This window comes from Ambystoma mexicanum, chromosome 4p (assembly GCF_040938575.1).
Source record: "Ambystoma mexicanum isolate Mex_15411 chromosome 4p, UKY_AmexF1_1, whole genome shotgun sequence".
NCBI lineage: Eukaryota > Metazoa > Chordata > Amphibia > Caudata > Ambystomatidae > Ambystoma > Ambystoma mexicanum.
The window spans coordinates 304669177-304741265 of NC_090927.1; positions in this window are offsets into that span (position 1 = coordinate 304669177).

Below are 72089 nucleotides of genomic sequence, written 5' to 3' on the forward strand. Positions count from 1 at the left end.
GGGCTCAGTGATTTGCTTCACTCTTCTATAGAACTCAGCCATATCAAAGCTAAACTATTTCAATCTCTGCTGCTATTGAATGTAGTCACTTTTAAACTACTGGTTTCATTTCTGTTGGTTGTGAATTTAGCCACCTTTACACTGTACTGGCCTAATCTGTGATGTTGGTGAATGTAGCCACTTGTAAATTGTACTGGTTTAATTGTTGCTGCCTTTATCCCAGCCACACTAAAACTGTACTGATTCAATCTGTGCTGCTGTTGAATTTTGCCACTTGTAAACTGTACTGGTTTAAACTGCTGCCTTTGAATTTAGCCACACTGAAGCTGTACAGATTCAATCTCTACTTCTTCTGAATTTACCCTCTTTAACTGTACTGGTTTAATTTCTGCTTTTTTTTTAGCCACACTAAAGCTGTAATGGTTCATATACCCAGCTTTTGAAGTTAGCCACACTAGAACTGTACTGATTTGCATTCTACGGCTTCTGAGCTAAGTCACCCTAAAATTGTACTGATTTGGTTTCTACTGCTTTAGAATGTATCCACACCAAAGCTGTATGAGTTAGATCTCTGCTGCTTCTGAATTTAGCCACACTAAAACTGTACTGGTTTATTCTCTGCTGCATTTGAATTTAGCCACACTAAATCTGCACTAGTTCAATTTCTGCTGCTTTTGAATTTGGCCACTTTTAAACTGTGCTGGCTTAATATCTGCTGCTTGTGAATTTAGGCACCTATAAATGGTTCTGGTGTAATATTTGCTGCCTTGAACCCAGCCACACTAAAATTGTACTGTTTCAATCTCTGCTACTTTTGAATTTAGCCACTTTTGAAGTGTAATGGTTTCATCTGTACTTTTTTTTTTAAAATCACATTTTATTGTTTCTTTCCTGCAAGACAACAACTTATAACTTTCAAACAAAATTAACATTCATATTTCAATGACGTTGGGACCAGTCTCCATAATTAGTTAAGTTACAACAGTCGGTACAGGGCAATGCTTGGGGTATCTCCACATTGTATAGGTATTGCATGGTCGTTGCGTGCCAGGATCGCACAATTTACCCATGGTCATCACATGGTTTGTTCCCATTTTTGCCATATTTTACCAGCTTTCCCGGGGCAGCCTCTGGCTGTTCAGACACGCTGTTCCATTGCTGTGCAAGCGTCTACGTCTTTCACCCACTGGGCGTACTGGGGGTGGTCTCTGCACCCCATAATTGTGCAATGTTTCTCTTGGCCAGTCCTGTGGTTGTTGAGATCAAGAGCTTTTCAAAGCGGGTCATTTCTCCCTCCTCTTCGATCCCTAAAAATAAGAGTTTTGGTTCCTTTGGGATCGTTCTACCTATTACTCGTGACAGCCTGTCACAGCATTTTTGCCAGAAGTATTGAATGCGTGGGCATTGCCATAAGATGTGAAAGAACGTGCCCTCTTCTTGATTGCAGCGTAAATGGAAAATGTAATTGCTTTGGGCCAATCACATTCGTTGAGAAGCTAGAGAGCTCATTCTCCTTCTTCAGAGTGATCCTTGGACTCCTGGACATCGTCTTCTTCTCAGTACATAAAATTAAGCCAGATGTAGTATACTTTGCATTCTGTAACGTTTCAGTCTCGTGAAGTAGATGAAGTTTCCCAAAACTTGAAGTAGAGCCATATGCAGTTCACTTTGCATTCTCTGATGTTTGAATCTTGCCAGGTATATTAGGCTTTACAATACTGGAAATAGAGCCATATGCAGCATACCTCATATTTTCTGATGTTTTCAGGTTGTCAAGTATATTAGGTTGGCTAACTTGACAATAGCAGACATTGTCCCTATCAAAAGAGGGGGAAGGAGGATTTAGCATTGGGAATGGTTTAGGTGTACTAATGCAGGGGAATACTGCGTTCTCTTAGCAAAGTCGTTCCCATTCCCATAAGGGACTACCCCACCTTGTGATCCTTTCTCGGTAAAACACACTCAGGGGGACTATTGTACTGTGGACACACAGCTCTGGCCCCATGGGAAAGGTCTTCCCCTAGGGGACAAGGGACGACATCCTCAGATACATCACACAACATAGCCAGTTTTTGGGCTGTAGTGATTCAATTCATACTGCTCTAGAATTTAGTCACACCAAAGCTGATCTGGTTCAATCTTCTCTGCCTTTGAAATTAGGCACACTAAAACTGTACTTGTAATCTCTGCCTACTTCTGAATTTATCCACTTTAAAACTGCACTGGTTTAATTTCGTCACACTAAAGTTGTATGGGTTGAATTTCTGCTGCTTCTGAATTGAGCCGCACTAAAGATGTACTGGTTTAATCTTAGCTGCCTTTGAATTTAGCCACACCAATGCTGTACTGGTTCAATCTCCCCTGCTTTTGAGGTTAGCCATACTAGGACTGTACTGATTTGCATTCCACTGCTTCTGAATTTAGCCACACTAAAACTGTACTGATTTGGTTGCTGCTGCTTTAAAATGTAGTCACACTAAAGCTGTATGGATTTAATCTCTGCTGCTTCTGAATTTAGCCACACTAAAGCTGTACTGGTTTAATCTCAGCTGCCTTTGAATTTAGCCACACCAATGCTGTACTGGTTCAAAATCTGCTGCTTTTGAAGTTAGCGACACCAGTGTTGTACTGATTTGGTTTCCGCTGCTCCTGAATTCAGCCACACTAAAACTATATACTGGTTTGCGCTCTGCTGTTTAAGAATTTAGCCACACTAAAGCCGAACTGTTTCAATCTCTGCTGTTTTTAAATGTAGCCACCTTTTAACTGCACTGGTCTAATCCCTGTTGCATCTGAATGTATCCACACTAAAACTGTACTGGTTTGACTTCCACTGCTTTTGAACATAGCCGTTTCTAGGGCTGTATTCGGTTCCTGCAACTCTAGAATTTAGCCACACCAAAGCTGAACTGATTAAATCTTTGCTTCTCTTGAATGTATCTACTTTTAAACTGTACTGGTTTAATCTCTGCTGCTTCTGAATTTAATAACATTGAAATGCTACTTGTTTTTTTTATTTTTTATTTTATTTTTATTGACTTTTTTGATCAGGGAAAACCTGAGCAAATTTATCAAAACGTTTTCAGCTGTTGAAGCTTCAGTCCTCTCGACACTCCTGATGACAGCGTGTCAATGCGGCGTTCCCCTTAAATCGGTGACGGCAACTCCCGAATCTGTCGGAAAATTGCTTTGATTATGTTCGCCATTGCCGCAGTTCATCTTGTGGTTTCTCCCGATACTAACCTATTCCATAGGTCGTTTTCACACAACATCCACGGGTTCTCGATTAGAGGTAGTAGGTGAACGGTTCTGTTATATTGGGTGTTAGGGCAATGTATCACTAAATGTCTCAGAGTTTCCTTCACCTCCGTTTTTTTTGCACAGCCGACATTCTTGCTTGCCACCGACGCCCATGATGGTTAAGATTTCCTAGGTTAAAAGTAAGTTCAATCTCGCTTTCATGAACAGCATTCTTTTTCTTTTTTCTGGGAATTTGACGCAGTACTTTAATGGTGATTTCACTTTATTGAAAGTTGCAGGGAGATGCGATAGTAATTTGTTCTCTGTAGCTGACTCAAGTGTCTGAATCCAATCCATCGTTTCCATTTTTTGCTTGATTCTGTCAGGATTCTCTATCAGCTCTTTTTCTGTGCACACAATTTCCTGTAGTTTGTCTTTCCTCCTTTCCACCTAGCTGTTCAGGGCTAGACATTGCCCGGTTTCCATTTCATCTTTAATGATGTTCAGAGCCGGCAAATTCTCAGCCAGTATCATCTTCCTAAAAAAGCTCATGGCTCTTTGGTCTACCATGGATGCTAAGGATACCAGACCCAGCTCTCTTCTGATAGCCGCCATTGATGTAGATTTAGGGACTCCTAGGACTGCTTTCCAGACAATTCCCTCCAGTCTGCTCCAGATCGTGGTTGGTATGAAGAGTGAAACCTCCATCCCGTAGGTTAGTGCTGGGACCACTTTCCCCTTGTAGAAATTTAAAGCGGGGCTTAGGGAGAACTTCCCGAATTTTCTGTCGATGACTCATTTGCGATGTTAATCTTCTCGTTTTGACCCATAGCATGTTTTGCATTGCCATGTCTGTTCCCGAACTGTCAATTTCTACGCCCAAATATCTGATGTTTTTGACTGATTCAATTTTGATGTTATCCAAAACCCAAGTCAGCTGTTTAGATTTTTTGTTCGGTGCTTTTTCAATCGTCATGCTTTTGGTTTTGTTTTTGTTGATTTCAAGCCGATTGTCATTGATGTATTTTGCCAGATTTGAAAGTTTTCGTTGTAATCCGATTTTGGTCTGGTCGATAAGAATCACGTCATCAGCGTATAACAGTCTAGGGATGTTAGTTTTGCCCATTTTCGGGGGGAAGCTTCTCACCTCCGCTTCAGAGTATTGTAGGTCTCCCAGGAAAGCGATGAATAAGGCTGGTGCCAAAGGGCAGCCTTGTTTGACTCCTCTATTAACCTTTATTTCTTCAGATAGCAATCCTTGCTGATTTCGTTTTACTTTTACGGTGTTTTGTGAATGGAGTGCTTTGATTGGGTCGAGCACCGACTGGGGGCAATTCCATGTGTGTAGTTTAGTCCACAGCAAATTTAGATCAATTTTATCAAATGCTTTACATAAGTCGATAAAAGCTAGATGGACCTTTGGAGCCCCCGCCTTTACTTTGGCTTTTCAGATGTTAATCATCATGATATTAATTGAAGTGTTTCTGTTTTTTGGAAACCCGTTTGTAGGTTATCCTTTGCCTGGCTGTTTTTTTCCCAGTCTCTAAGATGGTCTAACAGGATGGTTGCATATATTTTGCCTATAATATCTAGCAAGGCAAGGCCTATAGTTTTCCAGGTCATCACGGCTCCCCTTTTTATAGATCGGGACGATCACTGCTTTCTGCCACGATTCTGGGATTTGTTGCTTGACCTCACATTCGGAAAATATCTTACTGATCACGATCGACCACTCTCTTGGGAATGCTTTGAGTAAGACATTTGTCAGTCCATCAGGTCCTGGAGCTCTAGATATTTTTAGCTTCTTGATTTTCTCTTCTATGTCTTCAGGATTCGACAGATTAACCCAAAAGCGATTCGGGTTCCACGTCTTCTGTGGTGGTTGTTCCTTTGACTCTTCGAATTCCCGCGTTAAGTACTGTATCCATTTGGACTCCGAAACTGCGTTGCTTACCGGGTCCTTTTGCGTCGATACTGTACTTTTTATCAGTGCCCAAAAATCACTTGATTTCTTGCCTGCCAGACTTTTCATCATGGCCTCAGCGTCCCGTTGATATTGGGTTGCCCTTTGTTGTTTCAGCTAGTTATGGTACCTTTTTATTTCTTGGTGCCATTTTTCCCAATCCTCATTGGTATTAGTTTTCGTTGCCTTTTTCTTCAAGCGGCGTCCCAACTTTCTTTGTTCCACCAACTCTTTATTAAAAGCGTGTATCGGGTGGCCAATCTTAGGGTCTCTTCCCTTCAGTGGTTTTTTTATATGGCAATATCAACGGTAAATAATCTGGTCTTTCCTCAATCTTGTTCAGCCTATTGGTCGTGATTTTCCAGTCCCATGCCTTTTTGATTTTTGAGATGTCGGCTTCCGTTAACCTTAGGCGTGTTTGAGTGTTTATTTCTGTTTCCAGCAGATATTCCGTTTTGGCTGGTCTCGTTCCTTGCCATGTGCATGCCAGCAAGTTATGATCACTATTGATGGTTCTTTCCACTTAAAACTCTTCATGCAATCAATAAGGCCAGCTGAGATGCAGATGTAATCTATAATTGCTTTTGACGGCCCCCGTTCCCACGTTGGGCAGTTTATCGGGTTAGGGAATAAAGTCTCTATGTTTTGAATGTTTCTTGCGGAGATCAGGTCCTTCCATGCTTTCCCTTGCTGCCTAGTTGGATCTCCTATTACCTGTTGCTGGTTGATGGTAGGGTTTGCTCGAGTTGGATTATTACAATTTGCATTTATATCACCGCAGATGATGATTTCAATATCTTCGAAATCTTCATAAATCTGATCAATCGTGGCACTCATGTTTTGGCAAAATTAATTGGTTGACATCCGCTGTGGATTCCAGTAGCAATTTATAATTGCTAACAAGTTTGTGTACTCTCCTCCCTTTTTTGTGTCACATTGGGACCAAGTAGTTAAAGTCACTAGCATCTCATAAGATTCTTTCCACTTGCGAGGTTCCGTAAGGCCTAAACCTGTTTTAATAGCTGTTAATAAGCCCACTGACGGTCTTCCTAGCGGACCTTTCTCAGCTGCAGAAATTTCAACAGTGAAGCCATCAAGCGCCGGCTTTGCCATCAGCCACGTCTCCTGTAGACATAAAATGTCAAATTTGCCCAGGATAACGTCTCCAACCCTCGTTAAATGCGAGTGTCCTCGCGTGTTCCAAGATCCTAAGCGGAAAAGCTTCTTTGCGGGCCGTTCCTCTCTGACCGTTTCGAGCGGGGGATTGCCGAGGGCCGGCCCATCTCGCTGCTATTTGGAATGCTACTTGTTTAATCTCTGCTGCCTTGTACCCAGCCAATCTAAAACTGTACTGGTTTGATCTCTTCGGCTTTAGAATTTAGCCACATCAAAACTGAACTGGTTTAATCCTGGCTGCTCTTGAATTTAGCCACTTTTAGACTTTACTGGTTTAATCTCAATTCCTGCTGCTCTAGAATTTAGCCACACCAAAACTGAACTGGTTTAATCTCTGGTGCTTTTGAATTTAGTCACTTTTAAACTTAACTGGTTTAATTTGTATTTGTATTTTATTTATTTGTAAAGCGCAGCCAAGCCCTGGGGCATCTGGGCGCTGAGACTTACATGTTGCACAAGCGTGAGTACACAGACAAATTTACAGGTTACAAGGCATTGAAATGGAAACAGTAAAAATAAATGAGAAATATGGTACAAGGCAACAGGTAAAACGAGCAAGATATATAAGCGTTATAGATTATTGGGGTATATGGTATAAGAATGCAGGTGGATGATTAAGCACTTTAGAGGACATATATACAATTTAAGACATATATACAATATGTGATGATGCTAAAGTAGCAGTCTGAGCATAGTACAGGTTATTTTATAGAGTGGGAAAGTTCTAGACCTGCGCGGAAAACCAAGCTTTGACCTTGCTACGGAATTTCGAGAAGGATAGTTTTTCTCTTATGGCGATAGGAAGGGCATTCCATTTTTTTGCAGCCAGGACTGGGAAGCTGACTCAACCAGCACGTTGTTGGTTGAATCGTGGGACATCAACGCAATGCGATTGTACTATTCTGGTTGGTCGCGATGAGTTGTGATGAGAGAAGGTGTCGCAGAGATATATGGGACCTGGTTATTAAGGCACTTGTGGGTAAGTGAGAGTGATTTGAGGTCTATTATTTGCTTAATATTTTGCCAATTTATGTTTTGTCTAGTTGTAGTGATATGCTGTTTCCTTGGAATGTTGCAGGTCGATCTAATTGAATTATTTTGCATAACTTGCATTTTGTTGGGATGCATCCAAGTAGAGCGCATTGCAATAGTCAAGCTTAGATAAGACAATAGCTTTTGCTACTAAGATGCAATTTGTTGTGGTCAGATAAGGGCGGCAGGCTGTAATAAGCTTGCACGTGTAAGCAGTGGCTGATGCTAAGGCATTGGTTTGTCTCGTAAGTGAGAGTGCTGAGTCAATGTAGATTCCCAGAGATTTCACATCGTTGGCTACTTTAATGTACTTACGAATGGTACTGGCCGAATTCGGCCAGATTTACCATACGATCATTTTGTAAACGATCAATTTGGGTATTACCCTACAAAAATGCTCCAATTCAAGAAGGACAAATGAACGAGGATGGAAAACAGAACAAGAAAGACAAAAGAACCCCCCCCCCCATCGAACAACAGGAACTACTTACCAGAATTCACAACCACTCTAAATCATCTCCAACCTCCTCTAAACGAACGAAAGGTTTGGACAAAGACTAGAACAAAGACATCATACACCTCCCACTACCTCTCCACTACAAACCAGCCACACCAGAAATCAAACAGCCCACAATAAAGCACCAACGGAATACTGGAGGAGCCCCCACTATACTACCAAACCACTGACCCCAACACACAGAACCCGACAACGGAGAATACAACTTTGGAAAGACACTTATAAGAACCAAAGCTAGACTAGAATCCCTCACCACTTACACCACTTGCATAACCAGACATTGGAAAAAGAACCACCCCGACAACCAAACATCCAACTCAGAACAGAGAAACCCATTGCGCAACCTAATCAAACTCCTCAAGAATGGCCTGATGACACAACTGCACACTAGGCACTGAACACACCAGCCCAACAGAGAGTCAAAGGACGGACCCCCACAAAAATGCCAGAAATAACACCTAACAAAGAACAAGCCAAATCTCACACACTACACTGCAGCCTACTCAATGTACGATTTATGGCAAAGCACAAAACATACATTTACAACTGCTTAAGTGAAGGCGGCAAGGACGCTCACTTCTTCACAGAAACATGGCCCGCAAACAACTACAAATTAATGGCTCATGAAGCCATACTGGACAAATACAAACTATTGCCAACTAACAGAGAAACCAGAAGCGGAGGACTCACTCTAGCCCACAAAAATCCCATAAGCACTCAATCACTCCTAGTCAACCTCAACAACAAATTCAACCTCTCATCCGCACCCTAAAAACAACAATGCGGAAAATCCTTTGCACTTGGTAAAAGTAAAGACACTCCTCTGATCTCCAACTCTATCTCACTGCTCTTCAAAACTATTCCTCTTCTCTTGACTCTGCCAAACGTGACTTCTATCTCGCTCTCATTTAATCTCAATCCTCTCGAACTAGGTGCATCTAGAAATCTCTCAACTCAATTCTCTCTCATCCTAAACCCACCTCCATCTCCTCTACTCTTTCTGCAAATTATCTTGCTCTCTAGTTTGCATCTAAAGTTTCTACCATTCGCAATATCATTGCTAATTACTTTCTATCCCCCGCCTGCTCACTTTTCTCTACCACTCCTACCTTCATTTCCTGCTATTATGTCTTTCTTTCCCCCACCAATACTGATGAGATTATTGCCCTACTCCTCAAGGCTAACCCTTCCTGTGCCCCCACTGACCCACTGTCTCGCACATAGTGCAGCACATAGCTAACAGTGTTGCTTCACATCTTACTTCCCTCTTCAACTCCTCTCCTGACAATGCTGCGTTTCCCTCATCCTATAAGACAGCTACTGTCATCCCTCTCCTTAAGAAACCTGGTCTAGATCCTAACTGTCCTCCAACCTTTGCCCTTTCTCTCTTCTGCCGCTTTATTCCAAAATCCTAAAGCTAGCAGTATTCAATCGACTCACTGAGTTCCTTGATACTCACAACCTCTGGGACACTCTTTAGTCTGGCTTCCGACCTCTGCATTCTAGTGAGATAGCTCTCCTCAATGTCAGCAACTTCATAGCTTCCTCTTGGCATGCACATCTTTCATCTATTCTTATTCTTCTTGACCTCTCTGCTGCCTTTGATACCGTCAACCATTCTGACCTTCTCTCTACATTATCTCTCTTTGGAATCAGAGATAAGGCCCTCACTTGGTTTGCTTCCTACCTTACCCCCCAACACTTTCAGATATCCTGGAACAGCGTTGCCTCCCCACTCCTTGGGACACTGTGATTTCCCTTTATGACATCCCCTGTCAACTAATCACGGACAACACTCAGATCTTCTTCTCCTTTTACTCCTTATCTGATGAGTGTCATGACCACTGTGAGGGGGCACAAGTTGTGCCACAAGCAGGCTCCCACCAGAACCCTGAGGGCCTTAAAACCACTGCAAAAGGGCTCCTGGAGCCAGTCCTGGCGCCTTTGGCACCAGGCCCATATGTAGGAAGGAAGGGCTGTTCAAACTAGGTCCCATTTGTGTACATGGGCCTTTAAATCCAACATGGAAGCACCCACAGAGCCTAGTTCTAAGAACCAAGCCATGCGGTCTAGTGTTTTGGTGTGGCAGGCCTGGAACTACTTTTCCTGGTACTACTTTACCTGGGCTCTATAAACCACACCCTGACTGCAGAACACGCTTCATGTTATTATGCAACCAGCAGCGTGATGCTCACTGTGTCCAGCTCCTGGTCTTCAGCATCTTCCTGTAGTCCTGCAAGAACAAGAACAAGATTATTCAGTCTTACCTGAGAAAACACTATGCAGAACTCAGCATCTCAACCGGGCTGCAATCTGTGGAAACCAAGAGAAGAAGAAACATCACTCACCTGTGAGTACTAGCTTAAGGACTTCCGGCGGACCGCTACCACAGCTGCTGCTCGAACATCGCGACCTGCAATAACGAGAAAAGGAAAAACAATATTAGAACGCGCGCGCTTCCAAAACATCGAATTCCATCAGACTTACCTGAATTCCATCGCGCTATGCTGCGCTTCCATCCGGAGCATCACAGCAACATCTGCAAAGGATAAAGAGACATATTCAGGTTCGCTTTCAATATTAAACAACCGCACAGCGCTGTACTTACCTTAACCAATTCCGGGGGCCTGTTTTTCATTGCACTCTCATCCACTCGGCCTGTGAGGAGAAGAAGAAGAAAACACAGGTTAGCTTTAAAAGACAATAAAGGCACTGCGCTTCGCACTTTCTCTTACCTAGAAACATGCCTCTCCATCCGGCATGCCAGCATCAAGACCTTTGCACCTGAAAATAAGGAGATAAAGACATTAATGAATTCCCACCATAAACAGAACAAAGACTTCCAATTAACAAACCTAACTGCCTACCAGCAGATTCGGGGTCACAGCAGGCCTGGGCCCAAGGAAGACGTACTGCACCAGTGAAGCAACTCGGGCAGCTCACAAACAAATGTCAAGCGCCCCTGCACAAGAAATGCAGGACGGATAGCTCACCCTACAAATAACTAAGGTTAGAAAAGAACCCAATGGGAAGGAGATCAGTCAGAGGGAGGTGGGAGATTCACCCATTACAGACAGTTATCACAAATCCTCCTTTCTGTAATTGCAGATTCATTATTCAGCACTGGGCAACTGGGCATCCAGGGTTCCAGATCTCAGAGCCTTCCAGACGCCCCCGGGGATATCAGGTGAGCGTAACAATGAGCTGTTGTCAAAAATTTCAAACTCTATCTCCGCCATCAAATATTGGATGGCGTCTCACTCGTTCATGCTCAACTTCACTAGGACTGAAGTTCTCTACTTCCCTGCCAAACAGATTATCTCTGCCTCTCTTTCTCTTCTTCTCTTCTCTCCTGTCTACCTTCCTTACTCTGCTTTTGATCGTAACCTTGCTATCATCTAAACCATCGCTCTTTGGCTCCAAATCTGCCATTGCAGCCAGACTCAACCTCCTCAATATCAGAAAAATCTTTCATCTTCTTCCTTTAAATACTGATAAACAGCTAATCTCATCCTTAGTCCTTTCGAAATTTGACTACTGTGCAAGTTTCCTCTATGGCCTTCCCAACTATGCTTTTTCACCTCTGAAAAGTCCTCAACTTTGCAGTCTCTTTCGCTTTATTGCTAACTTCTCTGCCCATCACCAGATTGACTGGCTATCTATGAAATAAAGGGCTAAGTATAACCTTCTTCTCATCATCATCAAAACTGTCCATGGACTTGCCCCATCCTACCTATCTGCTCATCTCATTCCCTACTCTGGTACTGTGGTAAGATCATTCACACCTCCTTGCCACCACTTGAGCTCCCTGTGCTCTCTCTCATTTCCGCTCTCTCTCTCTCATTGCTCACCTACTCTGGAATGCTCTTTCTCTCCCTCTCCGTACTACTGCAACTCTACCACTATTTAAATCCAACCTCAAAGCTCTTGTTTTTTCTGAATAACCTGTCTCCTAGAACTCTATGCTAATGCATCATCCAGTTATCCTCTCTCCCTGCCCTTCACGGACAACCCTATAGCATTTTTTAATCACCCCTCCATCCTTAATTCAGCACTTTCTCCACCATCCCATTCCTGTGTCATTCTGTCATATCCTCGTCCCTGTTTTATGTTTCCACCATACCCGTACAGCATCTAGTCTTCAGTCATATTCTCTCACTCCATTGTAAAGACCCATGTCCTTCACTCTGTTATCAATGGTACCCAACCCAAGTAAGCGTTTTTTTGTGCCAGAAATTCGTTGCTTTCCCTGTAATTTTAATAATAAACAAATAATAATAATTTTGTTTAAAAGTACTCTTCCTTCTGATATGAAGACCACCCACCTATAACCCTATTATTGCTGCAAAACCCACTGATGCCATAGTGATCCTTTCCACAAATCACGATAACATCATTGTTCTGGAAGACTTCAACATCTGGTTTGAAAAAGAAAATGAAATCGCAACAAACTCCTTCAGCGCCCTACTGGAAACTCTTCATCTCAAACAACACTAGATCCAATTTTCTGCAGGGATGAACTTTCACAGCCGCCCCCCAGTACCAATCATATGGTTCCCCTTCGCCGTCAGAATTCAGAGCCACATGATGCCCACAAGCACAAAACTCCTGGCAACAAACAAAAGAAACTGGAAAAGACTTGACCATTAAAATGTAACACAACTATTAGAAACTACCAAAAGAAACACTAAACCCACACCGAAAAAGTCACAGCAAGATGGTTCACAGAGGCACTGAGGGAACTAAATATAAAAAACATTAACTAGAAAAGTGATGGAGGAGGCACTGTAACCAGATGGACAAAATCAAATGTCAAAAACATATTCGGCTATACAAATCAATTGTCCTGAAAGCCAAGAAAGCATACTGTGCATGGGAGAGAAAAAGAAAATAAATAAAATAAAAAATCGCCAAACGAGCGCTCCGCTCCAACCTTAATGACTAAATCAGCCTCCTCAATCTTGGAAATGATGGCGCACATGTGAGGCAGCTCACTTTGATCCAGTTTCTCCCTGAAGCAGCCAGCTTGGCTATTTATCATTTATTGGGCAAACATTTTCCAAGATTGCCGCCTTCTCCTCATGCAGAGGAGTTGATGCTCCACCAGGCAGGCCCCCTCTGTGATTGGACAACAGCATCCAGATATCATTAATTCCTGTGTGGTGGCATGCGTAAACTGGCCCCTGCCCCAAGGCCCTGCAGTAAGGCTCATGTCTGAGCCTGTCCAGGCCTAGGGGGGCCTGGATGACCTGGAGGGCCTTGGAATCCCTGTTCAAATCATGATCCGTTCCCCTGACTAATTACTTTGTCACTGGATCCCAGTCTATCCGCGATCCCTGCAGTCATGAAAGTGAGTTTGGCTGACCTCCAACACTAACTCGCCTGAAGCGTCTACAGTGCCTTTCTTTCACCTCTTCCATCCTCTCAACTAACTTAATTTCTTTTACTGCATTTGTGACTCCCATTTGTGTATAGCATTACATATGTGCACCATCTGCATTGCATTGTTTGTTGCCTACAATTTAAAATCTAATTTAGGTGTGCTTTTAAAATCGAATGTAGATGTGTTTAACATTACATCTGTGCACCATCTACATAGCATTGTTTGTTGCCTCCATTTTAAAATGAAATTTAGGTGTGCATTTGAAATCGAATTTAGGTGTGTTTAGCATTACATCTGTGCACTATCTGCATTGCATTGTTTGTTGCCCTTATTTTAAAATTGAATTTAGGTGTATGTAGCATTACATCTGTGCACCATCTGCATTGCATTGTTTGTTGCCTCCATTTTAAAATCGAATTTAGGTGTGTATAGTTCATACATTTCTGTACCACTTATCTGATGTAATTCTATTCTACTGGTTTGCATTTATTCTTTTCACACTTCATCTACTAGGCCTGCTGGTGAGTTTAGCTAGAACTGTGCTATGCAGCCACTCCTCCTTCATTCCTTGTCTAAACTTCTGTCAACCTATGTTTCTCTCCATTTCTCCTATATTCTCTAACTGCTACACTATCACCTATCCCCCCTCTCTCTCAAAGCCCGGTAGGAAAAAGCACAAAAAAGACATTTTGAGTGCAAACCCTGGATTTCTTATTGCAGGCACCTATGTCAGCGCTTCCTTTAGAGAGGTTTTCACTGATATCCTCTTATCTGTCCCCTCTCCAGATCTATGGACCCTCCATCTCATCTCTACTCTCTCTCCTTCCACTTTCTCTTCCATTAATGGTGGCACCAAGTGGGAAGTCCTCTTGGCCGGTTTCTCATCCTCACGTTGCTTCATTAATGTCTATCACACTGGCAACATCCAGGTTCAGGGTCCCCAACCCAACCTCCTTCTCCTTGACCGGATCCTGCCTTCCCTCATTAACTTCCTTCCTTCGCCTGCATCTCCCTGTCTACTCTAGCACTCCCTCCTCTGAATTGTGTAACACGCCCCTGTACTCCACCTCAGAAAACCTTCGAAGGCACTGACCTCCTCCACCTGGCGACTCTTAACGCCCGCTCAGCCAACATACATCCTCTGACATCTGTCTTCTTCTTGAAGACATTGACCTCGACATTCTCGCTCTTACCAAGACTTGGTTCAATGCAAGCTCAGTCACTGCCTTTGACTCCCTCCTCCCCGATGACTTCAAGATCATCTCAAAGCCTCAACCTCAGAGCACTGGCAGGGGGGTTGCCCTAATCTACCCCAAGTGGATTCCTGCTTCCATCTTATCTACCCAACCCTATTTTTATTTTTTTATTACGAGTTTATAATCACCGAAGTGATTTTTACAAGATAGACGTAAAATCTCCAGAATTTCTGAAGTGTTACTAAATGAAGTGTAAAAAGTAGGCAGAAGAAGAAAAGAAAATCGGTAGTTTCAGCACGATACTCTGAGCGGAGAAAGAACAGAGCAGAGCAGAGTAGAACAAAACCGCCCCTCTGCAAAAGCTTGTGCCAACTTTAGCAGTTCTACAAAGTCTCCGGTGCTTTGTTTTCAAAGATTAAATCCAGGATTCTGGTAGCTGATATCGTCCATGAAGGTCTAAGACCCCCTATTAAATGGTCCCACCAGAGAGCTTCATCAGTCAAATATGCTTTCTCCAAGTGATGAAGCAAATAAGGAGTTCTATATGGAGATGTTCCTGGACATAATAGGAGAAGGTGCAGGAGTGTTTCAATAGTTCGGTTGTCTTTGCAGAAGTGGCACATCTACCCAACCCTATACCTCCTTTGAAAGCCTGGTTTGCAAGTTGGTCATCTCTCCCACCTCCACCCTGACCATTGCTACCATTTACTGGACTCCAGGTGCCACCACCCTATTCTTCTCTGAATGGGCTGACTTTTGCTCTTCCTTACGTTTATCCACCTCTAACCTCTGCCTCCTGGGTGATTTCAACATTCAACTGGACTCCCCTGGCTCTGCATCCATTCTATTCACTGACCTCTGCACCTTGCTTTCCCTCTCCATTCTCCCCTCTGGCCTAACCCACTCAGCTGGACATACTCTTGATGCCCTCATACACTCTGACCTCACTCTCTCCCCCCACTAGTCACCCCTCTCTCCTGGTCAGACCATTCTCTCCTCTCCACCCACCTTGGTCCCTTCGACCCCTTAATTATCCCCCCCAAAATCCCAGCAACCTTGTTCACTAGCATCCGCCCGATGAAACAAGTGACTGCGGCTGCCTTCGCCTCCACCTTCACCCCCTCGCCCCCCTCATCCCTCCACCTCTGACTCTACCTCTGCCCTCAGCAACCTCCATCTTTCCATCACCAATACTCTTGACATTCTTGCCCCAGTCATGAGGATCCTGCCTCTAAGCGTAACACCTGGTACGACACCGAACTTGCGGCCCTGAAACCAAAGTGCAGGGCGGCAGAACGGAAGTGGCTAACCTCAGGCTCATCCTCTGACAAACTGGTCTGCCGCCTGCTCCAAAGGCAATACAGACTTGCCATCCATGCAAAGAGCCCACATTCAGGCACAGGTCTCTGGCGCATCCAATAACACGGTTGAACTTTTCAAGATCTGCAGGGAACTAGCCAACCCTTCCGCAATCTCCTCCTCACCTTCGCCATACCAGGACCTTTGCAATGCACTGGCCTCACACTTTGCCAACAAAACTCAAGACATCCTGACCGCCCTTTCTACACTCCCTCAGTGTAGAAACATATACTCTTTAACATATACCCGGCTCTTTAACATATACCTTGTTCTCCTTGCATGCCTCACCTCCCCCTTCTCCCCCAACTTCCAGTGTTACGCATATGACACACAGCTCTTTTTCAAACTCCCAGTTGACCCTCTTGCACCCTCCATCATCCCTGACTGCCTTTCTGCCATCCAGTCCTGGTGCGCTGCAAACAATCTCTGCCTTAACGCCTGTAAAACTGAGATCCTTCCCATCAGGACTCCTGCTCCCTCCTTCCCCTCACTCTGACCTTCCTCCTTGGGCTCTCCCCCTGCGCCATCAACTGAAGCCAGAAACCTTGGAGTCATCTTTAATTCCTCTCCCTCCTTCCTCCCTCACACTCAGGACATTGCCAAGAAGTCCCACTTTCAGCTCTTCCTTCTCAAAGGAATTTTACCTTTTCTCACTTTCCCTCAGAGGCTCACTGCGACCCAAGCCCTGGTTCTCTATAGGTTTGACTACTGCAATAGCCTCCTCCTGAATCTACCATCCTCCACTCTGCAACCCCTCCAGCTAATCCAGAATAGGGCAGCAAGACTTACAATTGGCCTTAAATCCAGAGACTGCATCTTTCCTGCACTAAAAAGTCTTCACTGGCACTCAGTTGCTGCACGGATTAAATTAAAATCCCTCTGCATCATCCACAAGGCTGTTTGGGCCCAGGGACCACACTATCTTCAACTTTATCTCACTGAATACTCTCCCTGTAGACCATTACATTCCTCTGGTACCAGCTCTTTGGGCCTCATTACGAGTGCAGCGGTAAGGGGATAACGGCACCGGTAAGGATGCTGGTGCCATTAACCCCTTACCGCCGCATTTCGAGGTCCCTTAGAGGGTCCCACTAAGGCCGGCTGGTAAAACCAGCCGTCCATAGCGGGAGCCGCTAAGGGACCAGCGAGCTAAGGGGCTCGAATGGGAATGGGGAATGATTTTCTGAATGGGGACTTACCGGGTCCCCCAAGGTTGAAATGACCTGGTAAGTCCCCATTCAGAGAACCCGGACACGAGTTTGGAGGCAGCCATGGCCTAATAGCCCCATGGCTGCCTCCAAACTCGTAATGACCCCCTTTGTGTGTAAAGCGTTTTGCTAAACAGAGGGCAGGTGGTTGTTCACTTTCCCCAGCAGGCTCCCTCCTATGGAATAGCCTCCCCCTGCCCCTGCGCCTTGAGCAGGATCTTCTAAAATTCCGGAATCTCCTTCAAATGTTCATCTTTTCCTCCTCCTTTCCTTCTTCTCTCCTCTGCTAATCTCACAGTTGCTGAATCGGGTTCCTGGGTCCTTATGCATCCTCAGAGCCCTGACCTCCCTCACCAATTCTCCCCAGCTCCTGTCTATCCTCAGCACTTGCATCTGCATACCCTCTGCCGTGGAGATTCGCACGTACACCTCCTGCGGCCCCAGTCCATACAGCACTCAGCATAAATAGTACTTCATCTGTGGCTCACCCATGAGCTCATATTCCTCAGCACTTACCCCCTTCCCCCTCTTCCCTGCTACGCTTGCATGTTCTAAATACTCACAAGGCATAGTAGGTTCGTCCCTTCTATGTTTTCCCCCCACTGCTCTTAAATTTGGTGTTTTTAATGTACTTCTCACCCTTGCTCCCTCCCTGCCCTGTGGGCACTTTGAAACAGAATGTTTTTATTGTATAAGCGCCCAACAAGCAAACAATAAATAAATATAAATAAATAAATACCGCGGGAATCCAATCGGCAACAAGCCCACAAAAATAAATGTTTAAAATCAAGGAAATAAAAAAACCTAACTTCATGCAACAACAGCATCGTACCCTTGCAAACCCTATGTGACAGCATCACGACCCACCTAAGAGCAAAAATAAAAGCAATACAACAGGCCATCAACAGATCCCGCAGGACCACAAACAACACCCTCCCAGAAACCAGCACCCCAACAATCAACACAACACTCGATCCATTTGAACCGATAAGCGAGAAAATCTTTGACTAACTATTAAAATATACCAATATTGCCGGATCTCCCTGCCACCTATGCCCACCGGCCATATAGAAAAGGGCTCTCACCCAGAAAACACCAGTCCTCTACACCTGATTACTAACAAACCTATCCCTAAACAGAGGAACAGTACCAAAGTCGCTCAAATCAACGTACATCAAACCTCTCCTAAAAGATAAGAAAGGAAATACAAATGACCCTACTAACTACAGACCCATATCAAACCTACCTTTCCTAGTGAAAATCTTTAAGTACCACAAGTACAAAGGACTACTCAGTCACGTAGAAAGCAATGGAATACTTGACCATTTCCAGGTTGGTTTCAGACCCACGATAGGAACAGAATCAGCACTCTCTCCATATGTGACGACCTAAAAATGAAGATGGACAACAACACCCAATCTCCCCTCATACTACTGGACATATCAGCTGCCTGTGATATGATCAAACACACAATTCTAATCAAGAGGCTGGAGGAATCCGGTATTCAAAGCTCTGCACTACTATAGCTGAAATCTTTCCTCAACAAATGAACTGAAAGAACCCCCATTCCGCCATTTACATCGAAAAATATATTGTACTTGTGGTGTACAACAAGGATCAAGCCTCTCCCCACTCCTCATCAACAATTATATGCACCCCCCCAAATAAAGTTCATTCAAACCCATGGACTGACAGCCTACAACTATGTAGACAACACCCAAGTCCTCTTCATGATAACTAACGACAATGACCCTGAGAACACCCTCAATAAATGTCTACCAGATATAATCACCTGGATGACATACAACAACATCAAGCTAAACCCAACCTAAACGAAATCTACCCATGAGAAGACAGTCCAACACAGACATCCTTCACCTGGCCTCCAAGCATGGGACCCCAACCGGAGACGTCAACAGTGTTAAAAAATGTGGGAATCCTCATGGACAACTGTCTCAAATTGGAACCACAAGTCTACGCAATAGCAACACATTTTTTTGAAATCCTGCGATTAACAAAAGGGATCCTCCCCTACCTCAATTTCTCACACAAAAGCCTCATGATCGTCTCCTTGGTATTATATAGGATACACTACACACATTGTCTCTACCTCGAATTGCCCGAATGCCTCACCAAACAATTTCAATGCATTCAAAATACTGCAGCAAGACTACTCCTGAGTAGTAGTAGAAGAGACCACATCACACGAGCCCAAAGAAGTCTTCATTGGCTACTAGTAAAGAAATGCATCAACTTCAAAGCCCTATCCATTGCCTGTAAATCATTACACGGACAAGGTTCTGAATTCATCCAAGCATAAATGAATTGATTCCAACCAAGAAGAGACACCGACCTCCAAATAGAAACAAGACACTATGAGAAAAGACGATTTGGAGAAATCACCTTCTCGTATCTGATAGGCAAACTGTGGAACTCGATTCCAAAGGAAATAAGAATGATGTAAGACCACCTATCTTTCAGGAAATTACTACAATCCTGGCTATTCAACTCACTTAGGTAAACATAGATCAACTATGCAACAACCACCCTAACGAGTGGACCGCCCAACCCATACAATGCCTGCTGCTAATTGTAATTAGAATTGGTAATTTACAATGCGTTTATTACCCAGAGGTTTCTAAGTGCGGACCCGGGGATCGAACCTGTGTTGCTCCGCATCGTCTTGTTTCTAAGGTGTGCACGTTGCCCCTGAGCTATCCTCCTGAGACTACAAAGCGTAAGCCGGAAACAAGAAAACAAGGGAAAAATACAGAATGAAAAACAACAGCATAGTTAGAGATACCCAGAGATGTGTAAAGTAAAGTGTAAAAAAAGGTTTTCATTATGGCTATGCCCAAATATGTTCATGCTGGCTGCACCAATGTAGACCAGTATCCCCACATACGAACACTCATACTGGCTTTGCCCATAATGCAAGTAAAAATACAATGTCAGTGTAAGAAAACATTCCCAAACTAGCTTCACCAATGTAGGCACTATGCCGGTGTTAGAACACTCATCATGTTGGCTTTGTCTATAATGCCAGTAAAAATACCATGTCACTGTACGAAAACATGCCCATACTCGCTGCACCAATGAAGGTCAGAATGCCCACATATAATCACTCATCATTTTGGCTTTACTCATAATACCAGTAAAAATGCTCTGCCGTTTGATGTAAACATGTCCATTCTGTAACCACCAATGAAGGTGATATCCCAATGTAAGACCACTGATCATGTTATCCTTTCCCATAATTCCAGTAAAAATGCTATGCCCACTGTAAGAAAACATATCTCTACTTTTGGTTGCACCAATGTAGGCCATTATTGCTGCTAGACCGCTCCGCTGCGCTTGATTTTATTGATCACTGCCTCCTCTGGGAGAGGATGGTCAGCATCACTAATTGTTCAGAGAGAGCCACCTCATTGATCTCCTCCTTTCTGGGTCTAAAGTCATCCAGGATTGCTATGAGTAAGGCTGAATCCATTCCCCTTAGTCAATCGTGTGGAGTGCAACAGGGCTCCTGCCTGTCGCCATCCCTCTTTAACATTTACATCAAACCATTTCTGGATATGCTTGACGCCCTGGGTGACGCCTATGCTAACTATGCAGATGACAACCAGGTGCTCATCGAGCTGACTGGTTGTTATAATGAGGATGCTAGGACCATTGACTACATTTATAGCAACATTCAATCCTGGATGGCTCATAATGCCTTAGCACTGAATAACAATTAAACCAAGTTGCTCGTAATTGCCTCTGGCCCTCGGCTGAAGTCCATTGACCCCAACTACTCTCAGTTCACCCTTGGGGGTGAGGTGATTCCGGTCAGTTCTAAGGTCAAAACGCTTGGCGTCGTTCTTGACTCAGAAATGTTCCTGAAACATCATGTTTCCAACATTCGCTTTTCCTGTGCCTATGTAATTAGGCTCCTCCACCAGATTAGACCCTTCCTTACATTGAAAAACAGATCCCTACTGGCTACTGCTCTGGTCAATACCTGATTGGACTACTGTAATAGCCTGCTTACTTGTACAACTCAAGCCAACTTGACCCGTCTGCAATTCTCTCAAAATAGTGCCATAAGGGCTGTTTACGGATTAGCTGGAACGGACCATGTGTCAGACTTTCGGTGGGAACTCCACTGGCTGCTTGTTAAACAAAGAATTAAACATAAGATTCTTGTTTTGACCTTTAAATGTTTGAAGTCTGGTGCTCCCGAGTACCTTAGGGATAGGATTTCTCTCCAACACTCATCTAGAGTACTTCGCTCTAACAACACAAATGTCCTACATCAACCCCGGTTCAAACTGAAGAAATTCAGTGTGGCATGTTTTGAAATTCAGGGTCGCATGGAGTGGAATGGTAACCCTGTTCCTCTTAGATCATCTACCACTCTGGTTAAATTCAAGAAGAATGTGAAAACCTTATTTTTCAACTTTTCTTGCTGATTCCTGCTTCTCATCGCTGATTCCTCTTTGTTTGTCTGTGTTTATTTGTGCGCTCTGAGCCCTAAGGGCGTGTGGCGCTATATAAACATTTAAAATAAATAAACTATTCCTATGTAAGACCACTTATCATGTTAGCTTTTTCCATAATGCCAGTAAAAATGCTATGCCCTGTATGAAAGCATGTCCATACTAATTGCAAATATGTAGGCAGAAATCTCCATGTAAGAACCTCAGTTGTTGGGCTTTGCCTTTCATTCCAGTAAAAATGTTATGCCACTGTAAAAAAGAAATGCCCATACTGGCTGCACCAATATAGGTTATTATACCCACATAAGAACACTCATAATGTTGTCTTTACCTACTATGAAATTAAAATGCTGTGCCACTGTAAGAAAACATTTTCATTTGGTCTGCACCCATGTAGGCCATTATTCCCAGGTAAAATAACTCAAAGTGTAACATAATAGAAAACATATTAAGTTTTCAGTTCGGGACCTAGAGACCATCCTAGCCCTCCCTGCCTTAGGACTCCTGCAATCAGAGGCTCTCTTCTTGGCTGTCCCCATGCACACCTATTCATACATATTCACACCAGCACACATACACCATGACATACACGCAGCACTTTGATTCACATACACACTAATACCCTATAACATACAGGCCCTCATTACGACCCTGGCGGAGAGGGTTTTACGCCGGCGTAGTGCATGGCGTACCTTTCCGCCTGACTACGAGTTCCCGTAGCGCCATGGTGATTTTTACGCCTGCTTTTTGCAGGCGGAAAAATCCATGGCGCTACGGGACTTGTTGTTAATTACGCCACCGTAATTTACGGTGGCGTAATTAACGCCTTCCCCACTCCCATTATACCCTATGGGGCAAAAATGGGAATGGGGAAGGGTAAATGGGGATTGGGGACTTACCGCTCCGCCAAGGTCGGCATGGGGCGGTAAGTCCGCCAACCACCATGGCGGAGTTGGCAGCTTAGCGCCATGGACCATGGCGCAAATTGCACCATGGTTCTCCGCCAGGGTCGTAATGAGGCCCACAGACTGCACTCTCATTCTCGTATTCATGGGTGCACCCATTCGCTACAGCATGCACACTGCAATCTCATTGTTTCATTTAAAAACACAGCTGTACTTTACGACATGCACACTGCACTCACATAGACACACATTCACACACTTATACAGGCACAACCGCTTGCATAAACGCATAAATACACACATACACAAAGTTTCTTTTCCTTGCGTAGACAACACCTCAGCTCTAGCTTTGGATTGCCTCCACCAACGGGCACACTGTTTGAAGGGCCTTCCGGCTCCCATGCACTGCGCTGGCAGGAACCAGGATGCAGGGGGGAGGCTTTGTTCAAACACCTCTCCTTTCCTGGTTCTTGACAAGCGTGGTGGAGCTGAAGTGTCACCAACTCTTAAAGTGCTGGGAGGTGGTGTTATGCTTGAGCTAAAACATGGCGCTGGCGCGCAGTGCATTCTGGGAGCGCTCAGAGCCATGATGGATATTTACTTCATGTCGCAGTGAAAAGCTGCACTCATTTTGCTGAAAGTTAAATTCACGATGCTGAAGAAAACATGCTTTCCAAACCTTGTATGCAGTCAAGGACATTTCTGCTGGGAAAGCTAACTTTGTTATGTCTTGTTATGAGCTATGGGACTGTTTTCCGTGGTCTTGTTTTTAGAGGAGGGAGGCACTTTGCTCCTTGAGGGTACTGTCGGTTGACCCAGCTGGCAACCAACGGCTGCTCATCAATGCGCAAGTGCGTTGCCAGAAGGTTCGAGAAATCGCCACCCCTTTTTGAAGGGTGCATATATGCGGAACCCCTGATGGGTCAGATGAGACTTCAGCCGGAGGGGGGGACGCTTCTGTCAGGCATACCTGTGGGCTGTTGTGCTCTGGGCCTGGCTGTTATCGGGGTCTTCCAGCCGCTTCTGGCGAGATGAGGAATCCAGTTACGCTCACGGTGATGTATTTTCTTTTGAATTCTCTGTTTCTTCTGTGATTTATTTCTATGTTATCACTGGTTGTTTCTAAGCTTTGAATAAATAGCCGTAATAGTGCATATTATTTTCTAAGAGTGTGTGGTTGCAAGTTATTGCGTCTTCCTGCGTTCAAAGTATTGGCTCCGTAATTGTACTGGTGATTTATGACTGTCCGTGCACTTTGGGAGAGCAATACAGGTGGGCGTGCACTCGCTACCCACTTTTGGTCCTACAGTTCCACAGCTTGCATGCCCAGTGGCCCATGCAAGGCTAGGGAAGCAAAACACGTCTGGCCTTCATGGCCAATTGAGCATGTACAGCTGGGGTACTGTAAGGCAGGCTAAACCACATTTCCTTAACAATACCAGCCCAGAAGTGAGCATTCTATGGCAAGACTGGAGGCAAGCATTATGCTTCAACCTCTTTTATTACTACTCCTCAGCAGTTTCAACAAACCAACAAACCAATAACAAAACACTCAAAATTTGCCAATACACTTATCTTCTTTTGGAGCTAAAAACCTCATAGTCTCTGTAGTCCATCTGACTCCATGCTCAGCTATGACCACTTCCTGTCCCTGAGCTCCTCCCCTTCTTTCATTGCTCTTCATGCAGATAAGTACATTTTCACCTCATCTCCCTATATAGCATGTCTAGGGGTTGTATGGTAATGAGATCCTAAATAATATGTGATAGCAATGACATAATGACCAATATAATAGAGTTTAGCAGTATATTAACTTAACAGTCATACCTCAAATAATTTGCGTGGGGCGCGCAAGACCTTTTCAATAGGCGCGACATTCTAATCAGATAATAACCATATTGTGAAGTACGGGCCCTGCGGCGCACTCACCCTGTGCCGCATCACCGGCACATCGGGGGTAGTTCGCGCTGCACCCGCGGGAGCCCGGAGAGCCTTGTAAGAGGCAGGCGATCGCCGAGCCGCTCCGGTCACCTCCTTCGTGGAGGCGGGGCCGGAGCACAGATCGTCAGAGCCCGCGTCGCATTTACAGTGCGACGCAGAGCGAGTACATTACGGACCCGGGCACGGCAGTGACCTTTCAGAAGCTACCTCCCGGACCCTGGAGGAAAATAAAGACACAATTTGACACCGGCCGTAGTCGGAGATATATCTGGGGACCATCGCACACGATCGCGACCTGCAGCAAGAGCTGTACATGAGTGAAAAACACGAGCCAAGCTCCGGAGATAAACTGAGCCCTCCAAAGGGACCCCTTGAGACCTAATTCGCCCATCACAGGCACTAAAGGAACAATTTACCCGGTGCTGCCACAGAATACACAAAGAAAATAAGTTAAAATAAAAAAAATAATAATAATAAAATCATAATTTTTAGCATAATAATTACAGAGGTAACACAGAAGTAGTTACCGGAGATTGACAGAACTCTCTACAAGCACCAGCTAGTGAAGTGGGTGTGCCTAGACACCTGTCTCAGGTACAACAGGCACACAGCAACCATCCAGAATGTCAGAATTTAAATGGAGTGAAGAGGAGCAGTCTTTGGACATAGCTGCCAGCTTCAAAGAGGTGCTGGGAAACTCACTAGTGGATGCCGTGGAGCAAGGGGTGAGACCCCTACAAGAAAGGCTGGAGACCCTGTAGGCAATCCTACACCAGCCTAAGGATAGCACTGGTATGGAAGATTGCACCGAACCCTCTGAAGCATGGTCTAAGGGGAGTACTCAGGCCCTTAAGAGGAAATCCTCTTGTGACCCCCAGGGCGAAAGCAAAGGCCCTGGAGGTTGTTGACACCTTTGCAAAGCTCAATTAATCATATTTGCAGTGCCAGACAGTGCTGAACCTCACAACCCCCACTCCGGGGGAACAAGGTGATGGAGAGGAAGACCCAGGCTCGGAAGAGGAGCCAATGGAAGGTGACCCGCCCTCCCAGGACGAGGAAGAGACAGTGGAGGAGGAAGCGGTCAAGCCCAGCAGAGGCAAAAGAGTCCACAAAGGAGAAACACCTCGAGGAGGTAGAAGAAGATGTGTTCGACCCGCATCCGGAACCCAAGGTCATCTGACTTGCAACCATCACCAAGAGTTGCACAGTACATGACCATAAGATTGAGGAAGTCACTCGACAGGGAGGTTCGACAGCGCTTTCGCGCAGAGTGCCCAAGACCAGACCTTTCGGGTAAAGTAGCCGATACCCCGGAGATAGATTCCAAGATGCTTACGTTTGTATCCACAACCAGCAAGGAACCCTGTAAAGGCATCGACAGATCTTGGAAGAGTTGCCAAGAAAAGGTGCTAGACTTAGTTGGTCCTCTGGCAAAGATCATGGACCTGGCGGAGAGGGCTAGAAACACAGGGGAAGGAGAAGACCCAGACGCCCTGGCAGGCTGGGCACAGAGAGCAGTCTGCTTATTAGGCAATGCCAACTGCGCTATCGCCTTGGAACGAAGAAGAGGCCTATTGCTGAAGATTGATCGCAAGCTCAGTGACCTTGCATCATACCAAGCGGGAGAAGCAGCACAGGGACTCCTGTTCAGAGAAACCTTTGGGAAAGAAATGGGCCGTTTGTCGGTACCTATACTTCTCTGGAGAAGGGTCAAGCCTCGATCCGGAAAATCTTCACTAACCAAGTTTTTACCGGGACCGGTCTCAGGGGTCGCACGGCTGGTCGAAACCAAGAGGCAGAGGGCCCCCGAATCCCAGCGCTCAATACTGGGAAAACAGGCAGCAGGATTCCTTCTTCCCAGCCAGGTGACGTTTCACGAGGGGACGCAGAGGGAGAGGATCCGGCTGAGGTCAAGGATTCCCACAAGGTGAGAGTAGCACATTAACCTCAGGTAGGGGTAGGGGGGAGAACTGGTATGTTCTGGAGAAACTGGCGCGCGCTTTCCAGCAATGCTTGGGCATTGCAAACCGTACTAGGTCTGCATCTAGAACTTGTAGAACCGCCCATACAAGAGCGCAGGCCGCACCAGCAGCAATTAGCGCACGCAGAGCAGAGCCTGCTGGATCACGAGTTGTCCCAGCTCGCCCAAAAGAACGCTATAGAGAGATTTTCGAGGGCTCCGAGCTTCGTAAGCAACATGTTCCTGGTTCACAGGAAGGAGAAAGTGCGACCAGTCATAAACCTGAAGGAGCTGAATGGTTGGGTAGTCTACCTTCATTTCAAGAAGGAGGGCATCCACCAGCTCCGAGACTCCCTCAGAGAAGGAGACTGGCTGACGAGACTGGACCTGAAGGATGCCTACCTGACGGTACCAGTATCAGAGGAATTCAGGACCTCCTGGCTTTTCGCTGGAAAGGGCGGTTTAGGCAATTCAAGACCATGCCCTTTGGGCTTGCATCCGCTCCTTGGGCCTTTACCAAGCTGATGAAGCTAGTGGCAGCAGCGATAAGAGAGAAGGGTATAAGGTTGATCATTTATTTGGACGACCTCCTGCTTCTGGCCGAGGACCGAGAGGCACTACTATATCAGACAAAATGGGTGCGGGACCTGCTATCGTCCCTAGGATTTCTAGTCAATTTGGAGAAGTCAGACACCACACCAGCACAGAGACTGATTTCCTAGGTTTTATCTCAGACACCAGGAAAGCCACGCGGAAGCTCCCAGCACGGAAAATATGCAACATCAAGAGGGAGATAAGAGTATGTCTACGGAAACAAGTGGTTTCGATCAGGATCTTGGCGAGAATAGTGGGGCTACTGGCATCCTCCATTCAAGCCATATTTCCCGGGCCCTTACACTATCGCGCGCTGCAGAGATTAAAGATAAGACACTTGCAGCAGGGCTTAAGGTATCATCAGTTAGTACCTTTGGATCAAGAATCCGTGACCGAGCTGGAATGGCTGTTGAAGAATATGGACACCTGGAATGGGCGGGCCATTTTCAGAGATCGGCCAGACCTGATCATAGAGTCCGACGCCAGCCGGTTGGGCTAGGGAGCTCGATGCGGGGACCTGCAGACAGGGGGGAAGTAGAGCGATGAGGAACTTTGCCTTCACATAAACTGCCTGGAACTGTTGGCAGGGTCCTTTGCGATCAAGGCCTTCACGAAGGGGAAGATGAAATTGTGCGTCTTATTAAAGATGGACAACATCTCTGCAGTCCACTATGTAAACCACCTAGGTGGCACCAGATCCAAGATGCTAGCAGAACTAGCAAAAGATTTTTGGCATTTTTGACTTCAGTCAGAGACGTCAGTGACAGCGGAGTACTTGTCCGGAGCGCTAAACGTAGTAGCGGACTGGAACTCACGCTACCTCACGGACTCCAGCAATTGGAAGCTGGATCCGACAGTATTTCCGAAGATGAATCAGAGATGGGGGCCGCTACACAGACCTTTTCGCATCACGGCTGAACGCACAGACAGCCGAGTACTTCAGCTGGAGGCTGGACCCGGGTGCTCGAGGGACGGACGCATCCCTGCAAGAATGGAGCGACGGCCTGCACTACGCTTTTCCCCCCATTCATGATGCTGAGCAGAGCTCTAGCGAAATGTCGGAGGGAGAAAGCAGAAGTGCTACTAGTAGCACCACTGTGGAAGTCACAAGTATGGTTTCCAACTCTTATGGAGCTAGCAGTAGATCTTCCGAGAGTGCTACCAGAAGGAGAACAACTGCTCACAGACCCAGTTGGGTCGTATCATTCTCTGAGAGTGAGAGGGACACTCCCGCTCATCGCGTGCAGGATATCAGGAGACATTGGGCGTTGCCAGGCATTTCGCCGCAAGCTGCAGAGCTTATCGCAGAATCCTGGGCGCCATCCACTCGAAGGAGCTACGACGCGGCTTGGGCCAAATGGATTAGCTGGTGCAAAGGGAGAGGTGTTCACCCCATTTCAGCGCCTGTAGTGATGATCCTAAACTTTCTTGCGCAATTGTTGCAAGACGGAAGAGCGTTCCGCACAATAGGTGTCTACAGATCGGCGATCTCTGCAGGGCATCTGCCGATCGAAGGCGTACCAGCTGGAGAACATCCAGCGGTGATCAGGCTCATTCGAGGCGCCAGATTGAAGGTTCCCACCGGAGCCTCGCTATAATACAGTTTGGGACGTGTCAATATTCCTTCAGCTCTTAGAAAGTTGGCCTTTAGACAGATATTTGTCCCTTAAGCAATTGTCGGGTAAACTAACAATGCTTGTGTGCCTAATTTCTTGCAAGCGCGCATCAGATGTGAAGATGCTTGAGATAAATAGAAGATCCTTTGGTCCAGAGGGAGTAACTTTCGCGATAGTAAAAAGGACTAAGACACGGACCTCTTCGGTACACTATCCATACTTTCCAAACAAATCTAAGTGGTGTCTAGCGAGCTGTATCAAAGAGTATGGAAGCAGGACAGCAGAACATAGAGCAGCCAGTACCACGCAATTGCTCATAGCGCATAGGAAACCTTTTCAGGGCGTATCCACAGTCGCCATTGCTAGATGGGTTAAGGAAATAATTCAAGCAGCAAACATTGATTTGGGGAAATACAGAGCACATTCTTTGCGGGGGGCTATGGCATCTAAAGCCTTTACAGCAGGAGTGTCTTTGAGAGAGATTAAGCTAGCTGCAGACTGGGCGAATGATCGTACATGTAAGGAGTTTTATTTTAAGCCGACCGAGAGTCTAGCGGATGCTGTGTTGGGAAGCTTTGAACAAGCATAATTCTCGCCTCCAGTCTTGCCATAGAATGAAGATTATCCCTGCTAACTGCGCAGGAAGTATTAATTCTATTAAAGACTAGGAGGCAGGCATTAAATTCCTGCCCAATTTATGTATTGCGGATATTAACACATTTATATATTGTGGACGATAATGCTGTATATGATAATGTCAATACATGGACGGCAAACTGAATTTTCTGCTTTGTATTATCCCTAGGGGAAGAGCAGAAGAATAATTGAGATGGGAGACTAGCAACTGGAGTCGCTTGGAGTCGAGGAGGATCGACATTCGGTTTGGAGTGGTTTAAGTCTTCGCTCTGTTGGAAGGACATAGTGTGGAGTTTAAGAGTGACAATTCAGAGCGAGTAAAAGAGAGGAGGAGCTCAGGGACAGGAAGTGGTCATAGCTGAGCATGGAGTGAGATGGACTACAGAGACTACGGGGATTGTAGTTCAAAAGGAAGAAAAGTCTATGGAACATTTTCAGTGTTTTGTTATTGGTTTGTTGAAACTGCTAAGTAGTAGCAATAAAAGAAGTTGAAGCATAATGCTCGCCTCTTAGTCTTTAATAGAATTAATACTCCCTGTGCAGTTAGCAGGGGTAATCTTCATTCTCATCTGATGGCTGCAGCTAAGGGGGCGCTCAGTGTTTTCACTGGCTTGACTCCTCTAAAATGGTTGGCGGGTTGGCACTCCATCCCCTATTATTGACGTGCATCCATGGTACAGTTTTCAATTCATCCTCCTGTGGCACTTGTTGTTCCAGTCTTTATTTCTTCTGTGTTGCATTAAGACTTCACTGCATCCAAACCGATATTGCTTTCTGGCCACTTTCAGGAAACAGCAGGGCGTGCTGACCATTTAGTTTATCTCGTCATCCTATGTTATAGCATGCCAGCAGAGTTGGAGGGACTCATCTGTGAAGTGCTGCTTACACTTTCTATGAAGCGTAGGTGCCCCCGGAATATCCAGTCTTGCCATTGCATTGTATCAGGAAAAGGCCACCCCTCATTGGTCAACAGACTTTCTGTGTTGAAGGAACACTCTCGGGCTTTGCCAGTGAGCTGCATGCAGGCGGGAAGCCTCCTTGCAAGGTTTGTGGGCGTGATGCATAGTATGTAGACTTACTATCATTTACGACTTATATCTTGCAAGTGTAGTGATTTTTAGTCGTTATGGGTTTCTCTTTTCAAGATAATCGTGTACCTAAATGCAGATTCAGAGGCAAACAAGAAGATAAGCTAACTAGAGACTGAGGTGTAATATACTGTCAAAAATCATACTGAGCCTAAGCCTCGCTACTAGGAACTCTACATGACAGAACAAAATGTTTCTTTTTGTGAGGACTTTGCAGCGGATAAGGCAAGTGGACTTTTCTGGTTTGGTTCTGGTACAATTATTATGACTAAGGTAAAAGCGGTGAAACACATCAGCAACTCATTCCTTTTCCCTCTTCAGTGTCTGTGATCTTTAGGCGGCGTCCACACCGAGCTAGCATGCCCAGTTACAATTCCAGGCAGCTTTTGGATTAGTAAAATACCTTTCGAGTATACATGGAATGGAGCTGAAACAAGTTCTGCCATGTCTCACTCTGATTGCAGCGCATTAAGGAATTGTAGCGTGCAGCTCTTGCAACCATATATGTAAGGCCCAAGGCCATGAGCTGTAGTTGTGGGGCAGCCACCCTGCATTGCTTTTGTTACTTTTCATTGACAAGCTGTGATCCCTAAGGTCACCAAACACGCAGTCTCTGATGTACATACCCATGACCCTAGGTCTTGGAGGGGGTTTGTACAAGACAGCTAATTTCCAGAGGTGAGCAACCTCATCTGGATGGTTGGTGGCATTATCCAGCCTTTTTAGCGAGTTCAGCATGGCTGTACCAAAGTGGGTCTACAAGCCCTTTTCGAAAATCCAAGGGTAAGGTCATGCAGCTGGAGATTGTCCCCATGGACGGTGTTTGTGGGACTTAGATGTGGCCATATATAGAGTATATGTTAGAGTTAGAGTATATACAAGACCAAACCCTGACATCATGACCTTGATCTCGGGAATCACGAGCGAGAAAGGCATCCTGAAAGCTTCTCTCAGAAGAAGACTCTGAGTTTGAATGTTGAGCCGCCCCAAGACTGAGTGGCAGCAGTATGTTGCAGTTGGTGCCCTCTACTCTCACTCAGATTTTCTATATCTATGAAAGTTCTGCACTAGTTCTATTTGATTGTATGGAAATAGAGGATTGACCTGAAGACAGAGTAGAGATCTCTGGCACAGAACCTGAAAGTCCTAGCAAAAGCTCAAATTTGTGACGCTGTGCCTGGGGAAGCCAAAGTCCATTTCTCAGAGTAGAAGTAGGAACGGTGCTCATTCTTCCTGGTTCATTGGAATCAACTGGGATAAAAGTGTCTACCATCACGCTATTTGAGTTTTGCTATCCACGGCCAGATAGCTGGTAGAGAGGACCCTTTAGAAGCAGAGGCATGGTAGTTTCAACAAAGATCTTTGCATTTGGCCACACATAATCTCACTGTATTTAAGAGATACTCTGCATTTCAAAGGTTTCTCTGTTAGGATAGCTCTGGCCCATTACCTCATCCACTCATGAACCCCACTGATTGGTCTAGATTTGCAACTGCCAGAAGGGAGCGGGGAACAGGTTACGTAGCTCAGTTTGCCTATTTTGAGAACCGTACCCAGCCTCTATCCTGTAACGAGGAGAAAGGTCCTGACAACATGCCCAGGAACTAAAATCACATGGGAGGCATTGCCTTCATATATCCGGTATAGACATCCTACACTCAGGAACTTACACCATGTGTCAACTATTACCAGCATATGCCCAGGTACTGGCAGCTATTGGCTTGATGTTCTTGGCTACTAACATACTATGGCAGGTATTGGATCATATAGACAACATGCGTACCATATGTCAAGGTGCATATATCAATGGCATATAAGTCCACCATATGCCTACATAATCAAAATTCATTAGGTACTGCTATTATATTGTCAAGTACCTTCACCATGTGCTTGGTTTGGCCATGCTCAGGTTCTCAAGCAATTTGCCAGTCATTTCAGTCATATGCCAAGGTATTCACACTATCGATCCGGTATTGCCACGATTTGCAGTTTCTGCCATCATATGTCCAGATGCCACAATTGTCGGTTTATGCTACTGTATGCTCGGTATTAACCCAATTTGTAATGCTGTGTCTTCATATGCTCGTATGCTTATAAAATATACCAGGTGTTTGCATCATATGTCCAGGTACATGTGGCAGGTATGGCACTCTTATGTCCAAAAACAGCCCCCTTTTGCCATGCATGGCCATCATTTGGCAAGGTACTCCTATCACTTGACATGAACATTTGCACTGTCCCCATTTGCCTCTTCACGCTCCTGTGCTACCTCCTTTGTCTCCGACAGAAGCCAACTTATCTAGCTTCCCTTGCTTCGCTCCATCTTGGCTGGCTGGCTAGGATTGGCTCACCGGCCAGGTTCTTATCACCTCACTATAGCTGCGTATATCTCTTGGCATTACAGGGACAACACACATCCACTGTGTAGTCATTTGTCAGTCATACGGGGGAAAACCCGTATCACTACAGCTTTTATTACTAGACATCACAGGCCTCTAATGTAGCCATTATTACTGTTTGTGTCTTTAGTACAAGGGTAAATCACATCTCGAGTATAGACACCACTATTTGCAATGCAGGGGCAAAACGCATCTCAGGCTCAGCCACCATTATATGTCTGCAGTACAGCGAGCACTGTCAGAGAGGGCCTCAAGAACACACCAACTCGCAGAGAAGGTTCAATGGGTTTTATTGAAGCTTCTGGAAATGGTCTCACTAAGGTTCGTCCTTGTCTCCTGTCCTCCCTGGGCTTTCTCCTTAACCTCCTTAAGATTGTCAGTAGAGAAGGGGTAACCCCGACTATCTCATATTCTGTCTGTTTGTGATGTCCTAAAGGCAAACAACTGTTCTCTCTATCTCCATCTGGGGAATCCTAGGTGAATTCTATCCAGGAGTCCCCAAGAATCACTAACGTTTTATAACTGGGATATGTGCCTTTCAAACACGCAGGCTCCACTCACCCTTTCCTCCAGCACCCCTGTACTCCCCACACTAAGCTTCTCTCTGTCTCCTTTCTCTTCATCCTACTCTCCTCCCTGCTACTGCTTCCACTGTATCTCCACTTTCCCCCTCACACTCCCTCTTTTGGTTTCTGATGCTCCTCCCTGTATCCTTCTCTCTACTGTCCACCTCAACCTTCTGATCTTACTCCCTACTACTCGACCCTCTCTACTCTACGACTGTCCCCTCTACACTACTACTCTCTCTTCTATACCCTCTACTACTCTCTTCACTCCACTCTTTACTAATCTCCCTCTACACTCTCTACCATTCTCACCTACAGTTACTCTCCCTTCGCCACTCTCTACCACTCTTCGCTTTCCACTCTCTACTGTTCCTCCCTATCTATTACTCTCTCCATTCTCTACTACTCTCCCCTCGACACTACTACTGCACTGCACACCACCCACACCTTCTCTACAGCCACCCTCCTTTCACTCTTGCAAATTCTCCTCCATGCTCAACTACACCGTTCTTCCTCCATCTGGTCTTTTGGTCCACCTGCTCCTCACTTGAACACACCCACCTGACCCTGCCATTGGCTTCCCCAGGCCAACTGCTAGGTTACTTTTCCCCAGCAGCTGTGTTAACGTTTACAATACACATATACCAGACTTTAAGCCTTGCCCAATTTTGGAAAATGGGTCCACCAGTGTTTGGTGATAGCGGCCACTCAAAGCACAGTCAATTTCAGAGTTACTATCAGGACTACCTGGAGCATCTGGATTGACAGTTTGGCGTACGGACAGTTCCGCAATCTTTAAGTTCTTCGCTTGCTCTCTCAGTTAGGTTACCCACTCTAACTTCCACTGCCATGCCTTCTGGGTGATGTAGTCCTATGGAGCAAGAGAACAAATACTGTTCAGCTTCGTGCAGAACAGGTGTGTGGCAAAAAAAGGTGGTACTCAGCTCATGTAGCCAGTGACTGGTTAAAGGTAGAGGGACTGTGGCCCTCTCAACTCCCACACCCCACCTCTGGTCAGGACTGGCTCTGGGAAATCCTGTCATTGAGAAGGGTCCCCATCTCCTCTTGATAGGCTCGGGTCTCTGACCCGATCACACAACCCACATCTTTAGTCTACACACGGTTATGTGCCATTTGCTTTACAGTTGACATTATGCGCTGGCAGTACAGGAACAATACACATCCCCAGAATAGCCACTATAAAAAAACAGCAATACAGAAACAGCACACATTCTCATTGTACCCATTAGTATTTACAGGCCTCACAGGGAAAATACACATTTCCTGTATAGGCCCTGGTATCTAGCAGCAATGCAAGGAAAACACATTCTTCTAGTAGAGCCCCAAGTATCTGTCTGCAAGAGAGGGTCATCACAAATCAGTAGCATAACTACTACTATCGGCAACACAGGGAAAACGGTATGCAGTGATAAAATCGTGGCAAAACTTTCGCCTGTACAAAAAATGACGTGGTTTGACCCGTTGAAGGTGTACCCCATTACACCATTTAAGGGGAATGGCGGTTGCGTGGGTGTCCTCTGCATCCTTTACATGGATTGTGGCGTCAAAACCACAGCATTTTTGCTGCAATACTTTGTGTCCACTGCCATTTTTGCCGCGGTTTTAACACATGAAACTGGGAAAACATATGTTTTGCATAAACACCATTAGCTCTCCACAATGCAGGGACAACTCGCATCTCTATGTCACCACCATTATCTGTCTGCAATTCAAGAGTAACATACATCTGAAATGCTAAACACTATATATATTTCTTTTTTATTTGTGATTTGGTTTTCAAAACCTTACACATTTAGTATAAAGAAAAAAAAGAATGTTTATAACTCACAATTACTAACATATAGTCAATATATAAAACACATATAAATTAGTAAAAATGTATAATCATCAAATGCTTCACACCCACTATAACATTTGGGAGCATATAAGTTAAGACCTAAAACATGTACTAATATTCATCTACAATACTCAGCATTTCTAAAAAGTAAAATAATAAAATATTCCAATGTAACGTGATTTAATACCCCTGCATAAAAGGCTCTCATAGCATCAGCTATACAGCCTTGATAAAGTGAACAAGTGCAATTATTACCGACTTGTCTGAACCTGTAAACAATATCCATCACAGACTTTCAGCTCGATCCATAAGTAGATCAGATACAAATCGTATTGGTGCCTGGCCTACTTAGTTCCTGGACCTTCAAGAGTGAGGTGCTTCCATGTTTCTTTCCTGTATTTGCACAGACAACACCCTCTATCTCAGTGCTCAAGTCGAGGGTACTCACGGGGAACCGAGTCCACCCACTTTTTTCAGAGGGTGGACTCAGTCCCTCCCCTCTCCCCCCAAGCTAAAATGAGAAACATTGAATATCTTCTTTGAATGTATGCATTAAAGCCGACCATGGGGATCGAACCACAGTCGTCAGGTTTGTAAGCCAGACACTTCACCACTACATGATATAACCTGAGGAAAAATAACAAACAACTAAAGGAGAAAAGTCCCATTTCGGAATTGCAAGTCCTAGGAGAAACATGTGTATTGGTTCTTGGAGTTTAAAACATGCACACCTTTTAACGTCACTATTAGAAGAAAATATCCTGTCTTGGTTTTGTGTGTGTGTTGATTTTATGGAAGGCAAATGCCATTCGCCCTGTGCAATTTGGGTGATTATGCAAAGGAAATGTAATGAAATGTGCCTATTTCACTTGATATGCTAATTTCTGGCGACATCACATCCCATTGCATTTGTTGATGAGTCCCCCCACTTTAATTTTTAGGACTTGACCTCTGCTCTGTCTTTTGGCTCAAACCCTCTCCGGGGCCCCACGATATCCAATGTACATGGCATATTTAGACTGAATCTGAGATATGTCATTCTGATTCTTATATCGGGAAACGTTGTCGGATATCCTGGTAAGGTGTTTATTTTATTTGTTGTCTGTTTATAATGTTCATACATTTTATCATTCTGAATGTTTTCGTTCTGATGGCACCAATCCCACAATTTTGGATTTCACTCTATTGGGATTGATCATCAAAATTTCACAATTGGAGCCTATTTTTCAAAAGTTGTTAGACACTCTGTATATATTTTGAGCATGATAGAGGAAGTGCCAGTCAAGTAAATACTGTTTAAATCTACATTTAAGGATTTTCCCGTTGGGTTCAGTATTTTGTGGAATAACATACGTTTTTTATATACAATGATCGAATCTAGAGATTGTATCCCGAGTTTGACTCTAATAAAAGCAATTGGTATACAATTGGGAAGACGTTGGCATCACTTCCATAAATAACCTTCCAATTTATCCAGTGAAGACTGCACTGGAAGATGCAAAGTACCAAAAAGTAATGTTGGAATAATTTTCCCGTGGTAAGAACGTATACGTGGCCGCAATGCAAATGCGCAATATTTAACACAAATCTTGCGCATCTGAGCAGTCAGATGAATTAGCTTGTCATATAATCTACCCATAAATAACCTAGACCTCTTCAGAGTAGAGTGGAAAGCCTAGATAAACAATGTGATTTGACATATTCATGAGAGTATCATTTAGCTACAACTATTCTGAGTGCATCAGCAATACTTGGCATCAAACGTCAGCAGTGTGCAAGTTGGGAATACAAGGAAACAACACATTGGCAGTGCAGTCACTATTACTGCATTTGTCAGTGTGACTGAATGCCGTTTGCAAGGGTGTAAAAGTCTTTTTCATGTAGATAATTGTATTTCTTAAAGGGAGGTCTGCTAATCAGATCCCCCGGTCATAATGCTTTTCTGAGATAGTCCCCTGTTACTCTTAGCACCAGTCCTACAGTGCCAGCTGGGCAGGTTCAAAGTTGAATCCCATGTAAATTCATGATAGCTTTTGGAACACGAAGTTCCCAAAGACAGAGATGTCTTTTTAATTGTGAGCACCTCTGTTTCAAACTATGTTAATCTGTAAATACAAGCCATGTCTGATCATGGCACGGTGACTAATGGGGTCACACAATTATACAGCGACAGCATTTGGACATCAAATTTGGTCAGCTTGGTGACCACTGCTCCACGTGATTCGAATGTATTGACAGCAGGGTACGCTGTGTGCTGGCTGCGTACCGGTTCTGGAGCTGCTGGAGGGTCCTCTGGATTGAGTATCTCCCTATGTTCCCTGGGAGATGTTTAGGGGAGGATCTTGCTTCCCTCTTTTGAAATCCTGCCCTTCCTTCACTGGCGGAAGCTCTAGGGGAACACTGTACCTTCAGCCAGGGTCCAAATGAGTTATTGTTACTCATTGCAAACTCTTCAGATGATCTCCCCAAAAGAGGGGCTCAACCCTCTTTTAAAGCCAAATGGGCCACAGTGATTTGTGTAGGCTAAGCCTACCTTAATGAACCAATCCTGGGTCCCCACCAACAATCTCCTGTATGCATGTGGTCATAACCAGAGTGCGTTGCAACAGAAAAGGTAAAGGGGTGGAAACATGTACTACTATGTCCCACCCATCTTCCTGTCTGTTGTGGATCAAAGGGTCTCTCTGATTAATTGAGCTCTCTGTGGTTCCTGATTAAACCAGCAGGTCTCCCTTGAAGCTGCAGAGAGACCAGATTTTTGGTCGCCCTCAAACCAAAATACTTGTACCTTCTGAATGGTGTCCCCCTGCAGGGAGGACTACTGTAAACAGCTGTCCCAGACATGACAGGTCACTACCCTTGATACTTCGAGGAGGGAGCTGGCTTCAGGTTGACACAGTGCATATAAAAAGTTGTTGGGATTTTCCTGTCCTTTGTTAGTGCTGCGACCAGGCCCCCCGTGCGCCTGTTTGAATGAACTCTGATTAGTATGTGAAGCTGTCACCAGCAGCTAACAAAGGGCAGGGCGGATCCATGATTCATGGAGCCTTTCTTAGTTAATTAGGCTGGCCATGACAAGAGTAAGGTTTTGCCTTCCCCCTTCTGAGATGCCTTAATGTACTCTTGGCTGTCATATTCCAACTAAATATGACAGGGGGGACGGCACCTGTAGGCTGTGTCCACCCAGGGTACACATGTCTATGTCTCTGTGTATGTTGTGCGATGAGCATAGGGAAATGTGTGCAGATTAGCCCAGCAAATTTTCCAGAGGCTGATCTACCATCATTCATTTTCATTTAAAAATGTTAAAAAAACCCAAGTGAGCGCACACCCAATGTGCGAATGGTCAGATTTCTCAGAGCTTCCATGTCCCGGTTATTCTCACCTACCCGTAATGATGGGGTCCAAGCCATTACTTGGCCGTGGATGGTAGGTCGATAGGCCAAAACAGTCCCTTTCATGATTTTAGTGTAAAAGACAGGTTTTGGGTCCTGTCCAGAAAGTCATGTAGTCTTGACTGTATCGAATGCGGGGAGGTAATGAGTTCCACAATGTCAGTGGTATGGTATTGTTTATTTATATGGCACCTATACACAGGCAAGCATTTCAAAGCACTCAAGGAGGATGGGACCATGGGGAAAAACAGTTGCTCGCAGCCCTGGAAATTCTGAGATAATAGTCTGCACAGACATAGTAACTGCATACAAAATACAGTATAACACATCGGGATACTGCAGATAGGCCTGACAGTGATTTTGCAATTTTAACAGTGCAAATAAGGGGTGAGGACAAGGGAGAACAGAAAGACGATCTTCAGGCGCGGTGCGTATGGATCGAGCAAGTGCACAGAGGGTCACAGGGAAGGTGAGGATCAAGTGCACCTGGTGGGTTGAGACTCGGGTAAGTGCAGAGAGAGCCACTCTCTTGGGTTAATTTCTCAAGTACAATGAGTGTGGGAGGGGTGTAGGGCCCTGAGGCAAGTGCGATGGAGGAGGGGCGGGGGTGCCAGGGACCAGTGAGACTCTGAGGTACACCAGGCGGCCAGTCAGCAAGCATGCTGTAGGAAGAGGAGGGAGAGAGGGAAATATCATGGAACTAGGTTAGCAGGGTAGAGGGAGAGAGAAGGAAGAGGAGAAGAGGATGGTCTTGAGGAGTTTCCGGAATTTAAGGAGATCTGGCTCAAGACGGAGGTCGGCAGGGAGGGTATTCCAGAAGGAGGCACCTGCTGAGGATAAGGATCTCCCTCCAAATCTCTGTTGGGAGAACCGGCTCACTCGTAGAAGGTTGGAGGTAGATGAGTGGAGGGCTTGTGAAGGACAGTATTGTAGGCAGGTTGGTAGGTCCCAGGCCCCAGAAAACCAGAAAGTCTTGTGAACAATGCGAATGGTCTTGCAATTGATGCTTGCCACCACGGGGAGCCAGTAGGGATTTCAGCACCAGAGAGATGCGGTCCCTGGGCTTGAGGCCAAGGATAAGTCTTGCGGTTCTGTTCTGGATGGGTTGCAGAGGGTGCAGGGCAGAAGAAGAGAGGTTGAGGAAGAGGTGGTTGCAATAGTCCAGCCTGGAGAGAACCAGGGCTCTGGAGACATTGAGTAGCTGGGGGAAAGGGAGAAAAGGTAGAGTACCTCTGAAGAAGTCTATCTGATGGTTAGAATTGTTAGAGATGTCAGAAATGTGAGAGGAGAAGGAGAGAGTGGAATCAAAGATGACCCCAAGGTTTCTTGCCTCGCAGGCGGGTGCAGGTGCATGGCCAAGGGAAGCCAGCCAGAGTGAAAGTGGGAAAGCAGGAGCAGGTGTCCCAATGCCAATGACCTCAGTCTTAGTGGCTTTGAGGCAGAGGTTGTTTGCAGCACACCATGACTGAATAGCAGACAGACAGTCAGATATGAGCGAGGAGGAGGAGGCGGCTGAGGGTAGCCTGAAAGATAGTTGCGTGTCATCCGCTTAGCACTGGAAGTTAGAGGTGAAAGTGGCAATCACACGTGCCAGGGCAGCCATATAGCTGTGGAAGAACTAGGTGGTTCTTGTGACAGGGTTGAGTAGGTGGACCCTCCAATCGTGGCTGAATTGGAAGCAGGAACCACTAGGAGGGCCGTGCTTGACCTTAGAGTACGGGTTGGAAGGTAAGGCATAATCCTTTCTTGAAGGTATTTGGGGCCGGCTTTGTGCACCGCTCTGTCTGTAATGCACAGGATTTTGAAGGTGGACCTTCGTCCAATTGGGAGCCAGTGTAGGGTGCGCAGAGCAGGTGGGATGTGATCCCTTTGTCTGAGTGCAAGTATTCGTCTAGCAGCTGGGTTTTGGGTTCTTTGGAGCTTGTTTACTTGGTAGGTGGTGCCCCCAGGGAGTTTGCATAGTCAAGTCTGGACACGACAATGGATATCATTGCAGCCAGTCTATTGGGCTAGGCGAGGTAAGGGAAGATGCATTTCAGAAGCCTAAGGTGGAGATGGCAGGATCTGGATACATTGTTAATGTGGTGTGACAGAGTTAGTTAATTGTCTATTGTACAGTCAAGGTTTATGACAATTGTGGATGTAGGGGGGAGGGCAGAGGGAGGGTGTCCAGGCAGACGGTTGAGGGAATAGAGATGTTTTGCCACAAACCATGATCTCCATTTTCCTTGGGTTCTGAAGGAGATGGTGACCCGTCATACAGAGGTCAATGTCTGTGAGACATGCTGCTAAATAAGGGCGCAAACGGAGCTCGATTTGGGAATTCTCAGGATGATTTGTGTGTCATCAGCATAGTTATAGCAGGTGAGGTTATGGGAGCGTATGAGCCCGGGCAGAGGGGTCATGTAAAGGTTGAAGACAAGGGGTAAGAGGCTGGAGCCTTGGGGTACTACAGTGCTCACTGGGCATGCGGTGGAGAGGAAAGGGGGAGTTAGGTGATTTGCTGTCTGTTGGTGAGTGATAAAGCAATCCCGTTCTGCGCCAAATCTCGGATTCCAAGGGAGTGCAATCAAATAGTTGGGACATTGGAAAGAGGATCAACACAAAGGATGATGTCTCGGGGGTGGTGAATCTGGTTGACTATCTATATCTCAAATCGGACAGAAAAGGGGTTGAATACTTGCTCTGATATTGCAGCACAGAGATCTAAGGCACCTATAAGAACGCTGCCTACTCTGGGATCCCTACTGAGTTCTGCTCAGGAACTATTCCCATCCATTCTCTACTCCAGTGGTATTCAAAGTTTCGTGCTGAAGCCCCCACATCAAGAGTAAAAATAGTTCCCCCAGATGAATATACTTACATTTTTGACTAAAAGCAGACACTTCATTCACTTTTTCAAGTGCTCCACTCCCCTAAAGACCACTTCACTACTCAGTCCCCACTGCCCCAAGGTTTCCCCACATACATCCTCTACCCCTACACTCAACATACCAACTAAGACACACCTAGAGCAAAAAGGCTAAACCGCCCACAGAAAAAGCAACAACTTAAATCCAATCCCAGCCAATGCATCCTTGCAGCACAGGCAACCGAGATTCCCTTCTGGGCACTGGCGACTGAGACCCTCCATCCTACACTTCAGACAATCTCACTATACTCACTCCACCCAACCCAATTTCTCACCCAGTGGCATTAGCCTTCCCGATTCCAGCTCCTGTGCATCAGATTTAGAACCCTACTCCCTCCAGGGTGTGTCCGTAGCACTCCTGGCTTCCCCAAGTTACGTTTACAACTCATAAATGCCACACATACAAATGACTTTTAAACTTGTGTTACAACACATAGAAGCCAGTCCGTGGATCTTTCAGCATGTGTGCCTAAGCAGAATGGTAAAGCCATCTTGATTTCTCCATTAGCCTCCACCCCTGCATGTGTACCCACCAGTGCACCTAAGGCCATGCAAAATGGATTACAAATACCACTAGATTTAAATACTGCAAACCCTCTCCACTATTCTTCTACTGTATTACCCATCAAACCATCAAGTCATTTTTTTCCAGATTAAACCACAGACATCTCAATTATTCCTAGCCTGCCAAAATCCAACACTTCAGAATACTGTACGCCCCTTCCCAATAGTCTCTTGATCTTAGCTTTCCTCTACCTACCACCAATGTTACCATCAACAATTAATAAACCTTAATGCCTGTCAGTTAGCTACACGTTCAGAAGTCAACTACCTAAACTATCACTACCAACTGTCCACAATCTTTACCTCACACCCTATGCTCCCTCCCCTTTCTCACCCTGGGCCTTTATCCAAAGAAATGGAAATCAGCAGTTCACCTCCAGAAAGCACCCGTACTTGCTCTTATGTGAACCTCCAGCCTTGCGTAAGCACTTAATGTGCAAGTCCTTTCTATCCTTTCTATCCAAGCTTCAACTGCTAGCTACGCGTTGGCATTGAGTACCATCTATGTACAAAAACTGAAACAAATAACCTTACGTGCAGTGCCTTGTTTGTCAACGAATCAAGGTTTCAAAAGGGGTGCCCCCCAAAAGCCATGTCAAGCCTGTCTTTCTCATAGCCTACATCAACTGCCAGACCAGAAGGATACCCTGGTGCTTCCACGTTCCCTTGAGAGTGAAGACTTGTTGGGTGTACACTGAAAATGATATCTAACATCAAAGGGCAAGGCAGTGTTGCAAAGCTAACCTCAACGGGACTATGAAGTCTTGAATATTCCACTGCCTTCAGACACCCCCCGTGATTTAAAAAAATGCTATAAATGATATCTTTGAGCTGGCTACGTGCTCTAGCAAACACAGTTTTTAAATGACAGCCACGCCCCTTCTTCAAATCTAATGGACATGGAAAGTTGCCAACAGATAATGAAGGCTATACTAGTGATGTGTTTTTCCCATGTATTTCTGACAGAGGCTTAATAAACCTCTCATGTCAAACCGCGACTCAAAAAATCTAGCCTCGACCCACTCTCCCCATCACGCTACCACCCAATCTCAAACACCTGCTTCATTGCTAAACGAATTGCTTCACAGACGCTAATGGACTCCTCGACCCAGCCCAGTTAGGGTTCTGAACAGAACCATCACTGCTCTCTATCAGATACGACCTAAAAAGAACGGCTGACTCAGAAGGGTGTGCTGCGCTCATCCTCCTGGACCTTTCCGCAGCCTTTGATACCATTGACCACTCAATACTCAGGAACAGGCTCCTCACCCTAGGCATCAAAGATTCTGCTCTTAATTGGATCACCTCTTTTATTTCGATTTGCTCACAAATCATTCTCCCACCTTTCTCCTCTGCCACTCACCCCGTCACAAAAGGGGTGCCACAAGGACCCTCCATTTCACTCCTCCTCTTCAACACCTTCCTAAACCCACTTCAGGCTCTTGTCTACTCTCACAACCTTGCCTGCTACAATTACGCAGATGACACCCAGATCATTTTCAAAATTCCCAAGACTCCAGCCTCCCCACTTCCTGATCTCACCTCTTGCCTCTCCGATATCGACCTTTGAATGATGAGCAACCACCTAATCCTCAACCCGGGCAAACCAGAAATCCTTAATATGTGGCAAACCTGCTCTGATTCCCCAAACTTTACATTGGCCAAAAGCCCTGGAAGCCACCTCCACCTCTGTTAAAAATCTTGGATGCACTATGGACGCAGACCCTATCCCTCTCCAACAAATCATTGGTCCAGAACCTGCCACTTCTACTTAAGCATCCTAAAACAATTCTATCCCTATCTCTCCTATCCTCAAAGAGTCTCCGCAAAACTGGTTATCATCATCTCCCGTTTCGATTACGCCAACTCCCTCTATCTTGGCGTCCCAGCACGCCAGCTCAGGAAACTGCATCAAATCCAAAACTGAGCAGTCAGACTGCTCCTTGCCCTCTTGTCCCGGGGAGAACATATCACCCCCGCCCTCAGAGTATGACAATGGTTCCCTATTAGCCTAAAAGCGAACTTCAAAACCATGTGCATCACACAACGAGCCATCCATAATACAAGACCAGAGTTCCTACAGAATAAAATCATCCAGTGCAAACCCCCCAGAAACCTATGATTGGGCTCAGCTGTCCTCCTTGATATCCCGCCTTACAACTCCACAGAGTTGGCGGTTCGGCCTTCTTGTCATGATGCCCGCTCACGGGGAGCTGGTTCAAGCCCTGCGTCCCCGAAAGCGGACATCCAGTCCCCAAGGAAGGACCCAGCAACCCCATATAGGGGCCCTTTGGACAGTGTCCTGGCACCTATAGCGCCAGGCTCATAAAAGACATCAGTCCTGGCGCCATAGGCGCCAGGCTCATTATGGGAGTGCTTGGGTGCACTTACCTGATGCAGACCATGCTGCAGGATCCCGGCCTCCTTGAGGGCTGAAAGGAACTACTTTACCTGTGGGACTAATTCACCATCCGGGCGTGGTTGGGGAAGGATACATACCTGATTGGAGGAAGGATACATACCTGGAACTTCTTCCAAGGCTATTTAAACCCCACCCGAACAGCCACACGTGCTTCGCGTTGTTCTGCATCTAGCAGCTGGACGATCACCGTGTCTGCTCCTGCATCCTGACTTCTGCCACGCCTGCCAGCATCCCGGATCACCTGCAAAGGAAGAGAAGAAGAGAACAGAAGAAGGAAAAGTCCCTACCTGCTAAATCCGCATCCCGGAGACATCTCGCCGACAATCCAGAAAAGGAAGACTTTTATTTAAAAGCTCATCGCGTCGATCGCTGCAGCGCCGCATTCCACTCACCTTTACAGGGCGCCTCCATGTTCAGCAGCGATCATCCGGATTCACAGTCACGCCCCAGCGCCTAGGGAGAAAAAGACCAGAACAAAAGGTGAGAGAGAGAAGGGAATAAGGAAAGCTAAATCTCCATGTTAAGACTTACCTGTTGATTCATTCCCTCTTCATTTCGGGTCCGCGCCACATCCTGGCATTTCCGGACCCCGGCCCCTAAGGGGAAAAAGAGACATCAGCGTTAATGAGCGAATGAAAAGACATTACCAAAAAACGCTCATTAAAGACTTACCTGATTTCTACAAGGATTTCACCTCTCATCTCGGGTCGGTGCCTGTTCCCCGGCATTCCGTACCCCGGCCCCTATGGGGAAAAAGACACTAGCATTAGTACATTATTGCATGGACACAAGGGGATCCTCTTATCAAAAAACTTACCTGGAAGCCAAGCAAGTTTGGTTCTCACCAATCCGAAAATCCAGTGAAGTAACTGGATACCAACGCGCCCCTGCATCAGAAGCAGGATGGAGAGCTCATCCTTCCAGACCCTAAGGTGAGACGCTACGAGAAATCACAGAAGGGTTTCGAGGAGGGTGAGAGGGGAAAGTGGGAGGCCGATTGCATTACCCCGCAGACAGTTAATCCCCTATTTTCACCTACAGAAGGATACTTCTGCGAGCCAGACAAGCCAGATTCGGGGGCCTGGTCCAGTCCGTCTTCCGAACCCTGCGCATCACCTTAGAAGAGGTCACAGCAGCGCGAACCAGGCCAGCGCCTCCGTGGGAGTCAGGTGAGCGTAACACTTCTCTATCCTAGCTCCCACCATCTGGAACACTCTTCCTCTGCACATCCGCCGCACGAGAACTACCTTTCCTTCAAAAATGTCCTCAAAACCTGGCTATTTTCCATATTATCCTGAAAGCAGTCCCTAACCTTATAATTCCCAATCCGAGTATAGGAACAATTAGAAATAGGCATGTATTCCTGACAGATAATGGTGGCCTTGCAAAAGATATCTGTTGTCCCTAGTCATAGATATACACGAGATGTGTGCTTAACTTGCATTGTCAACAGATCATGGTGCTCCCCTGCCAGGTTTTCCAGTTCCATGTGTGATACCTCAAGCCAGCCCTGATTTTTGTCTCAATTGCATACTGAAGCTTGTAGTTCGTTTTTTCCCATTGTATGGATGGGCCTACACGTCCCAGCATGCAGTGGGCAGAAAACAGGACTGGCTTGAGGAGTCATGCATTGGGCAACTTTCAGACTTTGAAGCTGGCTCTGCTAGAGATGTGTGTTGTCCCTGTATTGCCAAAAATACTAAATATGTGTTTTGTCCATGTATTGGAAACATATAATAGTGGCTATACTAAAGAAGTGGCTTGCTCCTGTTTTGCCGACTGTGACAAAATTACTGCTGCCCTGCAGGATTGCAGGGATGAGTAGTGTCTTAAATGCCTACTCAGCTCCACACTTATACTACTAAACCAGCAGTGATCACAATAATAAAGATGACATAGACACAGCTAGATAGGTATACAACCTTGTCCTCTTTTGGTAGAGGAGGCCAAGGGCAGGCTATACTCTTCAGGAGGGGTGTGAGCTGATACAGTTGCAACACAAACAACATTAGTACAGATGTACCAAAATAAAAGGATGTCCAACCAAGGTTCGATAAAAATAGGCACTTTCATTAAAACAACCAATTCACGCAACTAATTAAAAACACTGAAGGCGCACCCCTATGAAGGAAACAGAGAACACAGACTTTGAGAAGAAAGGGCACTCTGGGTTGATAAGTAGGGGTGTTCAGGCAAATGATTTCAGTAGCAATGTCATTGTTCAAGTATAGGTCTTTAAAAGGCAGGAAGGGGGGGGCATGAAAGTCACTTTGGTCTCTTAAGGTGGACCATGGTGGTAGGTTGTCTTCAAATACCTTTGTCTCTTTGTCTCGGGTAGTCGACAGCATTGAGCCTGGCTTCTGGATGCTTTGAAGGAAGGCCAGGATTTCCAAAGAGGGAAGCAAGATCCCTCCCCTAAACATCTCCCAGGGAACAGGGGGAGATACTGAATCCAGAGGACCCTCCAGCAGCTCCAGAACTGGTACCCAGACAGCACACAGCATAGCCTGCTGTCAATACATTCGAATCGCATGTAGCAGTGGTCACCAAGCTGACCAAATTTAATGTCCAAATGCTTCGCTGTATAATTGTGTGACCCCATTAGTCAACATGCCATAATCAGAAATGGCTTATATTTACAGTTTAACATGCCACCAGGCTTACTAGGATAGACATTTATTATAGTTTGAAACAGAGGTGCTCACAATTAAAAAGACATCTCTGGCAGCTCCAGAACCGGTACCCAGCCAGCACACAGAGTACCCTGCTCCGCTCTGCAAACAAGCTTCCTATGTGGGAAGTGCCAGAAAGTCTCTTAACCAAACCAAGGACAAGGCCGTTGCCTGCAACACTCTCCTCAGCTTTGCGGCGTCCGCTTTAAAGGACGCCATGAGCCCAGTGAAGAAACTAGAAGAAGTGCATCGACAAGCATCAGCCAGCATCCATCTTAAAGGACATTTTCGAGCCCCTCGACCTGCTACCGACTGCACCGCAGACTATTGTCAGCCGCATTCGCTAAGGCCGTCCTCAACGCCTCGACCAGTGCTTCAGACCCACCAGCCAGCAGTGAGACAACAATTCCTGACCTCAAGCCGCCGTGTAGGCCAGCCTGCAACCATCTGTCCCGCCTCACTCGCCGAACTGCCTGCCGCCTGATACCCACAGTGGTCTTCCATCTTGAACTCTCCGCAAGAGCTGCAAAGCGCCCTGAAACTGACAAGTATCCTTGTATTGTCGCGCCTAGAAACACTTGTGTACAGGCGCATAAAAAAGGACATATCATCTTGTACCTTCTGCTAGCAAATGTTAAGTGGTCAACCCACCAACAGTTGAAATGGCTTTATGTCTCTGCTCTGCTGTTTATTGAACAAGTAAATGAGAAAAACTTGAGGGAGGGAGGGGGAGAGAAAGGGAGAGAGAGAGAGAGAGAGAGACAGAGAGAGAGAGAGAGAGAGAGAGATTGAGATTTTTTTTTTCAAACCAGCGAGTATTTCCGGTGAAAATATTTCTATAATATATTTTCACTACACCCTAAACACTGCTGATGCCTTAGAAATATCCGGCGCTGCCTTTGCTTCTCTTTACCAATTCTCTTTCATATTTCTGTGAAGCTGCTTTTCAGAGCACCATTGAGGGGCTACGACAGTCCCTGTTCGCGCTCTCACAGAAAAAAAAGAAAAAATAGACTGCTTGGAGGAATATTTAAATGAATTATGCTAAAATGTGTTCAAAATAGCAGGAACGTCAAGCAGCGCAGCGTGGAAGACCATAAAACAAATGGTGCTATTATTCTAATTAGAATCCTGCGTAGGGGGGGTTTCATGTGTATATTGTCTTTCCCTCTGGCTTTCTGGATGCATCCTTTTCCTAGAAAGCAGGATATGATATTATAACTGGGAGGTGTGATATGCAGGTGTAATTTAGTTTAGTACGTTCGCCTTATCAGCACAGCAGCATCTCCACATCCATTACAAGTAACCACTGCGCAGGCAAAATAAGTAGACGCAGGAAATACCTTTACACGAGGCAGAATTCTTCAGAGATTGCACGCCGCGAAGCATTGGGGCAGGGCTGGATTCCCGTCTGCTGGTCTATGGTCTATCTGTTTATTTATGCAGCGCTAGACTGCATCCTAGGGGGTCGCCCAAGGTGCTGACGCGCATGATAGAAGGCACGCTGCTGCCTATACCCAAAAGACATGCATAGTGAAGATTGCACAGGCTTACAGCGCAGGGCAGTCTTGATTCTATTAAAGACACGGAGGCGAGCATGTCTCAATGGTGTCCAGTGATGAAGTCGCCTGGGACTTGACTCCCCGGGGGGGGGGGACATTTCTCAAAAAATACACCATCAGTAAAATCAAACACTTTCCCCAAATATTCCAGGACTGGAATTTATGATATAAAATGATACATGTCCTAGAATATTTGGGGAAAGTATTTTAGGGATCAGGCGAAAAAAAGTCACCTACCGGGCGGATTTTTCCAGCCGACATTATCAAATGGAGCGGTCTGCACCTGCCAATGCTTTGCCATGGCCAAGTCCAATATGAGAGTGCTCCAGGGGTCCACCATGATGTCCCGCTGCTATTTAATCATATACAGCCTCTTCCTAAACGAGGTGTAAAAGTGGGGCATTATGCTTGTACGCCTCCATTTCACACGCCGCCTCCATTTTGAGCAGCGACGAAGTGGAGGGGCATGGAGGAGATCTCCACCGCACAGCCCTCCTCTGTCTCGTTAGTGCGCCTCGTTGTACACCTGCGCGAGATTTCCATGCAGGCATACGATGAATGGATTCCTATGGACTCCGCCGATTTTGCACATGGTCAAGACCAGATGGGTTCCATGGGAATCCATTAGTAAACGCCTCCAGCAGTGTGTATTTGCGAGCAGAGTTTACATTTCCAAGAGATGCCTAATTTTTTGTCTTTCTGTCTCCCCTCTGCCTCATAAACCTTTAAAATTGCGCGCAGCAGACCCCACAGCACGCAAGAGCCAGCATCGGCGGTTCCTTGCATGCAATTAAAAATGTTTGTCAAATGAGACTGGCAGTTTCAAGCATACCAATTAACAGGATTTTATCTGGTTTCCTTTTCTTAATAGATTTGTTTGTATGTGGCATGAACATAGCATAACAAGCTGGGGCAGAGTGGTGCAAAAAATATTCTACCAGACCTGCATATATACAATATAAATAAACAATAATATACTTTAAAACAGACAGGACAAAACCGTGCATAAAGAGATACTTCCCTATGCAAAATTAGCATGGTTAGAATAGAAACATATTGGAAAAGGACAAAATCACACAAAGTAAGGACTTCAATGGCAACTTCTCGAAATGTTCCTCTAATGGGCGGAGTCAAGAATTTGACAAATGTCATGGGGAGTTGGTTTTAACATATAACAGCGTTCTATGAAAAAGTGTTTGCGAAAACTCAGCAAAGCCTGAGGTGTGTAAGAGAAATTGGTCCCAATTCGGTGCCTAGCAGCAGATAACTTGTTGATCATATAGGGGCTCATTTTGGCGGAGTTTGCCGTAATCTGGTGGCGCGACCGGTTACGTTTACACTTCGACCTACCTAGGTCCCCACTGCCAAAGATTCATCATTTGCACGGCGCAGTGGAAAAGGGGATTGTAAAAAGGCAGCATTTACAATGGAATCCTATGGAGTGCGCCTGCTTTTTGCTGGTGTAAAATGTCGGCGGACTCCAGGGGAATCCATAGCGTTTGTGCCGACCTGAAAATCCATGCCGGCGCAAATGCTGTAGTGTTTGTATGGCAGAGAGGAAGGGAGTGGCAGAAACATACGTTATGTTCCGCCCCATCTCTCTGCCATACAGATAGATTAAAATCGGGTGTAACGTAAACGAAATGCGTAATTCTGTAAATTGTAGATGAACTGTAATTGTGAAGAGTCGATGATAGGCTAAAACACAATAAAAAAATAAAAAAAATGAGTAAAGGCCTAATGCAAGGCTTTTTACGCATTTCGTTCATGTTGCACAAAGTGTAGAACCGACACAATCTCCAGTTTGCACCGTTGATGCTGCTCTGACTGACAGAAGGGGCTGCATGCATAGCCCAGTGTAATGATATGATATGATATGGCATTTATAACGCGCCTATACACAAGTACCGAAGTGCATTCAGTACTACTTGCTGTGCACCACCCATCTACTCACTCGTTTGGCACCAGTAGCTGCAGAACTTTTTTCGAAGTTCAATGCAAGACCTCTCTAAGATACTTGATGCTGGCCTGCATTGACCAATTGTGCACCATGCCATAGAAGAGGAGGGCACATTATGTAATAAGGCTGCCTGCACCAAACGCAGCCCTCTGTGAACGCACCTCAACTGCAATTCTCTGCAATTCTGTGCTGCTGCTCCATGACCTTTAACCAGTTAATACGGATCCATTTAACATTCACATATTCTGCCAAATTCCACCGTGGCCAGCTTTCCCTGGGGCATGTTAGATTTGAATGGCTTATTATACCCATCTGCCGGTACCCACACTATTTTTCTATTTTTGTGTGGGTGAGCTAGTACCTAGTGGGGGGGGGGTGGAGGGGTTAAATAAATGTGCATTTTTTCAACAGAGTATGTGCATTTTGCCTCAGCAAGGATGGAGAATAATCTGTGTTGGAGGCCAGAGAAGGATGTTGGATTGTTTCGAAGGACATAAACTGACTTGGATCATGCCCCAACCAGGGTTTTAAAGAAAGGGTGTTTGTCAAACCTGAGTGCTATGGGCTGTCACAGGGTCATGGGGCAGAGAAACAGAGGCAGCAGGTGTTTTAGTCCTCACAATGGTGCCCGCGTTTTATAAGAGGCATGGGACTGGCAGCACCCATCTGACTGACAAATGAACTCTTGCTTAATCTGGGGTATTTTGAGGTACAATAATCCAGAATAATAGAAACAAAGGCATCAATCACTGCCAATTGGGATGGGGTGGAGGGATGAGGAAGGGAAAACCTAAACAACAAATGACTTTTCTTAAGACTTAACTTAAATAATCACCTCCTTGTATCTACCTTGGTCTGACTGGACAGTGCCAATTTGGAGTCTACCCAAGATGTCAGACTTCCATCACTGGCACAACGCAAGAGCCTGAATTTTCTGTCCAACCGTTTCGATCTGGTCGGCTTCAAGCAAAAACTCGGCTTTCAGAGGATTAAGCATGAGTCTGTGACAGTACATGACCCGTCCAGCTGGATATTGCCCTCACTCGAGCAATCCCTGAATCCGGGTGCTACCTTGCCAAGATACTTTGCTAAAGTGAAGAGGAGTTGGGCGTCATCAGCTTACGTTCTGAGAGCCAGTGCATGGTGCCACAAGACTAATGCCAGGGGTTGAAGAAATGCATCGAGAAGCAGAGGTGACAATGCCAGCCCTTGTGGAACCTCAAAACATATTCAAATTAGATGTCACCCGATTTTATGGTCGCAAAGGAAAAAAGTAGCTTCTTTCTGGCAGGACAGTCTTCGGTCAGTTGAGGGCAAGACCTGAAATCCGAATCTTATTTAGATACCCAAGAAGAGCGGCTCCGTCAGCGAGGTTAAACATAGACCAAAAGGCTGTGCTCCTGCACCACTGCCATCTACCAGTCGCATTATGTCACCCAGGACCATCACTCCTTTAGGGCTATGCCCAGGTTGGAGGCAGGCCTGAAAAAGCTATATGATCTTTTGTTCCTTAAAATAGGACTTCAGTTGCTGTACCACTGTGGTTTTAGGCGGTTTTGCAGGAAATGCAAAGCTGGGATGTTGGTCTGGACTTGGTTGCGTCTGAAACATCCCAGGTTGGTTGCTTGTTCAGGGGACAGCTACCGCCTGCTTACTTCCCAAGCCAGTCACAGTGTCCTGGGAAAAAGAAGAGGCCTAGTCAACTTGCAAACAAATCTGGACTTGGGTCGTCAGGTGACACTGTTGCCCAGAATTTTCCTTTGAAATCGAGGGTGGAATGGGTGTGAAACTGACATAAGTTCATAACTGGACAATATAGAGGTCCTGGATGCATAGCATTTAGCCACATAGCAGGCTAGCTCATCACACTCGTTTATCAGTTGATGGCATAGTTTTAGCAACCAGTTCTGCTTTGCTTTGATCTTTAAATACAGAAAACAGTCCTTTGGATATCTGAAACAGGAGAAGATCCCAGTCTCAAGGAAAGTTCATGTTTGTGATTATTAGCTTTTTTCCAATATTGTTTATATTTTTAGGTAATCTGAGGATCAGAAAAGTAATCGTGTCTTTACCAGCTTCACAAGAGGATATCTGCACTGTATGATCAAAGCGGCAAACCAGAATTGTGCTTGTTTCTTTCTCGGTCACCTCATGCAGATCTTGAAGGAGTAATATAGCCATTGTATGTTGTCTTGTGTAAAGCCATTCATTGGCTACTTGCATATCAAATAAATAAATAAATAAATAAATAAATAAATAAAGCCATTTACCCTACCAGCCCTCTTTTGGGCAATTCTGTACTGAAATGCTAGGTGCCTTGCCCATAATAACATAATTCACACCACAACATTTCTTGCAGGATTGGTTTTGCAAGTTTGGGGATATAACAAACACTCTGGGACAACTGGCAAGTAGGTTGCCTGCGGCGCTGCCTATGGTCTCACAGCTGTAATGGCGCCACTCGCAGGTGAACACTTGAGTAAATCTTCAGGGGCTGTAGTCTGGTGACAGCTGTTTTCTGAAAACACTATCTGTGTGAGTGATACTTGGTGCAACCTACAGCGTCACTTGGTCTGACAAGGGTTTCTAATAGTGTGTCCTGTCTGCAGCGGACTCACTTTCTTTTGATCGAAGTTAATATGTACTGGGATTTTGACGCCCCATGCGATCCTTTTGTTGAGGTCTGGAACAGCGCTGGCGTGAATGGCCTTAGCAGGACAAGCCATGAAAGGACTTCACTCTCAAATCTCGCGCTCATCTGTGACTTCACCTAAACATTCTTTACGAATGAACATGCTTACATGTATTGCACTGAGGCCATTTTGGAGTAGGTGACTGGCAATGCATCCTTCCTGTTTTTGAATCTTTCACTGTCAGAAAAGCATATTGAACGAAACAGGGGAAAAAAAAAGAACCAAGAGGAACATGCAGCCAAAACGGATATGGAAAAATCTAACGCAGAGATGGTGACAAAAGAGAATATGAGGGCATGGTTCGGGGAACTGCAAGCACAATTCATGACCACAGTGCAAACTCTATTTGGGACAATGAAGGGTGAAATGAAGGCGGCACTACAAGAACTGAAGACAGAAGTTACAAATATAGGCGATCGAACAGATACCCTGGAAAAGGTGGTGCAAAATCTAGAAGAAGAAGCGCAACAATACGCAGAGGCCCAAGAACACTTAATATGCCTAACACATAACGTCAAAGTATAAAGTGAAGATTTAGAAAATCGTTCAAGGAGGTCAAACATAAGGATACAAAATATGGTGGAAACGATTGAAGAGAAAGACTTAAAAGATGCAGTCCAGCAAGTATTCAGGGACATTTTAGACAGAAAAGAAGATGAGGATGTGCCAATAGACAGGGTACATAGAGTAGGCCCAAAGAGAACGGGAGAACCGGGCGCAAGACCTTGCGACGTCCTGGTAGCGCTCACATCATATCCCCAAAAGGAACAACTCCTGCGACGAGCAAGAACAATGGAACATATCCGCATGAATAGACAAGACATTCAGCTGTATCAGGACTTAACGCAATCAACGCTTTTGATAAGAAGAGACATGGGCCCAATAGTGCGAGAGCTAACAGTGAAACAAATTAGGTACAAATGGACATTCCCGTTTGGACTACTATTCGTATGGGACGGGAAGCAACGCACGATAACAACATGTGAAGAAGGAATGCAAATAATGGGAATACAGGACCAGGAGAGAGACCACCATGACAGAGAAAGGGGACGATCGATCTCAAGGACATCCACATGGGGATGGATGACGAATGATAGAAGAACGAAGCAACCACAGACAAAGAAATAGGAGCATGGCAGAGAGCAGAAGGCACCCAACAGAGTAGGACCACAGCCCAGAGTAAATCCTTCATCCCGATCATGCACGACCAAGAGAAGAGCGAGCAATCTACACAAACCAGGTGCCATGGAGCGGGGGGCTACTGGGTGCAAATTGGAATCAAGAAGGGTTTTAGGACACCCGACGAGTTATCCCTGAGGTGATCGAGGGCATGGCGCAGAAGGCTATACACCAAAGCGATCATAGGAACCAAAGCCCTCCTCAGGGCAGTTATGGGGGGAGGGTGGTTGGATGCCTCAAAGTTTGGGGTAGGCAGAGTTGGAAGGGGGGAAGGGAGACCGAAAGGACAGCATATTTCCATCGCCTAACAGAGTATCACAACAAAAAATCCAACAACTCAAGGTGGGATAGGGCTAAAGATAATGACATACAATGTAAGGGGACTGAATTCCCCGGTCAAGAGGAAGAAGCTCGAACATTTCCTGGGGCAGGGAAAATACGAAATTATAATGCTTCAGGAAACCCACATTAACGCACAGGATAGGGGTAAGGTTAGATTGAAAGGTTATAATCAAACTATACAAGCCAATGCCCAAGAGAAGAGAGCGGGGGTACTGATTGCCTTCAGGAACACAGTGAATGCACAGATAATACGGACAAAATAGACAAACAGGGCAAATATGTCCTAGTGAATGCGAAATTAGAAGGCCACACCATCACGATAGCGGCACTCTATGCCCCAAATACAGGACAGGGGGGGTTTCTTAAGGAAACGTTAGACAAATTGGAGCAATTTACAGTAGGAGAGATAATATTGGGAGGGGATTTGAACATAGATTGGGATCACAACTTAGATAGATCAGCCCCACGACTACAGGGTCAGGAAACTCCTTCCAAAACTCTGAGACAGAAAATGAATAATTTGGCACTGGAGGACGTCTGGAGATATTTGTATCCTACTCAAAAAGGCTTCACGTACTTCTCTAACGTCCACAACACAATGTCCAGCATAGATTACCTGTGGGTCTCGACCGGTCTACTGGGCAGGATAAAACAAGCGGAGACGGGCTCTATTCCGCTATCAGACCATGCCCCTCTGTGGGCAGACATAACACCAACCCAAACCCGCTCGGGACTATGGAGGTGAATGCTCCCAGAGGAAATAATCCTAGACCCAGTACTAGGGAACACACTCAAGGAACACATGTTAGAATACCTCTCATATAATGACCTGCCGGAAATATCTAAAGAAACCCAATGGGAAACATTTAAGGCAGTAACAAGGGGCCACCTGATAGCATTAAAGGCACAAAGGGATAAACAGAGCCGCAAATGGGAAGAGGAGCAAGAATCAAACATAAGCGCGATTCACACAGAAATGGCCCAGAAACCAACAATTAAACTGCAGAGGTCCCTGAGACACCTCCAAGGACAGCTGGAATCCCTCCGCACCAGAAGGGCGGAGAGAGACTTATTATATATGAAACAAGGGTACTACATTAAGGCAACCAAAGGAGACAAACTCTTAGCTAGACAGCTTAGAGGGAAGAAGCAAAATCAGACCGTAAAGGCACTAATAGATGAAAAAGGGCAAGTGAAGACACTAACATCGGAAATAGGGGACACCTTTTGGCAATTCTATCAGAATCTATACTCCTCGGAGCATCCAGATGAGGGACAACAGAGATCCTACCTGGACGGGGCCTCCCTCCAGAAAATATCGGAGGAGGAGAAGCAGCAATCAGATAAAGAAATCACGGAAGAAGAGGTGAATCTAGCAATTAGAGATCTCCCAAACAATAAGGCCCCGGGACCGGACGGCTACACGGCACACTTTTACAAGAGATACAAAGACATAATAGCCCCACTCCTAACTAACCTATTCAACTCATTCAAAGAGAGAGGTAACATTACCCAATTGATGAATGAGTGAGGCCAAAGTGTTGGTCTTCCACAAACAAGGGAAGGATCCCCAACTCCCAAGCTCATACCGCCCGATTGCGTTAATGAACTTAGATGCAAACTTATACACCAAGATTCTAGCAAAAAGATTGGCGCCACTTCTCCCGAAACTAATCCACCAAGACCAGTCAGGATTTGTTTCCGAAAAGGCAGACACATGACAACATCAGAAGAGTGTTTCACTTGGTGGAAAAAATAGGAATAACACAAACCCCGGCCATAGCATTGGCACTCGACGCGGAAAAAGCGTTCAACCGTGTCGAGTGGTCACTTCTCTTCCTCATATTAAGGCAGATGGGTATGGGAGATCCCTTCATAAAAATGATACAGGCAAATTATAGCTCCCCAACAATACTGATAGCGGTGAATGGGGAACTGTCAAAGAAAACCCAAATAGAAAGGGGGACGAAACCGTGGTGCCCACTATCCCCACTTTTATATGCGATATTCTTGGAACACCTGCAGTCCCAAATTAGGAACAATCCGACCATCAAAGGTATAGACATGGCAGGTCATTCGCATAAGGTCTCTGAGTATGCGGACGACATGCTGGCGATTTAGAGGGACCCCGAGAATTCCCTCCCAAACCTTCTGCAGGAGATGGAGACATTTGGCACTCTGTCGGGACTGAAAATTAATAGGCAAAAATCCGAGGTCCTGATACTGGCGGGAGACGATGCGCATATCCAAGCACTTGCATCGACGCTACAGTTGAAAGTGGCAAAGGGAGGGGTTAGGTACCTGGGGATCACTCTGACAGCAAGCTTGGATACAGTGTACGCTCCAAACTATCCCCAACCCCTAGAAAAAATCAAACGGGACATACTGAAATGGAACCCACTTTAGACATCATGGTGGGGTAGAATTACTGCGGTCAAGATGACCATATTACCCAGACTCATGTATCTCTTCCAGTCTCTACCCATTTGAGTCCCTCCATCCTTCTTTAAATCCCTGACAAAATTGATACTAGCATACATATGGCAGAATAAGACCCCCAGAGTATCAAGAGCGGGTCTAACGGCTCTGAGAAGAGAAGGAGGCTGTGCACTCTCGCACTTCAAAAAATACTATGAAGCAGCTCAATTATGGGTGTTAAAAGAATGGATACCGGATAACTCACAGAAGATTTGGGTGGCATAGGATAGCGTGGTAGGGACAACCCCCACCAGACATCTTCTGTGGCTAGGGAAACAGTATAGACACCCCAATGTCCAAATTAGCGAAATCATGAAGGCTGAAATTGGATAAGGCAACTCAGAAAGGCTTTCTAACAAAAGATCCAGCCCCATGCCACTATTTAAAAACCCAGAATTTCCACCAGGATTAGAAAAAGGGGCATACAAGAAATGGGGGGAGGCGGGATGCAAAATGATGGGAGACATGTACGCAGGCACAACAAGTACGGTCCTTTGCGGAATGTATGGAGTTACTGAACTTACAGATATGATCAGCTCCACCACTGGCTGAACACCCCCAGAATTAAAAATGCAGTGGCAAGGGAGCTGACACCATTCGAGGCATATATCATGACGCACACAGGGACGAAAAAGTTTGTCTCAAATACATACAAATTCATAAATACCTCGACAGAGGAGGTAAAATGGCAATATATAAAAAGATGGGAAAGGACATTAAAAACCACCCCAGCAAAGGAACGATGGGACTACTTATGGGAGGCAATACATAAACTCACGAGAGCAATACAGACCAGAGAAATGTGGATGAAAATACTAATACAGTGGCATTACACGCTTGAAAGACTCCACACGATGTTCCGGAATTCACCACATTCATGTTGGAGAGAATGAGGAGGGACGGGGGACTGGAGGCACATATGGCGGGACTGCCCGGCCCTACAACCCTACTGGACAGAAATAAAGATACAGATGCAGTCAATGTTCCCAGACATAGGGGACCTGGAAGAAGAAGTGTGGCTATGCGGACTGTGGGACCCAAGGGAAAAAACCTTTAACACGACACAGAAACGCAACTTCATGGGACTATTGATAGCAGCATGGTTGGAAATAGCCCAAAAATGGAAGCAGAAATATCCACCCCAGGCAATAGACTGGACACGAAGAATCGGGTCACATTTAGCTATGGAGCGCTTAACGTACATTATCCAAGGGGAAGCCCACAAATTCAGAGAAGACTGGAGCAGAGTTTTGGAATTTCTACAAGGAGACTATATGCAACAATGGTGCCTGTTGGGTCCAACCTCCGTGGCTCGGCGCGCGGGGAGACTGGGCCCGTGTGATGCTAGGCCGCGCGGCCTGTGTCGCAGCTCCTGCCGGAGCAAAAGAAACCACGCATGCACACAGTGCGTAGGTTGGCCCGGAACTGCCTCCTGAGCTTGGGGGTGGGGCTTTTATTAGGGCGCCCTGCGTCACCGTGTAGCGGGACGCAGGGCAGATGCAACATTCCTCCTTTATTTCAAATAAGGTTAACAATAAACACACATGTGATCGGAACATTTAAATTAAACTAAAAGTAAACTGTTCATGTATGGGGACCCTCTTTTCTCACAGTCTGCAGGGGACCAACTACCATTCATAATCTCTGAGCCTGGCAGGCGGTCTCGTGGCAGTTCTCAAACCATACCGCCCTCCTCTGGGGCTGACCGCCACTGTCCCATTGGGTGGCTCACCTTCTCTGTCCGGCTCTCCCATGTCCGGCTCGCTCCCCTGCTCCCACGTCCTGTCACCCGCTGCTGCCTCATCCTGGAGGGCCACAGGCTCTTCTTCGTTGGTGGACTGGGATGTTTCATCTTCCTGGTAGCCTTCGCCATCGGTCCACAGGTTGCGCGGCACCGCCTTGAACCACGACGCATTCCGCGTCACCTGGCGGGATCCTCTCGTCACTGTCAGCATGGTCCCATGCCTTCCACTGACGGTCCATGGGAGCTCTTCGTATCTGGTGTCCAGTTTGGACCTTGTCGGAATTCGCAGCATGACCACCTGGTTGCCCACGTGGTGGTCGGACGGTTTCGCCCTCCTCTTTGCACTCATGTGTGCATTGGCACTCCTCCTTCTCTCAGTGCGCTCCGGGTCGACCTCATCCGGTGTCTTGCTGGGGTGGTGCGGGATCGATGACTTTATCATGGTGCCGTACATGAGGTCGGCAGGCGGGACACCCGTCGTGCTGTGAGGGGTGACCCTGTAGTTCCGCAGAAAACGGTACAGGTCAACTTGCCACAGGCTGGCATTTGCCTTTGACACTCTCAGAACTTTGTTTAGGGTCCTCATGAACCGCTCCACATCGCCGTTCGCCTGGGGCCATCTCGGCATGATGTGATGGTACTTGATGTTCAGCTCTTGCAAATATTGTTTGAATTCCTCCCCTTGGAAGGGGGCCCCATTGTCGCTCTTGATCGTGGTGGGAAGACCATGTGTGGCAAACATCTTCTCGATGGCAGGGATGACCACCTCCGCCGCTGTGGATTCCACTATCTCAACCTCGGGGTATCGGGAGTGGTCGTCGATAGCCACCAAGAGATACAGGCCTTCTCGTAGTTTACAGAAATCGATGCTAATTGCATCCCACCGGCTGTGACCACGCTCCGCTGACTGAATGGGTTCGGGATCAGTCAGGGCCCCGGTTATCTGGCAGGGCAGGCATGTGCTTATCAGATGTTCGACCTTCTCGTCAATCTGTGGGAACCACACCCGATGCCTGATCTGAGCTTTTGTCCGTGCCATCCCTTGATGCCCTTCGTGGGCCAGTGCCACTATCCTATCTTGTATGCTTGATGGGATGACAATCCGATTTCCCCGGAGCAGCAGTCCGCTTTCTGTGATCGACAGGTCTTGTCTCACGGTGAACATGCCGGAGAGAAAAATCTTTGCTTCCACTGTCCTGTTGTGGGTATTTTTCATGAATGTCTTCCTGTTGCCGGAGATGATGGCGTCCTTCACCAGGTCACAGCACGGGTCTTTGTGGGTCTCAGACAAAATGTCCTCGATGCTGACAGCCTTTGGCCTCATGGCTCGCACCATCTGGCATATGTGCTCCTCCAGCCTGCCCAGTAGGGTCCAGAGCCTCTTGAGATGTTCTTCCCTGTCAGGTGCGTGGATTAGGATATCGTCGCTCACGTTGAGGACACCAGGTATGTCTCGGATGATTTCTTGGATGGTTTGTTGGAAAACTTCAGCCGCAGACGATATCCCAAAGCTCAGGCGTTTGTACCTTTGCAACCCCAGATGTGTTGAGAAGGTCGTGATGTAACGAGAGTCTCTGTGCAGTTTTAACTGGTGGTACCCTGCTTTCAGATCTACTTTGGAGAACACTCGTGACCCTGTCAGGTCAGCCACGATTTCGTCAAGCGTGGGTGTGATGTGGCGCTCCCGCTTGATGGCGGTGTTCGGGAGACGCATGTCTATGCAAATCCGGACTTTCCCGGGTTGTATGGGCTTTCTTGTTACTACCATCGGGGAGACCCATGGTGTCGGCCCTGTCACCTCCTCTATTATTCTGGCTTCTTCCAACACTTTGAGTTCGTTCTCCACTTGTTCTCGCATGTGGAACGGTGTTCTCCTGTGTCTCACTGCTTTCGGCTGTACCGATTCATCAATGTGAAGTCTGATGGTCTTCCCTTTCAGACACCCTATCCCCTTTTGCAGTTTGGGGTAGTGCTTCAAGATGTTCTCAACCTCTTGCACTTCATCGACTTGGCAGATGAACTTGACCAGACCCAGATCCTTGGCTGCGTCCCCACTCAAAAGGCATTCGATCCCCGCCTTCACAACGTAGATCTTTGACCATAGCCTGTTCTCGCCTTGGACTAGAGTGGTGCAGAATCTGCCGACGACTGGTAGGGGCTTCCTGCTGGCGTACGCAAACAGCAGTGTGTCTGTGTCTTTCAGGTCCGGTTGTGGTCGTAATGTCTGGAACATGCTTGTGGGCATAACATTAACAGAGGCTCCCGTGTCGATGGTCATTCAAACTTGCTGATTTTGAATGTTGACTAAGCATTTTCGCCTTCGGAGGTTCTTTCTCTGTGGTGTCTGCCCCTGATCCAATGCAGATAGTAGGTAGGCCTTCCTCCCTTTTCTCCCTTGTCCCTTACCGGCGTCATGTTGCGTGCCTGAGACATCATCGCCTTCTTCCTCGGTCGAGGAGTTGGCCACTTCGACCCTTCTTGCGCTGGCCTGCTTCTTCTTTTTGGTCCCACTCCTTTCTTGAGGATTCTGTGGGGGCTGTGTCGTGGCGCCTACTGACCGGCAGACCTTCGCATAGTGGTCTTTCCTACCACATGCCCCGCATGTTGTTCCTTGCGCGGGGCAGTTTCGCCATCCATGTCGCGGTCCTCCACACCATTTACACTCTGTGGGCCCCGGGACACGTGGTTGCCACCTGTTTTGGGCGTAGCTGCCACCGGCCTCGTCTCTCGTGAATTGTCTGTTAGTGACATGGGACACCAGAGCTGTGGTGAGGGCAGGTTGCAGTTTGTGTAGCGTTGCCCCCATGCTGGCAGCCCTGGTGTGTGCCAGTTCTCTTTGTCGACCCAATTCGAGAATCCGTTGGAGGCAGATGCCTTTCTCACCAAGCACCAGCCGCTTCAGCTTTTCCGATTGGATGCCATTGATGATTTGCCTCCGGATTTCTCTTTCGACGTTTGTGAATTCACAGGACATGGCTAACTTTCTCAAACGTGTGTGGTAGGCGTCCAGTGTTTCCTCTTCTGCCTGAATGGTGGTGCAGAATATGAAGGTCTCATAGTCCGGGTTTAATTGAGGGAGGAAATGCGCCGTCAAGGCATCTTTTACACTTAGTTATGCGTCCTGGCCATCATCCACGTTTAAGGAGTTGAAAATGCGTAGTACCTCATCTCCCACGTTTAGCAGCAGGTGCGACCTCATCTTCCTGGCAGTTGTGATGTCCTTGCACTCCATTCGCCATTTCGAATTTCTGGATCCATAGCTGCCACCTGGGGCCAACTGACCATGGGTCTGTGAAGGGGTCAAACGGCTGAATGAGTCCTGAGGAGCTCCCTTGCGGGCGAGCCTGTGGTGAGGACATTGACAGGTTTGCCACCAAACTCGATGGTGTGCTGGGCCTGGGGGTGGATGTTCCAGTCGCCATGCTGCGGTCTGCTTGCCTCAGCTCGGTGCAGGTCCCTGGGCGATCCCTTAGAGGGTCAAGAGGGGCAGCAGCAGTGAGATCCGGCGCTCACCCCGTGCACACGTGCAGCCCTGGGCATTGTAGCTCAGCCTTAGGCCTCCTCCGCCAGTTCCTGGGGCCTCTGATCCTTGGGGGGGCAGATGTAGGGTCGTGGTGCCTCCCCGCCCTCGTAGGCCGCCTCCTGTCAGTTGGGCCAGGATGATGCCAGGAGGGGAGGTTTTCCCCTGGTAGAGAGAGAATGTTTTTTTTTTTTTGTGGGCGGGGGTCACGTGCGTGTGCCCCCCACCGGGTGTCCAAAAATTGATGGGCCCCGGCCGTGGGCCATCTGTAGCCTGTCGAGCGCCGAGCGCGTGTGTGTCGAGCAGTTCACCTCATCGCCATTTTTGGGTCCAGCCTCCGCGGCTCGGCGCGCTGGGAGACTGGGACCGTGTGATGCTAGGCCGCGCGACCTGTGTCGCAGCTCCTGCCGGAGCGAAAGAGACCACGCGTGCACACAGTGCGTAGGTTGGCCCGGAACTGCCTCCCGAGCTCGGGGACGGGGCTTTTATTGGGGCGCCCTGCGTCACTGCGTAGCGGGACGCAGGGCGGATGCAACAGTGCCCACATAAAATACGGATACTAGACTTATTCAATTAAGGCGAAAAGAAATACAACGGAAGTCGAACTAACTGACCTTTCTGGGGGAGGGAGAGAAAGGGGGGAGGGGGTGGGGGGTGGGAGGGGGTTGAAATGTTCCAGTTGACTGTAATATCTGAAACAATCAATAAAAATGTATTTTTAAAAAAAGAAAATCATATTGATAGCTCACTGATACGCCTCAAACACTGTAACTGCTCTCCATTTTTTAATGATTGGGTGTATCTTCTATCCAGACCTAACCATGTAACTGCTGGAAGAGAAATTCAGCTGTTCCATGTTTGACACTGACCCTGTTTGACATTTTTAAAATTCTGAAGACTGTTTTATTTTCTCTGTACAATATGACTGCCATCTCTCATCAGCCCCCTCAATGTTGCCCATTTGAAATGCTATTTCATCTGTGACACGTACAGTGCCAAGGTGCACAGTCAGAGCTCAGAAGGTCTGCACCGGTGTAGCCCCTCCCGCCCACAAGACGAGCCACAGACATGTAAAAGAAGGAGGAATGTGGACTACGTGACAAGAGGATTACCATTTTATATTTCCAGGACCTGAGTGAATGACATCACACTTGTGTTCTCATTGGCCAGCCTGCCTGAATTACGATGGTTGACTCTTCCACAAAGGGGGCAGTATGATATTCTGTGGTTGTGTAGGAGGGGAAAGCCAGTTGCTAGGAGGCAGAGGAGTGACCACAGACATGACCATGATAGATTGACAGATGTGACGGTTGAGATGTGACAAGGTTGACAAGAGATTGAAGTAAACAGACTGGTTTCAGGTAAGGGGAGATAGTCAAGGTATCTCAGGACTTGTTCTCCTGGAGTTAGGTAGTTCCTCTGGCTCCCTCCTCCACATGGGGAGGTGACCCTAGCACACAATTACAGACTTCCTGAATGGTGGGTCTCTCTGCCCTCTGAGGTAGGCCACTCAAGAGGAAGACAACCTATTACCTAGCCAATGTAGAGCTCCTGCTGGGACTTTGGTGCCAGAGATCTTGAATACTACCTGACTGACTGGTAGGAAGACCCAAGTAGAAATGTACGTTCTATTCACAGGGTGAAGGTCCGCCAACCCATAGCACCCTGAATCTGTGCAATTCCTTATCAAAGGAAGAGTATTCATCAGTCCCTTCAGTTCCTCAAAACCTAAATGAAGCACTGCAAAGAGATTCTGGGTCCATGACCCCCTCACCCCCAATGTCTCAAATATTAATACGGTACTGATGCTTTATTCATTTCTCGAGCACCAAGAAGGATGAGGAGTCAAGGCGCCGTAAAGGGGCTGTTTTGAGCAAGAAGTGTATGGGGTAAAAATTAAAAGGAGTTGCCTGAGACTCCTCCAAAGGGCAAAACCGCTTACCACTCTATGGTGCTCGTAACTCTAAAGGTCTCGACATCCCTGTTCTTCAAATACATACAAATACTTGTGCCTGATTTGCGAAACATGCCATTTCGTTATCACCAATCCGTCTGGGGTAACTATTGTGAAGCATGCTAGTGAAGCATGATCACGCCTTGAAACATTTGTGTATGGGCGCACTATAAATAAAATATCATATCATATCATGATAAGGGTCAGTCAATCTTCCAGACAAATCAAGTGTCCCACATGTATCCTGAACGAGTACTGTGTCCCCTTTGTGAGGGCTGCTGTAGCCCCAAGAGATTTTACAAGTGAGTGTTGCCTGTTGATTACTGATCAGTGTAGATAGGCCCTTTGATTTCCATCCCGGGATAACTGACCGGCGGTAGGAACCGAAAGCTCCTGCGAATCTCGAAAGAATGTATGAACCAGTATGGATGGATCCATTTGTACATAGTTACAAGCATGAAGAATGATTTTATAAAGATTACCTAAAAAATATTTTTTTATGACATGTGAGTGTCATTTGCTCTACATTTCTGTCATTGCTGTTTATGATGTTATCACACAGTTTGTGGGGGTGAGTGAGCGACATACTGCAGTCACTCTGTATCATGATATCCTACTCACCCCCTCAGGTAAGGGAAGGGATTATATAAGTATTGCCAGGCAGGATTTTATGGAGATATGGGGAGTTATTGTACAACTTCAGGCGTTTACGGCATGCTCCTTACCTATAATCTCAACAGGTAGCACCCTACACTCCCACTCCTGCAAAATCTAAATGATAAAAGAGGATTGCATCAGAGTTTCTATTTCTAATCTTCTTTACAGGACCTAAGTATGCCACAATCCCTTCCCACTCGTGTCCATAGTTTGTTTTGGAAACGCTGGTACTGGACTGGCAAGAGTGTGCGTGAGCGTACCACTAAGGTGCCGCCACGCTATTGCAATTCGCGGTCTAGCTTCCTAACAAGGTCACGTACACGCTGATGGTGTCCCAAAGCTGAAGCTAACATAAGCAGTTATTATGCACTCTTGGATCCCGCTGCATGTTGCAACTGCATGCATAGATTCTACCGTCAGACCCTTCTCTACTTCTGTTTTCTCTCTGTGCTTCACCTCACTTCCGCCTTGTGCTCCTGGGTCTCGATCAGTCCTGTGGTCTCCTACCGGAATCCGTGTATGGACCCTCCTCCTCTGCAGACCCTTCTGTTGTTGCCTCTGCTACTCAGTCCCTTTGTGCTGATCTGCCGACCCCTTCTAATGCTCCTCTTTCACCTGTTATTCAAGTCCTCGTTCCTGGAGCTGACTGCCATTACCTCAGGGCCAGCCATGGAGTGAGCGGACTCTCTGTGTCCTCCTTCACCAGACCTGAAGTTGTCTTCCCATACCAGGCTTTTACTCCTGTCTGGAATGTTCGCTTTTGTCGGGTCCCACCCTTCAGCTGGTCTTCCACCTATAGGCAGAGTGTCTTCAGGAGAAGGCAGGCCATTTCTCCTCAAAGCTTGTGCTCCTTGCTCCCAGGTAATGCCTGTCACTTACAAGGGCTTTGATGCGACAGTAGACTCTCAAGCAACACATTAGATCTCCACTTGAAGGACAGTTATCTTTGTCTAAAATCATGCCTTCACATTCCAGCCCTTGCACCATCCATGTACTTAAAGCAGGAAACGCCTCACTGCTGACTCCCACTTATATCTCCCTTGAAGGCTACCCTTCAATCCGACGTATACACTTGCCTCTCAGAAGCCATGATGCGAGCACTCAGTGCTACAACTGTCACCAACAAAGTTTCTGTCATTTCAGACGTGATGGAATTACATGCAATAACACCACAAACAGAATGGTTACACAAGGGAGTGGTGCAACAATCATTACACCTGCTTTTGCGACCCCACACATGATATCCATCAAAACCTACGATTCCTTCATTGGTATCAGCACCAAGTGCCACCCCAACCTCTCCATCATGGATGGGCACTGTCTCATTTATCGACCACCCTTTTCCATACTTTCCTATTGAATTATTTGATCACCTGGGCAAGATTCCCAACCTCTGCTTCAAAATGATTTTTGGCAACAGCCGGACAGATGAGGAACACCATGTATTTGTCAGAAAAGTCTTAGATAAGGATAATGTAAACACCACTTATTGCCCCAGGCAGACCCATCCTAAAACAATGCTGTACCTGGCCAATATGCTCAGGAGGCTAATGTAACACCAAGAGCAAGAACATCTCCAGATTGGAATCCATGAAGCGAAAGAAAAGAGAAGAGTAAAAAGCTAGCCTTCTCCGGCTATCTTCCCAAATTCCAGGTCACTGTAGTTACAAACATCAGAGCTCCCACCCTGAAGCACTTCAGGAAGAAACTGAACATCCAGCTTTTCAAGAGACACTATCCTGTTCGATGATGACCTGTTACTGATGATTAACCTCCACCTCCATCACATATCCTCGCCCCCTTTTCCATCACAGACCCCATTCTTCTATGTGTACACCGCGTCGCGGATGTCAAGGTCCTATGGCTTCTTTACGTCAGAGGACTAGGGCTGTTCATGCCGGTGGAATCATGCCGGTTTGCTAATGAGCCACTTATTCAGCATGCTGACTACGCCTTCCTGCTGGCTCGAAACGAAGCAGCCGGGCCGGGATGCCAAATCTTGGCATGGCAGACAACAAGGCTAAGCAGGTGATTCAACTGAGTGTTTTGGCTCTGTCTGAAGACATTTAAAGAAAGGACATGAAGGGGGGCAGTGATCGGGGTAATTTAGCATTGACACCAACGGACACCGACCAAGGTACCTGGTGCTCAGTAGGAGGCTAAGACCACTTGGATATAAGATATGGGGAGGAGGCAAAGCGGGGAGGGAAACATGGATGAGTGCATTGGGAGGCAGGGGGGCCCATCGGGGAATAGGAGGAGAACTCTGGGAGGAAAGGGTGTCCCAAGAGTATTAGCAATAAAACAGCCGGCCAGCCAGTTGTCGTTTTTCATGCTGTCCCTTGTTTTAGATAGGTGGTACATCACAGCTCTCTGGCGATATCCTCCACACATGGACAGCTAGCTTTGTCTTTGAGGAACGTATTAAGTGATAGCAAATATAGTTCGTTTTTATTAAAAAAAGTTTTTTTCTTATGTGTGGTAAATTTGAGTAGAGCTTTAGAAGGAACCAGAGTGCTCATGGTTGTGGCATTTTTTGTGGTGTGTCGAAGATTGTTTTTCAACATGTGACGACATAGTTAGAAGATAACTTGACCTCTTCCACTCAGGCTTCAGAAACATGCACTGCCCAGCATCATGTCTTTTAGACAACCAAACCCGCTGTATTCATATTTTTGTCTATCTCCAACTGTTCCGATTGTTGATATTGACCTTGTCGGGAAAGGAATCTATGACATGTTTTATACAGTGAGGACATCATATGATATAAGTGGTCCTGAGATGCTGGTATATGAAGATGTTGGGGGCGAGGAGGATGATATCTGGTATGGATGGATGCCCCAGGTATTAGATTCTTGAATCCTAGAGTCATTTGAACCTGAGTGCTTATTATTTTCTTTTAAATCTCATCTGTCTTTTGTTGGAGCAATCCCAATCTATGGACTACAGACAATGCATTCACTCAAGAGTCCTCCAGCGGGACATGTGCAGTACGGATTGCTGAGACAATGCTTTGATATATTCTCTGACTGTAGGCTACCCAGCCGCCATCTTCAGATCCAGATGGTTCAATGGAATATTAATTCCCAGCGGAAACACGGCACGAGGCAGTGGCCTGATGCCCTTACCTGAGTATGTAGAAACTGGAAGTCTTCAGATGGAGGCCACCCTTCTGGAAGGAGAACATCATGTGACTACTTGTAAGGAACTGGAAATAGAGGACAGACTCAGACTGCGTACAAAGGTGCCCATTGTTCAGACAGGGCCATGAAAGGTTAACCGGATGTGAAGTGTTAAGATTCAGATCAGACCATGGAGATACTATAAGGGGAGGCGAGTTGGAGGATGGGTCAGGTTGAATCAGCTGGTTTTGCATATGGACTAATGTCTGTTCTTTGGCTTGCAAGTTGAATAAATGGCATCCGATTTGTCCTTCCTTTCCAAACCTCTTAGTGTCTTGTTTTCTTTTACTTTGATAGATGGTCACAACGACTTGGATTGTCTCACCACGCTGTTTGCAGCTAGCCCCCGACAGTCTCTTCATGGATACCCCCACGAGCGCTCAAGACAAAAGGTTGGAGACCTTCTTTGAAGAAAAATCTCCAAGGGGGGCTTCCAGAGGAGGATACCGGGTTCGGGATGCGTGCATGCAGCGCCGCACAGGGAACCAAGCATCCCTTTTGGAACAGCGGGATGAACAACTCGGCATGGAATGATTTTAGGGGATATGCCAAAATGGGATGTAGGATCTGGGTTGGGTATCTGATATTGGTTGTAGGATCTGCATGTCTTATAGTTGTGGTTCTCACAGTACTGATAATATAAAGCTAGGATAGCCTCTTTCCTGTCAATTTGTCAACCCTTGCTTTCTATTATCAACGTGCAAAGCTTCAAACTTGAGTTCAAATCGGTGCCCAGAGAACACTCAGTACCTCATTTAAAGTCTTGCCTAGAACTGAGAAAAAAAGCACAACTCAGACTCAGTTTGCACAAAAGAAAGAGCTGTAAATCCATCAGAGTAAGAGCTGTCTATTAGTAAAGGAACAAAGCAGGGTGAGCACATCAAAATGCAGGTGCCCCCTATAGCAGTATGACCTCATTCTTAAAGAACTCAAAATGTCACGCCCATCCAGGTAAATACAATACACACAATTTCAAGTCTGTTAAGGACAGCTCGGTAAAATAGACTAATTGGAATCCAACATAATCCACCATCATCACAACTCCCTGCCAACCAGTCATACCTAAAATGGCAACCGAAGACCATCCACACACCAAATGTACAAATGGGAAGCTTGAGGTCCTTGTGGTAGATACTGCTAAAGAGGGGGTTCCTCGTGAGTAAGACAAAGAAAGAGAGAAGGGATTGTTAAGGAGGAGGCTCTGCATGACTAAGACCACCCAAAGAAAGAGAGAAGAGATTGTTAAAGAAGCAGTCCCTCATGAGAAAGATTGCCCAAAGAAAGAGGGATGAGATTGTTAAAAAGGTGGCTACTTATGGTTATGACCGCCCAAAGAAAGAGTGAAATTCTCTCTGGCATGTTCCAGAACATGGCAAATGCAGGCACCATCATGTCACAGTCAGCGTAGAACTGGAACGACTGCTGGAATTACTTCTAGCAGCATGTCAGATCAGTGGTGACACAACATGGGAAGGGTGTACTCTGATCCTGGGATGGTCTCGCAGAATTAGTATGCACCTATGAGGGGAGAAGGTCATGTCCATAGAAAGAGGAACAGCCTAGGTCCCCAGAAAAAAGTGAGGTACGAGCTCTACCTGAGATGTAGACACATTTCCAAGTAATAGTTGCAAGAAAGTCTAAATCAAGAGTGACAGTTTTTGACATCATATGTATAGGCAATGCAAATGTCTGCAGCATGCTAAGGAAGGACTGGATGAAGGGATTACACCTGATTCGGGACCCCTTGGCGCTTATGCATGATATATTTATTTATTTATTATTTACACTTGTATAGTGCACAGACAGCCCCAAGGCATCGTGGCCCTGTTACTTGTAGTTACACTTAGTTACAATACAATACAAGGAGCAGTACAATACATTATGCATTTAGGTGAAACAGTACATTACATTATGCATTCAGGCAGGTGTTGGTTAGGTAGTTGAGGTGTGGCATGCTTACGGAAGAGTAGTGTTTCGGCAGCTTTTCTGAAAGCCTGGTGTTATAGTCACTGCTGCAAGTCGTCATGGACATGTGCCTCATGATGATGACCCCAGGGCTATTTGTCGCTGGAACACCACAACTCCAATCATGGCGATACATCACAATCGGGGAGTAGCAACCCTGTTCAAAATCACACTGAAGAATGGCCTTTGCACACCTCGCGCCAATGCGTGCACAGAGAAGCATCTCATGCACATGAGATTTGGTGACACCGTGGCATGTAATCATATGACGACACCATGTATGTGACAAACGGCTGCCATCCTAATCATATCCATCAACTGTCTCCAACAGAGGCGATGTCAGTTATGCCATAGAGAACGAGAGGGTCCAGGACACCTCTGCAAATCAGGGAACGTCAGGCCAACCCACACCTGTACCACCCGGCATGCGGATACCAGCTGCACACGCTCTTGCCACTAATTCCCCACCTGCCGGTGCCGACATGTGCTACCAGCTGCATCACATGCATATGACACCCTTTCCATGGGTCTCATTGCCCTGAACACTCTGCCAGAGAGGGTTCAGAGCCATATGAGGCCCTTAAATGAACCAGAAATCCAACAACTCCCCTGGATCACCTGAAAAGCTACTTGGCATCAGGTTGTGTGGTATGGTAGCAAACCCCCACAAAGCGTGGATGGCAAGACCAGTCCCGCTGGCTATGGCCAAGTAGCAGCAAGGGTGCCTGCTATTTAATCATCGCAGCAGGTGGCAGAGGGCTGTCTGGTGGAACAGGCGAATGCAAATGGTAAGATGTCCTGGCCCATTAGGGAACTGGTGGAGGACTGGCTCAGGAGGTGGTGCCTTGAAAGAGGAACACTGGAAACAAGAAAGGTGGAGGCTGGCGGGGTCTGGGAGGGGGGGGGGGCAGAAATAGAGTGATCACACGCCAGAGTCCAAGAAGGGCCATGAACCACATAGATGGTTTGACTCCAATGTGACATGACCATGTGCAGTGACCAACAGTCAAATTCCCGCCACACTGTCAGCCAAACGCTGGTGCTTCAGAAAGTGTTGTTCCACACATGCGATAGTTCTCCTCCTCTGCCCAGTAATTCGCACCCCAACACAACACATCTCCTACGCATCGAGCCCCCAGATTTCGGTAACAGTGAGCAAGGGGAAGATAACCAGGACATGTCAATAACACTAAGATTTAAGGTATTTTGTAGAAACTCCCAAAGATTTTTTTTCATGGACCTGTCACCTCTACGCACACTTGGGCAGAGTAGATTAGATGTATTTAACACTTTTGGCCAACCAGGACCTTCATTCTGGGTGAAGTGTTACACGTGGTAGGAAGTCGTGTTGGGAAAGACTTCCCAAGGGCCACTTGGGTGATTTTTTTGGGCTTACCAGTAGATCAAATATACCCAAACGGATAAACCAATGAGGCGACTGATTACGCTTATTTTGCTCATGACTAAGTTTACGATCGGAGCTGATTAGGGGAAAGAGCAAGTCCTATCCCAGAATAAAATGGCTGACAAAACCTTGGCAGGTAATGGCTATGGAACGAATATCAGCAGAACCTCAGCAAAAGAATTCACATATTTGGAGAATTTGGAAACCACTCTTAATCTTTATGGCCCTCTAAAGCATTGCAATCGTTTGGTCCCCAATGGGCAACTGGCCTTGGGTGCAGAGCACAAAGACATTGAGATATCATTTTATCGTAGCATCCCTATCTATCTTATCTGCGATTCCTTTCTTCTTATTCCTTTCCCTACA